This window comes from Dendrobates tinctorius, unplaced genomic scaffold (assembly GCF_039654945.1).
Source record: "Dendrobates tinctorius isolate UK_male_01 unplaced genomic scaffold, ASM3965494v1 ptg000086l, whole genome shotgun sequence".
In the NCBI taxonomy this organism is placed as follows: Eukaryota; Metazoa; Chordata; class Amphibia; order Anura; family Dendrobatidae; genus Dendrobates; species Dendrobates tinctorius.
In genome coordinates, this window is record NW_027361754.1 from 408692 (window position 1) to 480780 (window position 72089).

Genomic DNA, 72089 nt, shown 5'->3' on the forward strand with positions numbered 1-72089 from the left:
CGACGCAGCGCACGATACTCACCTTTCACACACAGCAATCCTAGCGTCCTCCCGCCCGCCTCCACGCGTCGCTCGTCGGCGCCAGCAGGAAGCCCAGCAGGAAGCTGACGACGAGAAATGGAGCCGGAATTTCTCGCGCGATCAGCGATGGACAGCGGGGGAGCCGGTCGGAGGTAAGTATCACACATAGCGATATCGCTAGCAATATCACTATAACGTCACAAAACCCCCTTAAGGCTTTTACTTCCTCCCAAAAACAAGTGATCTCCGAACAAGACCAAAAAATATAGTATTGAGTACCAACCTCTGAGCCACAATGCCAGCAGAGATTCGAGAGCTGGGGGTTCAATCTGTGGAGGAGATCTGGGGTATGATACCAGAACATCAAAATCTTATACTGATTCTCCTTATAAAGAGTACAAATAGAAGACTTACCGTGGGTGCAAAAGTAATCAGACACCTTTAAATTTTTCAGTCTTTGTTTCATTGCAGCCATTTGGTAAATTCAAAAAAGTTCATTTTTTAACATTAATGTACACTCTGCACCCCATCTTGGCTGAAAAAACAGAAATCTAGAAATTTTTGCAAATGTATTAAAAAAGAAAAACTGAAATATCACATGGTCATAAGGATTCAGACTCTTTGCTCAGTATTTAGCAGAAGCACCCTTTTGAGCTAGTACAGCCATGAGTCTTCTTGGTAATGATGCAACAGGTTTTTCACACCTGGATTTGGGGATCCTCTGCCATTCTTCCTTGCAGGTCCTTTCCAGTTCCGTCAGGATGGATGGTGATCGTTGGTGGACAGCCATTTTCATGTCTCTCCAGAGATGCTCAATTGGGTTAAGGTCAGGGCTCTGGCTGGGCCAGTCAAGAATGGTCACAGAGTTGTTCTGAAGCCACTCCTTTGTTATTTTAGCTGTATGCTTAGGGGTATTGTCTTGTTGGAAGGTGAACCTTCGGCCAAGTCTGAGGTCCAGAGCACTCTGGAAGAGGTTTTCATCCAGGATATCTCTGTACTTGGCCGCATTCATGTTGCCTTCAATTGCAACCAGTTGTCCTGTCCCTGCAGCTAAAAAACACCCCCATAGCATGATGCTTCCACCACCATGTTTCAGTGTTCGGATTGTATTGGGCAGGTGAGCAGTGCCTGGTTTTCTCCACACATACTGCTTAGAATTATCACCAAAAAGTTCTATCTTCGTCTCATGAGAGTAAAGAATATTATTTCTCATAGTCTGGGAGTCCTTCATGTGTTTTTTAGCACTGAGGACAGGCTTCCATCGGGCTACTCTGCCATAAAGACCCAATTGGTGGAGGGCTGCAGTGATAGTTGACTTTGTGAAACTTTCTTCCATCGCCCTACTGCATCTGTGGAGCTCAGCCACAGTGATCTTGGGTTCTTCTTTACCTTTTTCACCAAGGCTCTTCTCCCACGATCGCTCAGTTTGACTGGACGGCCAGGTCTAGGAAGACTTCTGGTGGTCCCAAACGTCTTCCATTTAAGGATTATGGAGGCCACTGTGCTCTTAGGAACCTTGAATACTGCAGAACTTCTTTTGTAACCTTGGCTATATCTGTGCCTTGCCACAATTCTGTCTCTGAGTTCCTTGGCCAGTTCCTTTGACCTCATGATTCTCATATGGACTGACATGCACTGTGAGCTGTGAGGTCTTATATAGACAGGTATGTGCCTTTAGAAATCAAGTCGTATCAGTTTAATTAAACACAGCTGGTCTCCAATAAAGGAGTAGAACCATCTCAAGGAGGATCACAAGGAAATGAACAGCATGTGGCTTAAATATGAGTGTCTGAGCAAAGGATCTAAATACTTATGACCATGTGATATTTTTTAATAAATTTGCAAAAATGTCTACATTTCTGTTTTTTTCAGTCAAGATGTGCAGAGTGTACAATACATTAATGAGAAAAAAATGAACTTTTTTGAATTTACTAAATGGCTGTGCGGGACTCCTGGAGTGTACCCTCTGGGTTGTGGCACCAACCCACCTAGGGCGAGCTGCCCTAGTGAGGACCACCCCCTATACAGGGAGTGTCAGGGGTAGGGCCAAGGGGGTAAGGTACGACTGCTGGCACCCGGTGGCCGGCTCACAGGGGACACGAGTGACTGTGTCTGCAGGAAACAGGAACGTGCAAAGCGAGGACACAGGGGCACGCAGGGTACGGGACGGTACAGAGCGAGTGTACGGGAGCACGGAGGGTACAGAACAATACAAGGCGTGTACACTGGAGTGCGCTAGATACTGGGTAGTGCAAGGCGAGAACACGGGAGCACGTATGGTGCACACAGACAAGCACGCCCGGGAGTGGCAAAGCAGGACGCGTGCAAGGGAGCACGCAAGAGCACAGGGTTAGGCAGAGCGCGTTCTTGGAAGCACGCGCGAGTACAGAGTAAGGCAGAAGGTGTGCCAAGAGGCACGACAGGACACAAGGCAGAACGTAGGTACGGAGCATGTGCTAGGAAGCATGGCAAGCAGGCTACAGTCACAAAGCACAAGGCAGAGTACAGGCACAGAGCACAAGGCAGAGGACACGAATACAGCGCACAGCAAGGCAAGGACCAAGCAAACCAAGCCAGAAAGCACAACAATAATCAGGCACCTCCCATGGGAAAAGGTAGCCTGATATAGCACATGAGCACTTGGACTTCCGGGTAAAGTCCTCCAGGACTATAAAGAGGAACAGACTGGAGACAGAGCTGAGAAGAGCACACATGCGCACCAAGAACACTGCCATGGGACTAAGTACGAGAGGTGCGCGTGAGCACCTGACGGGACCCCCGGAGCGGCCGTGGTGTCAGAAGTGGCGATGTGGGGCCTGATGTCCCGCCCCCAGGTGAGAGTGGCGTGACAGGCGGCATGACAGGCTGCAATGAAACAGAGTGAAAAATCTAAAGGGGTCTGAAAACTTTCCATACCCACTGTCTCTGTCCCAAATATGTTGCCAGGATTGAGGTGACAGACCCTTCCCCAAAATAGACTACCATCTACTCATACAGGGCCGGCGTCAGCACCAGGCGCACCTGGGCAAATGCCGAGGGCCCTGGCGAGACGGGGGCCCACTCACGCTGTCTGGGATACCCGCCGCCACGCCCCCACACACCGTGTGGGGTGTGTGTACGAGGTGTGCGGAGTGGAGCCGCGTGTGTACGAGGTGTACGGTGCGGAGTTGTGTGTGTACGAGGTGTACTGGAGTGTAGCCGTGTGTGTACAAAGTGTACAGAGGGGAGCCATGTGGGGTGTGTGTAAGATGTGTGCGGAGCGGAGCCGCATGTGTACAAGGTGTGCGGAGCGGAACCGCGTGTGTACAAGGTGTATGGTGTGGAGCCTGGAGCCATATGTGTACAAGGTGTACAGAGCAGAGCCGTGTATGTACGAGGTGTGCGGAGCGGAGCCGTGTGTGTACGAGGTATATGGACTGGAGCCGCATGTGTTGTGAACACTCTTGATCTGACTTCTGAGTTTGGGCTCCCTCTGGTGGTTACTGCGGGTAGTGGAGCTGGTCGGGTTGATAGAAGTCCATCACCTGAAGATGATGAGTGGAAGTCAGGTGTTACAGACTGGGAAGATTTAAGTGAGCAAGCTTCCCTCAGTTACTGCTGCTGATTTGTTTTTCTTTCTGTGCATCTTGAAGTCCGCTTGTCCCCTGCTTGGTCCTGCATCGTTTAGATGAGTTATTTGTTTGCTGGAATCTTTTTTCATTTGATCCAATTTTGCCTTTCTCTGCTTTCTGCTTTGCTGTGTGGGTTCAGCATTGTTCCCTGCTGGGACCAGTGCTGGACCCCGCTCCATATGCCACAGTTTATGTCAGTCTGTTCAGTATTGCTAATCCCCTGCTATAGCAGTGTCTTTGGTTTTGCTACCAGTTCACAACAGAATGCTGATCTAGTGGGGGAGAGGTCGTGTGGCCTCAGTATTTTTGCATATCAGACGTGTTGGATTTTATAGGGTTTTTGCGTGATTGCAGACAGTATCTTTTCTGTCGTGTGCTATCTAGACAGTTTTGGGTCCTATTATTTGCTTACTCTATTTTCTGCCTGTGTTTGTGCCCCATCTTGTCTCACCGGCAATATATGTTTGGGGGCTATCTATTCCTTTGGGGTTCTGCTCCGGCGAAGTTTAGCTTCCCCCTTTCTTGCTTTAGGCTTAGTTAACTCTTTGGCTGTGCCGAGGCATCTAGGGCATCGTAGGTACGTCCCACGGCTAATTCTAGTTGTGTTGTTAGGATTAGGGGTCTGCAATCCGCTAAGTTGCCAACCTTTCTGGTGTTCTGGTTGCCTAGCTTACGTCCCGTATATCCTCCTCGGTGACCTAATCATAACACGCGTGTGTGCGAGGTGTGGGGAGCGGAGCCGCGTGTGTACGGTGTGCAGAGCGGAGACGGATGTGTACGAGGTGTATGGAGCGGAGACGGATGTGTACGAGGTGTACGGAGCGGAACCGTGTGTGTACGAGGTGTACGGAGTGGAGCCGTGTGTTTACGAGGTGTATGGAATGGACTCCTGTGTGTACAAAGTGTACGGATCTGAGCCGTGTGTTTACGGAGCGGAGCAGACCCGGGAGTGTACAGTTGTGGCCAAAAGTATTGACACCCCTGCAATTCTGTCAGATAATACTCAGTTTCTTTCTGTAAATGATTGCAAACACAAATTCTTTGGTATTATTATCTTCATTTAATTTGTCTTAAATGAAAAAACACAAAAAGAATTGTCCTAAAGCCAAATTGGATATAATTCCACACCAAACATAAAAAAGAGGGTGGACAAAAGTATTGGCACTGTTCGAAAAATCATGTGATGCTTCTCTAATTTGTGTAATTAACAGCACCTGAAACTTACCTGTGGCACCTAACAGGTGTTGGCAATAACTAAATCACACTTGCAGCCAGTTGACATGGATTAAAGTTGACCCAACCTCTGTCCTGTGTCCTTGTGTGTACCACATTGAGCATGGAGAAAAGAAAGAAGACCAAAGAACTGTCTGAGGACTTGAGAAACCAAATTGTGAGGAAGCATGAGCAATCTCAAGGCTACAAGTCTATCTCCAAAGACCTGAATGTTCCTGTGTCTACCGTGCACAGTGTCATCATGAAGTTTAAAGCCCATGGGCCTGTGGCTAACCTCCCTAGATGTGGACGGAAAAGAAAAATTGACAAGAGATTTCAACGCAAGATTGTGCGGATGTTGGATAAAGAACCTTGACTAACATCCAAACAAGTTCAAGCTGCCCTGCAGTCCAAGGGTACAACAGTGTCAACCCGTACTATCCGTCGGCGTCTGAATGAAAAGGGACTGTATGGTAGGAGACCCAGGAAGACCCCACTTCTTACCCTGAGACATAAAAAAGCCAGGCTGGAGTTTGCCAAAACTTACCTGAAAAAGCCTAAAACGTTTTGGAAGAATATTCTCTGGTCAGATGAGACAAAAGTAGAGCTTTTTGGGCAAAGGCACCAACATAGAGTTTACAGGAGAAAAAAAAGGCATTCAAAGAAAAGAACACGGTCCCTACAGTCAAACATAGCGGAGGTTCCCTGATGTTTTGGGGTTGCTTTGCTGCCTCTGACACTGGACTGCTTGACCGTGTGCATGGCATTATGAAGTCTGAAGACGACCAACAAATTTTGCAGCATAATGTAGGGCCCAGTGTGAGAAAGCTGGGTCTCCCTCAGAGGTCATGGGTCTTCCGGTAGGACAATGACCCAAAACACACTTCAAAAAGCACTAAAAAATGGTTTGAGAGAAAGCACTGGAGACTACTAAGGTGGCCTGCAATGAGTCCAGACCTGAATCCCATAGAACACCTGTGGAGAGATCTAAAAATGGCAGTTTGGAGAAGGCACCCTTCAAATATCAGGGACCTGGAGCAGTTTACCAAACAAGAATGGTCTAAAATTCCAGCAGAGCATTGTAAGAAACTCATTGATTGTTACCGGAAGCGGTTGGTCGCAGTTATTTTGGCTAAAGGTTGTGCAACCAAGTATTAGGCTGAGGGTGCCAATACTTTTGTCTGGCCCATTTTTGGAGTTTTGTGTGAAATGATCAATGTTTTGCTTTTTGCTTCATTCTCTTTTGTGTTTTTTCATTTAAGACAAATTAAATGAAGATAATAATACCAAAGAATTTGTGTTTGCAATCATTTTCAGGAAGAAACTGAGTATTATCTGACAGAATTGCAGGGGTGTCAATACTTTTGGCCACCACTGTATGGGGTGTATGGAGTGAAAGCCGCATGTGTATGGAGCGGAGCTGTGTGTGTACGAGGCATACAAACCGGAACCGTGTGTGTATGAGGTGTGTGGACCCGTGCGTGTACGAGGTGTATGGTTGGGAGCATTCATACCTCCCAACCATCCCGGATCCAGCTGGACAGTCCCAATTTTGAGAGACTGCCCCAGCCGGGAGCTTACTTTTCCTGCGGACACAGGAGTGCACGGTGGAGCCCCAAGGAGCACTTTAAAACTCGCACATGACTGTTGTGAATTCGCTTTCTGGCCTACCTCTGGTTACTAGTGAAGGTAGTGGAGCTGGTTATATTGACAGAGGGGTCGCGAGTTCTCTTTCTGGACTCCCTCTGGTGGTTACTGGAGGTAATGGAGCTGATCTGATTAACAAAGGCTTGCCACCTGATAATGAGGAGGACGATTGGAGATCTGGAGTTTCTGACTGGATTTAAGACAGTTGACTCCCTCTATCCCTGCTGGTGATTTTTTCCTGCCTCCTGAGGTCTTAGTTTCCAGCTCAGTCCCTGCATGCTCAGCTAAGTGTTCTTTTGTTTTTGTTCACAATTGATCTGGTTTTGTCTATTTCAGTTTTGTGTGGTCAGCCAGCTCCGGCAGGGGCTGTGCTGAATTTCCATCCATATGTTACTGCTTGTGCCAGTTTGTTTTTGTCCCTTATTAGATTGGCCTCTTTTTGCTCTGCTTTCAGAATTTACCAGAGTGCTGATATAGTGGGCGAAGTCGAGCGACTTCAGTATTTTTCTATCAGCCGTGTTGGACATTTTTTGCAGGGTTTTTTGTGTGATTGCAAACAGTGTCTTTCCTTTCCTGTCCTGTCTAGTTATTGTGGGCCCCATCGTTTGCTCAGTCTATTTTCCTACCTGCGTTTGTGTTTTCATCTTGTCTCACAGACAATATATGTTTAGGAGCTATCTATTCCTTTGGGGTCTGCTCTGGGGCAGTTTAGATTTCCCCTTTCTTGCTTTAGGCTTATTTAACTCTCCGGCTGTGTCGAGGCGTCTAGGATCATCGTAGGTATGCTCCATGGCTACTGCTAGTTGTGTGGATAGGATCAGGGTTCTGCAATCCGCTTAGTAACCAACCTCTCAGGTTTTCTGTGGCTTAGCTTGGTCTTTCCTTCCTCCTTTGTGACCCAATCATAACAGAATCACCAGCTTAAACCGCAGACTCTAGGGTACTCAAAGGAAGGAAAGAATTGTAAACAAAAAAAAGTGTCAGAATTTTTTTTATATATATTTTTTCCTCTTTTTCTCTGGGGCCGTAGGAGGATTTTTTCTTTAATGGAGATTAAGCAATTGTCTGATCGTGTTGAGCAGCTCGCTGCTGAAGTGCGGGGAATTTCCGCCTATCTCGCTCAATCATCTGCTGTTGAACCAAAAATCCCTACTCCTGTTGTGTTTTCTGGGGATCGGTCTAAATTTTTGAATTTTAAGAATAATTGTAAACTATTTCTTGCCTTGAAGCCTAACTCATCGGGGAGCTCTGTGCAGCAGGTTAAAATTGTCATCTCCTTGCTGCGCGGCGATCCCCAGAATTGGGCTTTTTCTCTGACACCTGGAGATTCTATTCTGACTAATGTGGATGCATTTTTTCAAGCTTTGGGGTAGTTGTATGATGAACCTAATGCTATTGATCAAGCTGAGAAAACCCTATTGGCATTAAACCAGGGTCAGGATTCTGCAGAGTTATACTGTCAAAAATTCCAAAAGTGGGCGGTCCTTACTACATGGAATGATGGTGCCTTAGCAGCTCTCTTTCAGAATGATTTATCAGAAACCGTAAAATATGTTATGGTGGGATTTCCTGTTCCCTCTGGTCTTGATGATTCTTTGTCATTAGCCATTCAAGTTGATTGGCGTTTACGTGAACGTAAAACTACACGAGAGGCGTTGCTGCCTTTTGAATGAACGTCTGAACCCACGCAATGTGATAGGGTTTTGTCTAGGGCGCAACGTCAGGAGTTTAGAAGGCATAATAAGCTGTGTTTTTTCTGTGGAGACGCCTCTCATACTATTACTGTCTGCCCTAAATGAGAAAAACGTTTTGCGCACACATTTGTTGTGGGCAGTGTACAACCTAAGTTCCTTTTGGCAATTACTCTGATCTGCTCCTTGTGTACATTTTCCGCTAAGGCTTTTGTACATTCAGGAGCAGCTTTGAATCTGATGGATTTAGACTTTGCTAAACGTTGCGGTTTTCCCATGATACCCCTGCGGACTCCTATCCCTTTGAGGGGTATTGATGCTACTCCTTTGGCGGAGAATAAATCCCAGTTTGGGACCCAGTTGATAATGCGGGTTGCCCCGGACCACCAAGAAAATTGTAATTTTTTGGTGTTGCACAATTTGCATGATACTATTGTTCTGGGTTTTCCCTGGTTGCAAACTCATAATCCTGTTTTGGATTGGAAATCTGTGTCTGTGATGAGTTGGGGTTGTCAATGTGTTTTCAGTGACACTCCTGTTTTCTCCACCTCTCCCCAGTCTCATGATATTCCTAATTATTTGGCTGATTTTTCTGATGTATTTAGTGAGAGTAAGTCTGCGTCTTTGCCTCCTCATAGGAATTATGACTGTGTAATTGAGTTAATGCCCACGTGTAAATTTCCCAAGGGTCGGCTTTTCAACTTATCGGTACCCGAACATGATGCTATGCGATCGTATATCAAGGAGTTGTTGGAAAAGGGTCATATTAGACCATCCTCTTCACCTTTAGGCGCTGGTTTTTTTGTGGCCAAGAAAGATGGTTCATTAAGGCCTTGTATTGACTATCATTCCCTTAACAAAATCACTGTTAAATATCAGTACCCGTTACCCCTGATTTCTGATTTATTTTCCAGAGTTAAAAGTGCCTGCTGGTTTACCAAGCTTGACCTCAGGGGGGCGTATAATCTTATTCGCATCAAGCACAGGGATGAATGGAAGACGGCGTTTAATACTCCGGAGCCGGAGGGTCATTTTGAGTACCTGGTGATGCCTTTTGGGCTCACTAATGCCCCTTCCGTCTTCCAGTCTTTTATGAACGATATTTTCCGGGACTTTGTGGATCTTGAGAGAAAATACTCTGTATGTTAAGGGATCGAAATGTCTCTTTGGTGTACAGAGGATTTCGTTTTTGGGATTCATTTTGTCCCTGTCTGCTATTGAAATGGACCCGGCGAAGGTACAGGCCATCTATGATTGGGTTCAGCCCACTTCTCTGAAGGCTCTTCAGAAGTTTTTGGGTTTTTCTAATTTCTATTGTAAATTTATAAGTAATTTTTCTGGTATTGTTAAACCACTGACGGATTTGACCAAAAAAGGCGCTGATGTGGTGAATTGGCCTCCAGAGGCAGTCTCGGCGTTTCAGGAGCTTAAGCGGAGATTCACTTCTGCTCCGGTTCTGCGGCAACCTGATGTTTCACTCCCATTTCAGGTGGAGGTAGATGCTTCTGAGATTGGTGCAGGAGCCGTTTTGTCTCAAAGGGGTCCGTTAACCTCTAAGATGAATCCCTGTGCCTTCTTTTCTTGAAAATTTTCCCCATCTGAACATAACTATGACGTGGGGAATCGGGAATTGTTGGCCATGAAGTGGGCATTTGAAGAGTGGAGACATTGGTTGGAGGGAGCTAGACATCAAGTTGTGGTCTTTACTGACCACAAGAATTTGATTTACCTTGAATCAGCCAAGCGCTTGAATCCTAGACAAGCTAGGTGGGCCTTGTTTTTCACGCGTTTTAATTTTGTGGTCACCTTTCTTCCTGGCACTAAGAATGCCCTTTCTAAGAGTTTATTTGCGGATTCTCTTGATGTGACCAAGCCTACTGCCATTCTAGGTGAGGGTGTGGTTCTTTCCACCATTTCACCCGATTTGAGACTTGCCCTGGAGGAATTTCAGGAGGACAAACCTGAATGATGCCCTGTGGGCAAATTGTATGTCCCTGACCAGTGGAGGAAAAGAGTGATGGCTGAAATTCATTGCTCCGCACTGGCTGCTCATCCGGGTATTTTTGGTACCAGAGATTTGGTGAGTCGGTCTTTTTGGTGGCCTGCCTTATCTCGTGATGTCAGGAATTTTGTGCAGTCCTGTGGGAATTGTTCCAGGTCCAAGTCCTGTTCTCATTCAAGTGGTTTGTTGATGCCCCTGCCGGTGCCCAGCAGGCCATGGACCCATATTTTAATGGATTTTATTTCTGATCTCCCTGTCTCTCTCTCTCCCTGTCTCTCAGAGAATGACTTATCTGGGTGATTTGTGATAGATTTTCAAGATGGTCCATCTTGTACCACTCCCGAAGTTGCCATCTTCTTCTGAGTTGGTGCCCCTGCTTTTACAACAGGTGGTTCGTTTGCACGGGATTCCTGAGAACATTGTGTCAGACAGAGGAGTCCAGTTTGTTTCCCAATTTTGGAGGGCCTTTTGTTCTAAACTGGGAACTCAGTTATCTTTCTCCTCTGCATTTCATCTTCAGACCAAAGGACAAACTGAGAGAACAAACCAGACTTTGGAATCCTATTTGAGACGTTTCATATCTGCTGATCAGGAAGACTGGGTCTCATTTCTGCCACTGGCCGAATTTGATCTAAACAATAGAGCTAGTTCTGCCACTTTGATGTCTCCATTTTTCTGTAATTTTGGTTTTCATCCTCGATTTTTTTCAGGGCAGGTGGAGGCTTCTGCATGCCCAAGTGTGGATTCTGTGGTGGACAGAATGCAGCTGATTTGGGACCAAATAGTGGACAAGTTGTCCCACTCTCAGGAAAAGGCCCAACGGTTTTCCAACCGGCATAGGACCTTTGGTCCCCCGTTCAAAGTGGGTGATATGGTTTGGTTGTCCTCAAAAAATATTCAGATGAAGGTTGCGTCTCCAAAATTCAAGCCAAGATTCATTGGACCTTATAAGATTTTGGAAATCCTTAACCCCGTTTCTTTCTGTTTGGCTCTTCCAGGTACATTCAAGATTCATAATGTTTTTACAAATCATTGTTGAAAAGGTTTGTGGAGCCAGTAGTTCCTGTGGCGGTGCCCCCTGACCCTGTATTGGTTGAGGGTAATTTGGAGTATGAGGTAGAGAAAATATTGGACTCTTGTCTGGCTAGACAGAGATTCCAGTACTTGGTCAAGTGGAATGGTTATGGCCAGGAGGATAATTCTTGGGTCTCTGCTTCCGATATTCATGCTGAGAGATTGGTTCGTGCTTTTCACCAGGCCCATCCTGATCGGCCTGGTGGTGTGGATGAGGGTTTGGTGACCCCTCCTCAAGGGGGGGTACTGTTGTGAACTCTCTTAATCTGACTTTTGAGGCAAGGCTTCCTCTGGTGGATACTACTGGTAGTGAAACTGGTCAACATGATGTTAACCCAACAGCTACAGAGGATAATTGGAGGAGTGGGGGTAGTGACTGGGTCTACATAATCAAGCAGACTTCTCTCAGTGGCTGCCGGTGATGCTCCTTTCTTTGCTTATTGAGGATTTCTGTCTCCTGCCTGATCCTGCATTTTTCAGTGTCATTTGCTAAACCCTTTGCATCTGATTTTGCCTTGCTGTCAGGGGTCAGCTTGCTCCCCCTGGGGCTTCTGGCTCCTGCCCTGTATTTTTGTATCTTGTGTTTGTTTGCTCAGTTCCCTGCTGTATTAGCCTGTTGCTAGCTGCCAGTTCACACCTGAGTGCTGATACATCAGTCATGTTGGAATTGTTAGGGTTTTTGCATGATTGCAGACAGTGCTTTTTCTGTCCTGTCCTACCTAGTCAGTGTGCGCCCCATCATTTGCTCAGTCTATTTTCTGTCTGTGTTTGTGCTTCATCTTGTCTCACAGACAATATATGTTTGGGGGCTGTCTATTCCTTTGGGGATCGGCTCCGGGGCAGTTTAGATTTCACCTTTCTGTCTTTAGGCTTAGTTAGTCCTCCGGCTGTGACGAAGCATCTAGGGTAATATAGGAACGCTCCACGGCTACTGCTAGTTGTGTTGTTAAGATCAGGGGTCTGCAATCCGCTGAGTGACCAACCTCTCTGGTGTTCTGGTGGTATAGCCTATTGCGCTCTCCTCCTCGGTGACCCATTCATAACAGGTCGAGTTGTCCGCTGCCTTGTTGATATCGGTTCACAGGTGATCACCATGCCGGAAACATATTTCAAACATCATTTTCCTGAGGTGACAAGGCCGGAGTGATCAAGTTGACTGCGGCCAATCAGTTGCCCATCCCGGTCACAGGGGTGGTCTGAATGTGTGGCACCCGTGAGGTTTCAGTCGCCACAGTGGTACTGCACCTCACCCAGAGGTGTGGTACTCCATTCCCAGGTAAGGAGGGGGAACCTCACAGGACTCTAAAACCTGCACCCAACACACAACCTATAGCAGCAGGGCACCCTGGATGAACCCTACGGGAGGAGGATCTCAACCCTGCCTCTGTAGTAAAGGATGTTGGGAGGTGGGTGGAGTTAGTAGGATGAGAGCAGGAGAAGAGAGTTAGTTAGAGAGGAGACTGAAGGGGAAGTGAAAGGGAGCAGACGTGCTGACAAGCAGCTCCCTGGAAAGACTGAAGGAAGGAAACAGAAAGAAGCTCCCTGAAGAGGGAAGGGATCCTAGAGGCACGGCGCAGCAACCATACTGCCCGTGGGGCTCGTTCCACGCTGACTAACATTGGGTGGAGTGATCAGGTTGCAATGGGGTACCGGCCCCCTAGACTACTGGAGATATCATCAGACTCAACTAGCAAGCTGGAGGTAGAGGCACCTATAGGTACCTCAGCCAGAAGCCACAGTTATCTTCCTCGGAAAGGCAGCCATAAGAGAGAAAGGGGACACAGAGAGGATGTCGCCCGACAAGGTCTGCGGCTGCTGGCCTGGGACACTGACTGTGAAATGTTGGGCAGGAAGAGGAATAGGAATCAGCACAGTGAGACGGCCAGGAAAGGCACACACTGAAGGGAGTCCTGGGAAGGTGGATCCTGATCTACCTGGGAGTTTGCTGGACCCCTCACCTGGAGGATGCAGTACCAACCGGGCACCTGTGTACACAAGAACTGTGAGCAAACCTTTGGAACTGAACCCTGCTGTGTCCTCCAGTTATTCCTGCTTCACCTATCCAGCTCTGCTACATCTAACATCATCAAATACAACATCTTTTCTATCACAACTGCCTTGGGACAAAGCTCTGCCTGTGGAGAGCTATTTCAACTCTGCTGCATCACCACCAGTCCCAGAGGATCTGCACTGCAGCGCTGGTCACCTCCAACCAGAAACCACAGGTGGCGTCACGAACACTTTATCACAAACTTTATAAACTTTATCATCCCTTGTAAATATTCTCCTTTTATTGGATGCCCAGGGACACGGACCCTTTAAGAACCTAAGAACCGGCCCAGTACCAAGTAACCCCACTGCACTGGCGGGCGATCCAGATGCAGATTACAGTGTGTGGCGAAGATGTGGGCCAGAAAGGAGTCGTGCTGATCGCCAGAGAAAACAGTAATGGCCCTCCAGTGAGTCTGGGAATGAACATGCTAAAAGAACTCGGAACCCTCCTGATTAGCGAGTCCACGATTGCTTTTCTGAACCGGTGGAGCCCACGAACCCACCAGAGGAAGGTGTTTCAAGAATTGATATGGGCCAATCAGGCCCAGGAAACATCGAGTGGAAGAAAAATTCTAGGAAAAGTGCTGGTCCCTGCAGATGCTAAATTCATCCTCTGGCCTGGCCAGACTGTACAAACCTTGCCCGTACCAGCTTGTACACCCCTCAAACGGGTGGAAGGCCAGATTGAACCAACCCTAATGGACCAAATTCCCTCAGGGCTCCTTATTGCCCGGACACTAGCCATCGTTCATGATGGCAACATTGTGGTGCGGTGTGTGAACCTAGGAGAGGAAAATCTTACGCTCCCGCCTAAGAATGAGGTGGTGCAGGTGCTGGGCATGCCAAAGGAATTGATACCACCGGAGGCCATCCAGCTGGCAGTGAAGCAAGGGGACCCATAGACTGTAGCAGTCACCCTGACCCAGAGAACCCACCTGGAAGCATCAAGCAGGGGTGCCGAATCCTGGCTGAATTAAAAAGACTCTCACCGCAGCAGGTGCAACAGGTGGAGGCTGTACTGGAACGCTTTCAGGATGTGTTTGCCCATCATGAGGATGACTTCGGATGCACGACAGCTATAACTCACGAGATACCCATGGGAACCGCTGCACCAATCCGAGAGTGGTACCGGCAGATACCACTTCAAATGTACAAAGAGGTGAAAGAAATGTTGGCACACATACTGCAGAGTGGGGTCATATGGGAGAGCCAGAGCACGTGGACAGCTCCCATTGTCCTTGTCCGGAAGAAAGACGGGACCCTTCATTTCTGTGTGGACTATAGGCGACAGAATGCTTGTACGGTGCGGGACTCTTATCCTTTACCCCCAATTGAAGAGTCGCTTTCTGCCCTGGGAAAGGCAAAGTATTTCTCGTCTCTGGATCTGGCCAGCGGATACTAGCAGGTGCCCATTGCCGAACATGACTGGCCAAAGACAGCGTTCATACTGCCCATGGGATTGTTTGAATTCAACCCGATGCCCTTCGGCCTGACTAACGATCCTGGGATGTTCCAGTGATTGATGGAAAGGTGTCTGGGGGACCTGAACTTTGAAGCAACCCTGAACTACCTGGACGAAGTCATTGTCTGTGCCGCCACCTTTGAAGAACACCTCCAGCGGCTTGAACAAGTATTGAGTAGTTTACAGAAGCATGGCCTGAAGGTGAAGCCTCAAAAATGTCACCTCTTCCATAAGCAGATCGAATACCTGGGACACATTGTATCCGCTGAAGGAGTGAGACCGGTACATGGAAAAATAGCGGCGGTACAGGACTGGCTTACTCCGAAGACAGTGAAGGACATTTCTGGGACTGACTGGGTACTACAGGAGGTTTGTGAAGAATTTACCCGTTTCGTTAATCCACTGCTGGAACTACTAAAGGGATGGCCGTCTGGTTCGTAGATTCAGGTTATCCAGTGGGAAAGCCGTCAAGAAGAAGCCTTTCAAGCCCTGAAGATGGCCTTGACTGAGGCTCCCATACTTGCTTAAGTGAACTTCTCCCAGTCCTTCATCATTCACACAGATGGGAGTCTGCATGGACTAGGGGCCATGCTGTCACAGATGAAAAATGGGAAAGAATGAGTAATTGCCTATGCGAGCCGGTCTCTCCATGACTTGGAACGAAACCCAGGCAATTACAGCTCATTCAAGCTGGAACTGCTGGCATTAGTGTGGGAGATGACCAAGAAGTTCGCCGAATACCTGTCCGGATCCAAAGTCCTAGTGCGCACCGACAACAATCCACTATCCCACCTGGAAAATGACAAACTGGGGACCTTGGAGCAACTGTGGGTGGGCCCGATGGCAAAATACCGGTATAAGATCGCATACCGGGCCGGAGCTGAGAACACACATGTTGATGCTCTGTCGAGAGTGATTCATGAGCGACATGAACCCTACCGGGATGAAGAGTTGGAAGCAGAAGAGAATCCTCGCTTACAGAACTTCGTCAGGTTGTTGACGGTGACGCAGGTCAGAGAGGCGTCTGGGAACCAGGTGCTGGAGCAACCCCGGGATGACTGGGTGCAATTCCAGCAGGAAGATAAGGATCTAGCAGCTGACACAGTGGCCCTGAAACAACTCCCTGGCCAGTGCGAAAGAGATGCTCTGTCCTCAGGAACTCTGCAGATTCTAAAGGTACTGTCACACTTAGCGATGCACCAGCGATCCCGACCAGCAATATGACGCGATCAGGATCGCTGGTGCATCGCTGGTGCATCGCTAAGTGGTCGCTAGTGAGCTGCCAAACAGGCAGATCTCACCAGCGACATCGCAGGGGTCGGGGGTCGCTACTTACCTGTCACACTTGGCGATCCTGACGTCCTCCCACCTGGCTCCACGCTTGTCGCTCGTCTCTCCACAGGAAGCGCCGCAGGAAGCTGACGACGAGAAATGGTCCAGGACGTTCTCGCGCGATCAGCGATAACCAGCGGGGGAGCCGGTCGGAGGTAAGTATCACACACAGCGATATCGCTAGCAATATAGCTATAACATCACAAGTTATAGCGATATTGCTAGCGATATCTCTTAGTGTGACAGGCCCTTAAGGCAGTGAGAAAGACTCCAGCTGGAAGATGGCTTGCTATATCAAAGAGTACAGTTGGTGCTGGAGCTGGGGGTCACCTGGCAAGTGGTGCTTCTGGAGAAGTTGATCCGAGTCGTGGCTACGGAGGCCCATGAGAGAGGGACTTACTTTGGTTCGGAGAAAAGGTTTCAGTGGCTGCAGAAGCTGGTATATCACCACACAGGTGAAGGCTGCAGTTGAGGAGGCCCGCCAGCGATGTCAGAGCTGTGAACTAGCCAAACCTCCAGAGCAGAGAACCCCAACGCAAACCATCATGACCTCCACCCACCTAGAGCTGTTGATGATCGACTATTTGACCGTGGGCCCGGAAGGACGTTGTCTGGTGATGACTGACCACATCACTAAGTTTGCTGTGGTGACTCCAAATTGGGACCAGACTGCTGAGTCAGTGGCGCAGGCTACATCATATGGGCATACGATTGCCCGAAGAGGATCCACTCTGAAATCACACAAGAGGAGCCGGGGGATACGGATATCCCACACCGCCATCAATCTGTGACGGAACTTACACAGTCGCAGCTCTCTGGCGCCTCCCCTACCCTCAAGCCAGTCAGAGAACTGAACATAGGATAAATAGTCGCAGTGAGGCTGCCCTGTCACGTACTGGTTATCGAGGCACTCTGCAGTGAGGGCGGTATATATATCACCAGTCACAGGCCGAGAATATATATGTAAGGATATACTGTATTTACATATATATAGATGCAGGATCCCCCAATAACAACAGAACGGTATACTGCCACCAGTTCCTTGTTAGCCCTCATTAAAAAGCTTATATCGGGTCAGAAACCAACCCCAAGTTGCGTATAAGTACTAGCCGGACTCACGGACGTGGGAAATCGGGTTTCGAGATAAAACAGCAGCCCAAAATTAGATTATATTTTAATTGCCGAAAGGCGCACTAGATAATACAAATATATGCAGAGTTATAATCAGATATTACAGCCTGAATTACAGATAAAAGTAGGGTATAGGTAAAGGATTGCAGTTAGCTGTATGTGTCACGTTACCATTCCCTATAACTTGTGGATGAAGGGAAGCTCTCGTATCCACTGGCACCTTCTTAGTTTCTGATCCGTTTCCACACGTGATGTTATGCGGCTTCCATGGCAGAACAATGACAAAGGCTAAAAGTGTGTAGCTAGCTTTTAACCCCTAGCTCGCCCCCCTCCCATATTTGCCACCGCTCCTCCGGGTTGGACTGAATTCTCCTCCCTTGACCTCCTAGCTGAAATAATTCCCAATATCTAGGATGGGTCATAACTTCCTAGGGGGACGTCTGATGTCTCAACAGGTTCATTGGGGCTGGACCGATACGGAGAGTCCAAGCTTGGGTCAGCTATGAGGTTCTGAATAGCCATTCTCAATAGCTCTGTATCCGGGACAGCTAGAGAAATATGAGACACTTGGGTATGTGTGGAGGACTTCCAGGGTTCTGATGTTATATTGGACTTAACCCTGAGATGCATGGTATTCTCATAATTCATCTCTAGATGTCATTGAAACTCGGTTCCCTTGATATCTAATTGATGTTGTCCGCCTTGCACAAATGACAGCAGGGGGTCCCAGCTCTGCTCCTCCTCACCTTCATTAACACCTGGCCTCTAATTCTCTGGCCAAATGGCGAAGTTCTGGTCTTTTGGCGATTTGTGTACTTATCCCAAGGGTGGGGGCCACTTCAGGAGTGGAGGAAGATCTCTGGACAATATATTGGACCGATACAGAGAGTCCAAACTTGGGTTGACTAAGTGGTTCTCGAGAGACCGTCTTGATAGCTCGGTATCTGGGACAGCTAGAGAAATATGAGACACTGGGGTGTGTGTGGAGGGTTCCCAGGGTTCTGATGGTATATTGGACTTACCCCTGAAATTCACGGTACTCTTGTAATTCATCTCTGGGTGTCGGTGCCCAAGTGTCTACGCTTTCATGGTACTCTCATAATTCATCTCTAGGTGTCGGTGATGCTCTGTCTGGAGCTTCATTTGATGTTGGTCACCTTGAGCAAAAGACAGCAGGGGATTCCTAGCTCTGCCTCTCCTCGCTTTCATTAACACGTGGCCTCCAATTCTCTAGCCATTTAGCAAAAGTTCTGTTCTTTTGGGGATTTGTGTAGTTCTCCCAAGGGTGGGGGCCAGAGTTAATAAATCCAAAATGGAGTCTCCCTTATCCTTCATAGTCCTTTTCTCTCGCTTCTCTATTTTCATTCAGAATTTGTTGCTTTTGTTTTTTATTTCCACTTCTAATATCAGAGTTCTCAAAAGAATTCAGCAGCTGCATATTTTTTCCTGGCCGTATATTTCCCATCTCATGATGCTCTGGTTGGGTGCAACCTTGACTACCCAGTTCTCCTTCGCAATATCCAGTAGTCCCAGAGGGTGCCGTCTGTATAGCAGCTTGAACAGTGAGTTCCCCATAGAGGCCTTTGGGACTTCCCTGATAGAGAACAACAGGTACGGCAGTAGGAAATCCTAATCTAGGCCATCCTTCTCCACAACCTTCTTAAGCATGGACTTCAAGGTCTTGTTGAAAATCTCCACCAGGCCGTCCGTCTGCGACTGTGATATAGAAGGGTTAATGGTTTGCCTTTAAATGCCTAACTGCCTTTAATTCTTCATTTGCCTTTTGCCTTTCATTTATTCTTATGACACTGCAGTTTTGCCTGTCTCCTCTTCAAGGGAAATATGCTTCTTATATGTTCTCAATAGTCAGCCACAACGTGTTCTGGGTACATTGTAAACAAGGTATGACCCTGAGGTGATGGTGGGGACCACATGAGCTCCATAGAATTACATATTGTTGTAAATGGTATAAAAGATTGCCTTGTGTTTCATTACGTCAGATAAAGTGATTTGCCCACGACCAGTATGCAGTTCTCCTTTGTCTCCAAGTGCTTGTAAATTAAGGGCGTAAACTCCTAATTTGGCCTCACTGGTGATCTGGAAGACCTGATTTTGGTCAGAACGAAATCAGCTACAACAGTTTTGGCGCCCGAACGCGGGACCGTGGAAACCAGCCTATTCGGAATCCGTATGTGGGAGCTTCCTGGGAGATTGAACATGTAAAATCCAGCTGCAGCAGGTGAGAAAATGTATTCTTACATTTTGATTTTGCATTTGCAAACTCTCTCTGGATCTCTACATATCTCCGGGTAAGGCTGTACAACACGGTTCAAAAGAACCTACATCACCAGTGAGCAGTGAGTATGTCCGTATGAGAGTTGAATAATAGAGTAATAAGATAATAATTGTCATCTGTATTATCTGTCAATCTGTTCTGTCAATATACTAACTGGTTGTGTACTGTGTAGTACAGAGCTGGGATACTCAGTGCAATGTTGTTATTTTGGTCATTTTTGATTGGCAGTAAATCATATGAGGCTGTATTTTGTATAGGGCTGTGATTTTTTGTTTTTGTGGTTTTTGTTGTTCTTGTTGTTTATGAAGTTGGCTTTGGTGTTCTCAGAGTGTCAGTGACTGTAGTTTTATAAGTTGTATTATTTTCAAAGTGCAAAATAGGCAGGTTGTGTGAGTCCTTGTATGTATGTCTATGAGAACCTCTGAATGAGATGAGTAATGGAGTATAAGGGATTTTTGTTCTCTTCTTTTTGTAAAATCAACTGACCACTGAAGAGTGAAAGAGGAAAAAAAAATTCCTGAATGAGCACGTATGAATGAATCATCACACATCATTTTGGGTTAAGAGATTGTTACCTTTCTAGTTCTTGTGGGAAGATCCCGGACAGATGCGCTATAGATATTTCAAATCTACATCTGAGACTGAATGAATTGAGTAATGATATAGCTTGTGTTATACTGTCCTCATACACGTTAGCAGGGTGTGCAATGAGACATGTATCTAAACCCCCTGTCTTCTTTAAGAAAAGAGGCTGTAAAATTGTAACCTTCTTTTATTGATTGCAGATGTGACAGGAAAGGGTAAAACTATAGAATGCAATAACAGGAGCATTTCAGAATATATAACTACACAGAGGATGAAACACAAATAGTCTGCAATACACAGGTAACATGAGGTAATATACAAACTGACGATTACCTACTTAGTACAACAAACGTTATGATAAACACAGGATTATAACACCTAGATAGTGCTTACCAACTATGCTTAGAGCAGGCTGTTTAAGGAGCATGAAGAACACGAATGGTGTAGTTTCTCCTAAGACACATGGAGGAAAAATGGCTGCTGTTCCCTTCACAGTGTCATAATAAGACCATGATGCAACAGGAACAATCCCACAATGCCCTAGGAACTTCCCACAAGACATTGCAAATTAAACTAGAATCTATGCATTAAACGGCCAGCAGGTGGTGCTGTCACCTTACAATATGAAATATATGAAGGATTAATACACACAAAAATACAATGTCTGTAATAATCTGAGACATAAAAAAAATGACTAGACTTTCTAGACAGCAATTATATGGCTGGACAGAACATGTGTTATATGTGGCATTACATTGTAAAGTTTCCTGGATGCATTTGGCCAGAAAAGGGCAAGGCTCGGTTACTCACATTATACAGTTATCTGCTCTTACAGTGAAATCCCGTGGTTTTGAGGGTTTTGTAGAAATGGATTTTGTCTAAGAGCTGCTGCATTCTGTTTCTGTGTTTCTAAAATTCTGATGGGAGGGGGGAATGAAAGGGCTGCGCGGTTCTCCTCTCCTCTCCGTTCTTATCTCCGCTGAGTGTCTCATGGGAGGATTCACGGAGCTGCGCTCAAAATTCTCTGTATTTCTGTCCTTGGTGTAATGCTCGCTAGGAGATTTGTGCATTTTAAAGCAACAGTACTTAATTGAAGTGGAATTAAATTTTGTAAGTTGAAGTTGGAAGTAAAATATGGTGCCTAATTTAGAAGGAAACTTGTAAGTAATTGTTTGGTCATTAATGTGTTTGAACCTGCTTCTAGTTGTGTGATTGATATATAGCAAATTGAGGATCAGCAGAAGGAGATAGCCAACTGCACGGCTGATAAAGTAGGTTAGAGGCCTATCACATCTGGGCCTTCTTACTTTAGTCAGCAGGTCTTTTTGTTGTGGGTGAGAGGCGAAGGCAAGGAGCCTTCTGGCTACACCTTGGCAGGCTCGTTCTGACTTTGCTATGTGTGGCCTGAAAGACAAGGTCCAGGCACACTGAGAGGGCTTTTCAGAATAAAGGTGAGCTGTCAAAGTTGAAGCAGCCTTCCCACGTTCCATGGAGCTGGGCTGGAAGGAAAAAGGCCTATTCCTATCTAGTTAGCTGATCTAACGGGTGAGAGGCAAGGAGCCTTCTCGTTACATCCTGTAGGTCTACCGGGTGAGAGGTAAGGAGCCTTCCCGCTACACCTTGGCAGGCTCGCACTGACTTGCTACGTGTGGCCTGTAAGACATGGTGTAGGCACACTAGAGGGGCATTTCAGAATAAAGGTGAGCTGTCGGGAGAAAATGTTGAAGCCATGGGCAACTTTTTCTGTGTGCAGTCAAGGCCTCTCAATGGGATTCCACCGCTATGCAGATTGTAAAAGACAGAGAAGAAAGGAAGTAGTAAAACAGGTAGGACCAATATTGAAAAAGGCAAAAATTCCAGAGTGTGAATGTTTGGATGTACAAAAAGGCACAGACAAGGGAAGAAAATAGCAAGTGAATAAATGATGTTTGAGAATGTGCAGCAGTACGGAAGTAAGGTGTATTATGAATGTTTTGATTGACAAAGTTTAACCAGAGACCCAGACAAAACACATAGACTTGTAAACACTATGGTCAGACTCAGACAAACCCAGACTGAATAGCTACTTGTGTGACCTGTGGTACTGACCTAAGCGAGTTGCGCTAAAACTTGTCCGGACAAGATCATATGTAGTGACATAAGAAGGTGACATAATAGTGTCGTTAGTGGGGACATTGACCTTTGAGGAGTAAGCTGACAGTAGACACCAGACGACCAACCACATCAGGACCTAGAAGGGTGACCAGAGTAAGAAAGATGCAGAAGTGTTATCCCTGGAGCCCCTGTGATCAGCTAGCTATGCTGAAGCAACTGCCTGACACCGAAAACCAACCATTCCCATTTTACAGACACATAAATGAAATACAGCGGACATACACTCACTGGCCACTTTATTAGGTACACCTGTCCAACTGTGTGTTAAGACTTAATTTCTAATCAGCCAATCACATGGCGGCAACTCAGTGCATTTAGGCATGTAGACATGGTCAAGACAATCTCCTGCAGTTCAAACCGAGCATCAGTATGGGGAAGAAAGGTGATTTGAGTGCCTTTGAACGTGGCATGATTGTTGGTGCCAGAAGGGCTGGTCTGAGTATTTCAGAAACTGCTGATCTACTGGGATTTTCACGCACAACCATCTCTAGGGTTTACAGAGAATGGTCCGAAAAAGAAAAAAAATCCAGTGAGCGGCAGTTCTGTGGCCGGAAATGCCTTGTTGATGCCAGAGGTCAGAGGAGAATGGGCATACTGGTTCGAGCTGATAGAAAGGCAACAGTGACTCAAATTGCCACCCGTTACAACCAAGGTAGGCAGAAGAGCATCTCTGAACGCACAGTGCGTCGAACTTTGAGGCAGATGGGCTACAGCAGCAGAAGACCACACTGGGTACCACTCCTCTCAGCTAAGAACAGGAAACTGAGGCTACAATTTGCACAAGCTCATCGAAATTGGACAGTAGAAGATTGGAAAAAAGTTGCCTGGTCTGATGAGTCTCGATTTCTGCTGCGACATTCGGATGGTAGGGTCAGAATTTGGCGTAAACAACATGAAAGCATGGATCCATCCAGCCTTGTATCAACGGTTCAGGCTGGTGGTGGTGGTGTCATGGTGTGGGGAATTTTTTCTTGGCACTCTTTGGGCCCCTTGGTACCAATTGAGCATCGCTGCAACGCCACAGCCTACCTGAGTATTGTTGCTGACCATGTCCATCCCTTTATGACCACAATGTACCCAACTTCTGATGGCTACTTTCAGCAGGATAATGCGCCATGTCATAAAGCTCGAATCATCTCAGATTGGTTTCTTGAACATGACAATGAGTTCACTGTACTCAAATGGCCTCCTCAGTCACCAGATCTCAATCCAATAGAGCATCTTTGGGATGTGGTGGAACGGGAGATTCGCATCAGGGATGTGCAGCCGACAAATCTGCGCCAACTGTGTGATGCCATCATGTCAATATGGTCCAAAATCTCTGAGGAATGCTTCCAGCACCTTGTTGAATCTCTGCCACGAAGAATTGAGGCAGTTCTGAAGGCAAAAGGGGGTCCAACCCGTTACTAGCATGGTGTACCTAATAAAGTGGCCAGTGAGTGTATAAGTGTACCTGGGCAGACCTAGAGAGGTTGGTGAGTTTAAAGGCACGTGACTTACCAGGACATATAATTAAGACACATACAGATGTGGCAAAGAATCAGGCTTGGGGCATGGATGATAAATCTGCACTTTCTGGGGAGACGTACTGTTAGGCTACTTTCACACATCAGTTTTTTGCCGTCAGGCAGGATCCGGCTATTTTTAGAAAAAACGGATCCGGCATAAATTTTGGAGAACTGTAGAAAAGGATCCGTTTTTCTGCCGGATCCGTCTAGCAGGTTATATCTGTTTCCTGGGGGCTGGCCAATTGGATCTGCGCATGCGCAGACTTAAAAAACGGATCCGGTGGCTGGATCCGTCTTTTTCTGGATCCGGCGCATTCCGGCGCCCATAGACTTTCATTGTGTCAAAAAGCCGGAAGCATCGGATCTGGCGCTTCCGGCTTTTTCGCCGGAGACAAAAAACGTTACAGTAGCTGGTTTTTCCAGACGCCGGAATGAGACAAGTAGCCGGATCTGGCAAAAAACGGATGAAACGCAATGCCATCCGGCGCGATCCGGCGCTAATGGAAGTCAATGGGGAAAAACTGGATCCGGCATTGCATTTCGCCGGATCCGGTTTTACAAAAAAAACCCGGATCGCGCCTGACGGCGAAAAACTGATGTGTGAAAGAGGCCTAAGTCACTAAAACAGTGGGCTACAGTGGAACAATCAGAGCAGTCTGTACTCCTGACTAATGTGACACAGCAAAAAGGAGAGAGTGTAGAGATGTACTTTCGACAGTTACAGCTGAAATGGGCAGACATGGGGTACATTCGCATAAACCCACTTGATGTTAAAATACTGGTGAATGCATTCATTGACGGTATGAATAAAGACTTAAGCCCCCGTTACACATAGCAATATCGCTAGCAATATTGCTGTAACGTCACCGATTTTGTGACGTAGCAGCAATATTGCTAGCGATATTGCTATGTCTGATACTTACCTCTGACCGGCTCCCCCGCTGCTCATCGCTGGTCGCGCGAGAAGGTCCTGGATCATTTCTTGTCGGGCGCTTCCTGCTGGGCTTCCTGTGGCGCTGACGAGCTACGCGTGGACACGGGCGGGAGGACATCAGGATCACCGCGTCTGACTGGTAAGTAGCGACCCCCGACCCCTGCTATGTCGCTGATGAGATCTGCCTGTGTGGCAGCTCACTAGCGACCACTTAGCGATGCACCAGCTATCCATATCGTTGTCGGGATCGCTGGTGCATCGCTAAGTGTAACGGTACCCTTAGGAGATGCAGTACAGACAGCCAGACCTGAATGGAGACATGTAGGTCTGAAAGACCTCCTTAAGGTAGTTAAAGTAGTTGAGCAAACAAGGACGATAAGACAACCTGTCATGTATGCTGGAGCACAAAGAAAACAGTGGAGACATAATAGGGGACCAAGGGACCTAGAAACAGTGAGGTGCTGGAATTGTGGTGCTTACAAAACTTATTGTTAGTGACAATTCCCCTATGAATTTACTGTCATGATTAAATTAAAAGAAGGAACCACTCCTCCTTGTTTTAAAGCAATACCCCATGATCCTAGCCAAATCAATGGCCCTGAGCAGAGATATTAAAGAGTATGTTAAGGCAGGGGTTCTGGTGCAAAGATCTCCCCCCTGCAACACCCCTTTTGTATCCCATTAAGAAAAAAGGACCGAAGGGTTCCCCTGACACCTATGAATGGATCATGACTTAAGGGCTATTAATGATGTTACAGAAAGTGTGACCTCAATTGTCCCTAACCCACACACAATACTGTCACAGATCCCAGTAACGTCAACATGTTTCAGTCATTGATTTGGCAAATGCATTTTTCTCTGTACCCCTGCACCCTGGTTGTATCTTTTTTTCTTTTACTCATAAAGGTAAACAATATTGTTGGACAGTCCTCCCACAAAGGGGAAAGAAATCCCCTGCCATCCATTCAGCAGCGATGGCAGGGATCCTTGAGTAGTGGCAATCACCTCATCCGCAGATTGTACTATTACAGTACATGGATGACCTTTTGCTGTTCTGCCTGGACCAGAGGTCCTGCAGGGAAGCTACAGGTTTCCTTGCTATGTTTTTTGGCAGAAAAGGGTTGCAAAGTCTCACGTGACAAATTACAGTATTGCAAACAAAAGGTGACATTTTTGGGACATTGTATTGCCGAAGGTACAAGACACCTGACTGACGACAGGAAATAGGCAATTCAAAATCTCCCTCTACTCAGGTCACATCAGCATCTACGCACTTTCACTAGGCTTGGTGACCTACTGTAGGTCTTGGATAAGGTCTGCTTCACAAATGATGCAACCACTTTATGACTGCTTATCAGCAGACTCCTACGATCTCACTCAAGAAGCAATTGATTCCTTCCATTCTCTCCCTGGGTCCGATTTGGAGGCCAGGGTGGCTCAGCCTCCGATTTGTAGGCCGGGGTCGATCAGCCTCCGATTTGGAGGCCGGGGTGGCTCAGCCTCTGATTTGGAGCCTGGGGTCACTCAGCTTTCGATTTGGCGCGCCGGCCCTTTAAGACTCATTTCGCTGTGACCTGGGGGGTCATGTGAAGTTCACAGGCGTTGGCACAGTAACTGGGTCTGCCTGCACATATGAATGAGCTTAACTGCCATTTGAATCGCCTCAGGGCATGTTTTCCCTGTGGCAACATTTTCCCATTGAAATGCATTGAGGAAAATGTATATTCAAATGCAAATTGTGCAAAAACTACAAATCCGATCGACACGAAAATTACTTAGCACACCACTCGTGGACGCTGGCTTCGAAATGACACCTCAACGGAGTCTGTGCGTATAGCGGTTAGGGCTGCATTAACTACTGAAAATCAACTGAATAAAAATAACTAGATGTGTATTTCCTGAAGGAAGTACAGATAGTGCTTTGAAATGGTGCCCGGGATGCCCCTTTGAGAGACTTGCCTGCTGCCCCTGCAAGACTTTCAACTCAGGATCCATTTTAACTGTGGGTGCCTCTCAGGGGCCACTTTGGCCTCAGGGTCTGATTTTGTGGGTGGGGCCCCTCAGGATCCGATTCGGTGGCCTGGGCTCTCCAGAGCTTGAATTGGTGGCTGGGATGCCTCAGGGTCCAATTTTGTGGGTGGGGCCCCTCATGGCCTGATTTTGTGGGTGGGGCCCCTCAGGGTCCGATTTTGTGGGTGGGGCCCCTCAGGGTCCGATTTTGTTGCCATGGCCACTCAGGGTCTGATTTTGTGGCCGGGGCCCCTCAGGGTCCGATTTTGTGGGTGGGGCCCCTCAGGGTCCGATTTTGTGGCCAGGGCCCCTCAGGATCCGATTTTGTGGGTGGGGCCCCTCAGGGTCCGATTTTGTGGGTGGGGCCCCTCAGGATCCCATTTTGTGGTTGGGGCCCCTCAGGGTCCGATTTTGTGGTTGGGGCCTCTCAGGGTCCCATTGTGGTTGGGGCCCCTCAGGGTCTGATTTTGTGACCGGGGCCCCTCAGGGTCCAATTTGGTAGGTGGAGCCCCTCTGGGTCCGATTTGGTGGGTGGGGCCACCCAGGGTATGATTTGGTGGGTGGGGCCACTCTGGGTCTGATTTAGTGGGCGGGGCCCCTTAGGGTCCGATTTGGTAGGCGGGGCCCCTCAGGGTCCGATTTGGTGGGCGGGGGCCCTCAGGGTCCGATTTGGTGGGTGGGGGCCCTCAGGGTCCGATTTGGTGGGTGGGGCCACTCTAGGTCCGATTTGATGGGCGGGCCCCTCAGGGTCCGATTTTGTGGGTGGGGCCCCTCAGGGTCCGATTTGGTGGGTGGGGCCACTCTGGGTCTAATTTGGTGGGCGGGCCCCTTCAGGGTCCGATTTGGTGGGTGGGGCAACTCTGAGTCTGATTTGGTGGGCGGGACCCCTCAGGGTCCGATTTGGTGGGCGGGGCCACTGTGTCCAATTTGGTGGGCGGGGGCCCTAAGGGTCCGATTTGGTGGGTGGGGCCACTCTGGGTCCAATTTGATGGGCGGGCCCCTCAGGGTCCGATTTGGTGGGTGGGGCCCCTCAGGGTCCGATTTGGTGGGTGGGGCCACTCTGGGTCTAATTTGGTGGGCGGGCCCCTTCAGGGTCCGATTTGGTGGGCGGGGCAACTCTGAGTCTGATTTGGTGGGCGGGACCCCTCAGGGTCCGATTTGGTGGGCGGGGCCACTGTGTCCAATTTGGTGGGCGGGGCCACTCTGGGTCTGATTTGGTGGGCGGGGCCACTCTGGGTCCGATTTGGTGAGCGGGGCCACTCTGGGTCCGATTTGGAGGCCATGATGGCTTAGCCTCCGATTTGTAGGCCAGGGTCGATCAGCCTCCGATTTGAAGCCTGGGGTCACTCAGCTTTCGATTTGGCGCGCTGGCCCTTTAAGACTCATTTCGGTGCGCTGGCCCTTTAAGAATCACTTTGGCGCGTCGGCCCTTTAAGAGCCAGTTTGGCTCACTGGGCATCTAAATCCACTCTGGCGCACATTCTCTCTCAGGGGCATGTGTCATGTGATGAAGCAAGATTTGCATTTGTGCTGTGGGTTTCACTTTAAGAGCTGAAATTATCTGGCAGAAACTGTGTCCTGGGGTGGTCATGTAAAGTTCGTAGGCATTGGCATAGTAACAGGGTGTGCCTTCGCATATCAATGAGCTTAACTGCCATTTGAAGCGCCTCAGGGCATGTTTTCCCTGTGGCAACATTTTCCCATTGAAATGCATTGAGGAAAATGTCTTTTCAAACGCAAATTGCGCAAAAACTACAAATCCGATCGACAGGAAAATTACTTAGCACACCACTCGGGGACGCTGGCTTCGAAACGACACCTCAACAGAGTCTGTGCGTGTAGCGGTTCGGGCCGCATTAATTGCGGAAAACCATCTGAATAACTAGATGTGTATTTCCTGAAGGAAGTACAGATAGTGCTTTGAAATTTTGCCCGGGCTGCCCCTTTAAGAGACTTGCCTGCTGCCCCTGCAAGACTTGCAACTCAGTACCCGTTTTAACTGTGGGTGCCTCTCAGGGGCCACTTTGGCCTGTGGGGCCCCTCAAGATCCGATTCGGTGGCCTGGGCTCCTCAGGGCTTGAATTGGTGGATGGGATCCCTCAGGGTCTGATTTTGTGGCCGGGCCCCTCAGGGTCCGATTTTGTGATCGGGGCTCCTGAGGGTCGGATTTGGTGACTGGGGCCCCTCAGGGTCCGATTTTGTGGCCGGGGCCCCTCAGGGTCCGATTTTGAGGCCGGGCCCCTCAGGGTCCGATTTTGTGGCCTGGGCCCCTCGGGGTCCGATTTTGTGACTGGGGCTCCTGAGGGTCCGATTTGGTGACCGGGGCCCCTCAGGGTCCGATTTTGTGGCCGGGGCCCCTCAGGGTCTGATTTTGAGGCCGGGGACACTCAGGGTCTGATTTGGCGGGCGGGGCCACTCAGGGTCCGATTTTGAGGCCGGGGACACTCAGGGTCCGATTTGGTGGGCGGGGCCACTCTGGGTCCGATTTGGCGGGCGGGGCCACTCTGGGTCCGATTTGGTGGGCGGGGCCCCTCAGGGTCTGATTTTGTGGCCGGGGCCCCTCAGGGTCTGATTTTGTGGGTGGGGCCCCTCAGAGAGATTTCCCCTTTAAGAGAGACTTGGCTGCTGCCCCTGCAAGACTTTCAACTCAGGATCCGTTTTAAATGTGGGTGCTGCTCAGGGGCCACTTTGGCCTCAGGGTCTGATTTGGTGGGTGGGGCCCCTCAGGATCCGATTCGGTGGCCTGGGCTCCTCAGAATTTGAATTAGTGGCCGGGATTCCTCAGGGTCCAATTTTGTGGGTGGGGCCCCTCAGGGTCTGATTTTGTGGGTGTGGCCCCTCAGGATCCGATTTTGTGGGTGTGGCCCCTCAGGGTCCGATTTGGTGGGTGGGTCCCCTCAGGGTCTGATTTGGTGGGCGGGGCTCCTCAGGGTCCAATTTGGTGGGCGTGGCCACTCTCGGTCCGATTTAGTGGGCGGTGCCCCTCAGGGTCCGATTTGGTGGGCGGGGCCCCTCTGGGTCCGATTTGGTGGGCAGGGCCCCTCTGGGTCCGAGTTGGTGTGCGGGGCCACTCTGGGTCCGATTTGGTGGGCGGGGCCCTCCAGGGTCCGATTTGGTGGGCGGGGTCACTCTGGGTCCGATTTGATGGGCGGGTCTCCTCAGGGGCCGATTTGGTGGGCGGGGCCCTTCAGGGTCCGATTTGGTGGGCTGTGCCACTCTGGGTCCGTTTTGGTGGGCGGGTCTCCTCAGGGTCCGATTTGGTGGGCGGGGCCCCTCTGGGTCCGATTTGGTGGGCGGGGCCCCTCTGGGTCCGATTTGGTGGGCGGGGCCCCTCAGGGTCCAATTTGGTGGGTGTGGCCACTCTGGGTCCGATTTGGTGGGCGGGGCCCCTCAGTGTCTGATTTGATGGGCTGTGCCACTCTGGGTGCGTTTTGGTGGGCGGGGCCACTCTGGGTCTGATTTTTTGAGCGGGGCCACACTGGGTCCGATTTGGAGGCCAGGGTGGCTCAGCCTCCGGATTTGGAGGCCGGGGTGGCTCAGCCTCCAATTTGGAGCCTGGGGTCGCTCAGCTTTCGATTTGGCGCGCCGGCCCTTTAAGACTCATTTCAGTGCGCCGGCCCTTTAAGAATCACTTTGGCGCATCGGCCCTTTAAGAGCCAGTTTGGCTCACTGGGCTTCTAAATCCACTTTGGCGCACATTCTCTCTCAGGGGCATGTGTCATGTGATGAAGCTAGATTTGCATTTGTGCTGTGGGTTTCGCTTTAAGAGCTGATATTATGTGGCAGAAGCTCTGTCCTTGGGGCGTCATGTGACATTCGTAGGCATTGGCATAGTAACTGGGTCTGCCTGCGCATATCAATGAGCTTAACTGCCATTTCAATCGCCTCAGGGCATGTTTTGACTGTGGCAACATTTTCCCATTGAAATGCATTGAGACAGTGCATTCCAATGACGGGAAAAAAAATTTTCAAGCGCAAATTGCGCAAAAACTACAAATCCGATTGACAAAAAAATACTTAGCATACCTCTCGTGGATGCTGGCTTCGAAACGACACCTCAACGGAGTCTGTGCGTGTAGCGGTTCGGGCCGCATTAATTGCGGAAATCAACTGAATAATAAGAAGAATAAGTTAGCAGCGTTCGGATTACAATATAGTGGTTTTTTCAAAGCACTATAAATAGGTGAACTTAGAGACCAATGGTTAAAACAACACAGTGCAAACAGACTCCTGGTGGGGTAACACATTCTCTTTTTTTTTAAATCCAGCAAATTGGTTTAATGTCCTAGCAGGATGGATTTTTGGCATTGTATAGACTTGTATACAAATTTTGTTGTTTTGCTTATTGTTTTATGTAGCCGTAAAAGCACTAATTCAGTTAGGTCCATATATATTTGGACAGAGACAAAATTTTTCTAATTTTGGTTCTAGACATTACCACAATGAATATTAAACAAAACCATTCAGATGCAGTTGAAGTTCAGACTTTCAGCTTTCATTTGAGGGTATCCACATTAAAATTGGATGAAGGGTTTAGGAGTTTCAGGTCCTTAACATGTGCCACCCTGTTTTTAAAGGGACCAAAAGTAATTGGACAGATTAAATAATTGTAAATAAAATGTTCATTTCTAGTACTTGGTTGAAAACCCTTTGTTGGCAATGACTGCCTGAAGTCTAGAACTCATGGACATCACCAGACGCTGTGTTTCCTCCTTTTTGATGCTCTGCCAGGCCTTCACTACGGTGGTTTTCAGTTGCTGTTTGTTTGTGGGCCTTTCTGTCTGAAGCTTAGTCTTTAACAAGTGAAATGCATGCTCAATTGGGTTGAGATCAGGTGACTGACTTGGCCATTCAAGAATATTCCACTTCTTTGCTTTAATCCCTTCACTACCAAGGGTGGTTTGCACGTTAACTCCCGGGCCAATTTTTACAATTCTGACCACTGTCCTTTTATGAGGTAATAACTCTGAAACGCTTCCATGGATCCCGGTGATTCTGACATTGTTTTCTCGTGACATATTGTACTTCATGATAGTGGTAAAATTTCATTCAAATAACTTGTGTTTATTTGTGAAAAAAACAAAAATTTGGCGAACATTTTGAAAATTTCGCAATTTTCCAACTTTGAAAAATCACAGAGATACGGCACACAAAAAACTTAATAAGTAACATTTCCCACGTGTTTACTTTACATCAGCACAATTTTGGAACCAAAATTTTTTTTTGTTAGGAAGTTATAAGGGTTAAAAGTTGACCAGCAATTTCTCATTTTTGCAACACCATTTTATTTTTACGGCCCACATCACATTTGAAGCCACTTTGAGGGGTCTATATGATAGAAAATACCCAAAAGTGACACCATTCTAAAAACTGCACCCCTTAAGGTGCTCAAAACCACATTCAAGAAGTTTATTAACCCTTCAGGTGCTTCACAGGAATTTTTTGAATATTTAAAAAAAAAAAGATGAACATTTAACTTTTTTCACAAAAAAAATACTTCAGGTTCAATTTTTCTTTATTTTACCAAGGGAAACAGGAGAAATTGGACTGCAAAAGTTGTTGTGCAGTTTGTCCTGAGTACGCTGATACCTGATATGTGGGGGGAACCACTGTTTCGGTGCATGGCAGAGTTTAGAAGGGAAGGAGCGCCGTTTGACTTTTTCAATGCAAAATTGGCTGGAATTCAGATCGGATGCCATGTCACGTTTGGAGAGCCCCTGATGTACCTAAACAGTGGAAACCCCCCACAAGTGACCCCATTTTGGAAACTAGACCCCCCAAGGAACTTATCTAGATATGTGGTGAGAACTTTGAACCCACAAGGGCTTCAGAGAAGTTCATAACGTACAGCGATACAATTAAAAAATCATATTTTTTCCACAAAATGATCTTTTCACCCCCAATCTTTATTTTGCCAAAGGTAACAGGACCCTAAAAGTTAATGTGCAATTTGTCTTGAGTACGGTGATACCCCATATGTGGGTGTAAATGACTATTTGGGCGCATGGCAGAGCTTGGAAGGGAAGCAGTGCTATTTGACCTTTTTGGCTGGAATTGAGATTGGACACCATGTCGCGTTTGGAAAGCCCCTGATGTACCAAAACAGTGGAAACCCCCCACAAATGACACCATTTTGGAAACTAGACCCCCCAAGGAACTTATCTAGATGTGTGGTGAGCACTTTGAACCTCCCAGTGCTTCACAGAAGTTTATAATGCCCAGGCGTGAAAATAAAAAAATCGTATTTTTTCCACAAACATGATCTTTTAGTCCCCAATTTTTTATTTTCCCAAGGGTACCAGGAGAAATTGGACCACAAAAGTTGTTATCCAATTTGTCCTGAGTTCGCTGATACCCCATATGTGGGAGAAAACTACTGTATGGGCACACGTCAGGGCTCGGAAGGGAAGTAGTGATGTTTTGGAATGCAGACTTTGATGGAATGGTCTGCGGGTGTCATGTGCGTTTGGAGAGCCTCTGATGTGCCTAAACTATTCAAACTTCCCACAAGTGACCCCATTTTGGAAACTAGACCCCCACAGAACTTATCTAGATGTATGGTGAGCACTTTGAACCAAGTGCTTCACAGAAGTTTATAACGCCCGGGCGTGAAAATAAAAAAATCATTTTTTTCCACAAAAATGATATTTTTGCCCCCAATTTTTTATTTTCCTAAGGGTAACAGGAGAAATTGTACCCCAAAAGTTGTTTTGCAATTTGTCCTGAGTAGGCTGATACCCCATATGTGGGGGTAAAACACTGTTTGGGCGCGTGGCAGAGCTTGGAAGGGAAGGAGCACCATTTGACTTTTTCAACGCAGAATTGGCTGGAATTGAGATCAGATGCCATGTTGCGTTTGGAGAGCCCCTGATGTGCCCAAACAGTGGAACCCCCAATTCTATCTCCAACCCTAACCCCAACACACCCCTAACCCTAATCTCAGCCCTAACCCTAGCGGGAAAATGGAAATACTTTCTTTAATTTTATTATTTTTCCCTAACTAAGGGGGTGATAACGGGGGTTTGATTTACTATTTATGGCGGTTTTTATGTTTGGCGGCTGTCACACGCTAAAAGATGCTTTTTATTGTAAAAATAGTTTTTGCATCACCACATATTGAGAGCTATATTTTTTCCATATTTTGACCCACTGAGTCATGTGAGATCTTATTTTTTGCGGGACGAGTAGACGTTTTTATTGGTATCATATTTGGGTACGTGACATCTTTTGATCGCTTTTTATTCTGATTTTTGGGACTCAGAATGAACAAAAACCCAGCGTTTCATGAATTTCTTTTGGGGGGTGCGCTTACACCGTTCCGCGTGCGGTAAAATTGATAAAGAGGTTTTATTCTTCGCGTCAGTATGGTTACAGTGATACCTCATTTATGTATTTTTTTATGTTTTGGCGCTTTTATGCAATGAAAACCATTTTATATAAAAAATTATTATTTTTGCATCGCTTTATTCTGCGAGCTATAACTTTTTTATTTTTTCACTGATGATGCTGTGTGGCAGGTAGTTCTTTGCAGGACAAGATGATGTTTTCAGCGGTACCATGGATATTTATATGCGTCTTTTTGATCGCGCATTATTGCACTTTTTGTTCGGCAGTATGATAATAAATCATTATTTTTTGCTTCGTTTTTTATTTTAATTTTTTAAGGGGTTCGCTAAAGGGGTTAACTAATGGGACAGTTTTATAGGGCGGGTCATTACGAACGCGGTGATACCAAATATGTGTACTTTTATTGTTTTTTTTATTTCCAAAAAATGAATTAGGGAATTTTTTTTTTTTTTAATTTATTTAGCGATTTTTAAAAAAATTATTTTCACACATTTTTTCTTTAACTTTATTACATTGTCCCAGGTGGAACATCACTGTCCTGTGACAGATTGCTGATCTGTCACATCACAGATTGCTGTGACAGATCAGCAGTCTGTCACAGGCACTACACAGGCTTCCTCCTTGCCTGCGCTTTGCAGGCATGAGGAAACCAGCTCCCTGCAGGCCCCCGCCGCCATATTGGATCCGGGGACCTGCAGGGAGGGAGACCCCCGCAGCAGCTCTGCACATTGCGCTGCTGTGGGGGGCTCAGGGAAGCACGGAGGGAGTGTTTGATCGCGGTGTGCCAGGGGTTAACGTGTCGGGGGCGGTCCGTGACCGCCCCTGACACACTGTGCCGGGTGTCAGCTGTGATAATCAGCTGACACCCAGCCGCGATCAGCTGCGCTCACCAAGTGGGCGCCGCTGATCGCTATGACGTAATATTCCGTCCATGAGAATTAGGTCCCAGGTCACATGGACGGAATATTACGTCCATTGTAGGAAAGGGGTTAATAAACTCCTGGGTTGCTTTGGCTTTATGTTTTGGGTCATTGTCCATCTGTTTTATGAAACGAGACCAATCAGTTTGGCTGCATTTGGCTGGATCTGAGCACACAGTATGGCTCTGAATACCTCAGAGTTCATTCGGCTGCTTCTGTCCTGTGTCACATCATCAATAAACACTAGTGACCCAGTGCCACTGGCAGCCATGCATGCCCAAGCCATCACACTGCCTCCGCCGTGTTTTACAGATGATGTGGTATGCTTTGGATCATGAGCTGTACCACGCCTTCGCCATACTTTTCTCTTTCCATCATTCTGTTAGAGGTTTTTCTTGGTTTCATCTGTCCAAAGAATGTTCTTCCAGAACTGTGCTGGCTTTTTTAGATGTTTTTTAACAAAGTTCAGTCTAGCCTTTTGATGCTTATGAGTGGCTTGCACCGTGCAGTGAACCCTCTGTATTTACTTTCATGCAGTCTTCTCTTTATGGTAGATTTAGATATTGATACGCCTACCTCCTGGAGAGTGTTGGTCACTTGGTTGGCTGTTGTGAAGGGGCTTCTCTTCACCATGGAGATTATTCTGCAATCATCCACCACTGTTTTCTTCCGTGGGCGCCCAGGTCTTTTTGCATTGATGAGTTCACCAGTGCTTTCTTTCCTTCTCAGGATGTACCAAGCTGTAGATTTTGCCACTCCTAATGTAGCAATTTCTCGGATGGGTTTTTTCTGTTTTTGCAGCTTAAGGGTGTGTGCACACGCTGCGGATTTTGCTGCGGTTCCGCAGCGGTTTTGGCCGCTGCGGACCCGCAGCAGTTTCTGCTGCGGTGTACAGTACAATGATTCCCTATGGGAATCAAAAACCGCAGTGCAGACGGTGCGGAATTTTCCGCGCGGATTATCTGCGGTTTTCAATCCGCAGAAAGAATTGACATGTCAATTCTTTCTGCGGATTCTCCTGCGGTTTGCCATCTCCTCCATTGAGGAGATGAAAAACCGCAGGGCAAAACCGCAGAGCAATCCGCAGGTAAAACCGCAGGTCTTTTGACCTGCGGTTTCACCTGCGGATTGTACAAAATCCGCGCGGATGAATCCGCACCTTTTCCGCAGCGTGTGCACACAGCCTAAGGATGGCTTGTTTCTCCTGCATGGAGAGCTCCTTTGACTGCATGTTTCCTTCACAGCAAAACCTTCCAAATGCAAGCACCACACCTCAAATCAACTCCAGGCCTTTTATCTGCTTAATTGAGAATGACATAACGAAGGGATTGCCCAGACCTGTTCATGAAATAGCCTTGGAGTCAATTGTCCAATTACTTTTGGTCCCTTTAAAAACAGGGTGGCACATGTTAAGGAGCTGAAACTCCTAAACCCTTCATCCAATTTTAATGTGGATACCCTCAAATGAAAGCTGAAAGTCTGAACATCAACTGCATCTGAATTGTTTTGTTTAAAATTCATTGTGGTAATGTCTAGAACCAAAATTAGAAAAATGTTGTCTCTGTCCAAATATATATGGACCTAACTGTATATGTATTACTTAAGCTACTGAATAATGTATATGTGGAAAAAGAATCTAAGGCTGATCCTTCTGTGGTGTATCATAGACCCCAGATAGCCATTGCTGATGGGAAAAGTGAGTGTCCACACTGAGGGAGGATGGGTGAAGCAGGTAGGAAGCCCCCTTATAGGTACTAAACCTATGAGACAGTAGCTCCTTTGTGGACATCAGCTGACCCTGTGGCATAGGTTATACCATTTACAAAGGGGGAAATTGATATAGAAGGGTTAATGGTTTGCCTTTAAATGCCTAACTGCCTTTAATTCTTCATTTGCCTTTTGCTTTTCATTTATTCTTATGACACTGCAGTTTTGCCTGTCTCCTCTTCAAGGGAAATATGCTTCTTATCATATATGTTCTCAATAGTCAGACAAAATGTGTTCTGGGTACATTGTAAACAAGGTATAACCCTGAGGTGATGGTGGGGGCCACATGAGCTCCATAGAATTACATATTGTTGTAAATGGTATAAAAGATTGCCTTGTGTTTCATTACGTCAAATAAAGTGATTTGCCCACGACCAGTGTGCAGTTCTCCTTTGTCTCCAAGCGCTAGTAAATTAAGGGCGTAAACTCCTAATTTGGCCTCACTGGTGATCTGGCAGACCTGACTTTGGTCAGAACGAAAACAGCTACAACAAATGGTATACTGATTGTCCGGAGTTGTGAAATCTAGACAGCCTTACAAAACTCCTTCATCACTTTGGACATAAGGCTATGTGCACACGCTGCGGATTCACCAGCGGATTTTTCCATGCGGATCCGCAGGTAAACCCGCAGGTAAAGTGACCTGCAGTTTTCCTGTGGATTGGCCAGCGGTTTTCCTTGCGGTTTGACACCTGGACAATGGAATAAGTGGCAAACCGCAGCGGAATCCGCAGAAAGAATTGACATGTCAATTCTTTCTGCGGATTTAAAACCACAGCTTTTCCGCAGTGGAAAAACCACAGCATGTGCACTGTGGATTGTAAATCCCATAGACTTACATGGTACTGTACACTGTCTGCGGAACTGCTGCTGATCTGCAGCGTGTGCACATACCCTAATAGGAGTTCCTTGGTCCGTCAGGATCTCTTTTGGCAGGCCCATACAAGAGAAAATATGAACTACAGTAGTTCTCAGGCTATACTCCTGGCTGATGAATTTCTCAGTGGTACTGCCTCCGGGTACCGTGTTGCATTGTCCATCACCACTAGGATGTATTGGTGCCCCCTGGCAGACATAACTAGGGGCCCTACAAGGTCCATGGCAAACCAGTCATATGGGACCTCTATAATGGACAACGTCACTAAGAAACTCCGGAATTGGTATACGGGAGCAGTTTGCTGACAACTGGGGCAGGACCAGCAGTAACAATCTATCTGTGACACCCAGGCCAGTAGAACCTCCTAAGGACCCGTTCTTGAGTTTTTTCTACGCCCAGATGCCCATACAAGACATGAGAATAGGCCAGGTTTAGTACCCTACACCTCATCATTTAAAGCGTAATGTGGAAAATGCTTAACTACTTAACGGTAGCGGTGTTTTTCAGGAGCCCATGACAGCACCACGAGAAAGGGGATCCGCCCTTCAGGGACAGGAAACCTACGGACATAAAAAGGGTGGCCCTCTCTCCCACCTCAGTTGGATTACAGAGCACGAGAGGACCTCCCTGGTTAGTAGCAATTTATATATACTTCCAAACTAAATATTCTTCACACCCGTGACAAAGGTCTAACTCACGAAAGAAAGGTGCTAATCCATACGTGAAAAAAGGGAGTGTTAAATATTAATAATTTGGATATGTATTTCTTATTACAATTCTGAACTGAACAGTGCCTTCAGCTGACACTGCATGTGTTATTTTTGTAAGTTTACTGCATGGTAAATGTCAACTCCATATATATATACACTCACTGGCCACTTTATTAGGTACACCTGTCCAACTGTGTGTTAAGACTTAATTTCTAATCAGCCAATCACATGGCGGCAACTCAGTGCATTTAGGCATGTAGACATGGTCAAGACAATCTCCTGCAGTTCAAACCGAGCATCAGTATGGGGAAGAAAGGTGATTTGAGTGCCTTTGAACGTGGCATGATTGTTGGTGCCAGAAGGGCTGGTCTGAGTATTTCAGAAACTGCTGATCTACTGGGATTTTCACGCACAACCATCTCTAGGGTTTACAGAGAATGGTCCGAAAAAGAAAAAAAATCCAGTGAGCGGCAGTTCTGTGGCCGGAAATGCCTTGTTGATGCCAGAGGTCAGAGGAGAATGGGCATACTGGTTCGAGCTGATAGAAAGGCAACAGTGACTCAAATTGCCACCCATTACAACCAAGGTAGGCAGAAGAGCATCTCTGAACGCACAGTGCGTCGAACTTTGAGGCAGATGGGCTACAGCAGCAGAAGACCACACTGGGTACCACTCCTCTCAGCTAAGAACAGGCATCTGATGGCTACTTTCAGCAGGATAATGCGCCATGTCATAAAGCTCGAATCATCTCAGATTGGTTTCTTGAACATGACAATGAGTTCACTGTACTCAAATGGCCTCCTCAGTCACCAGATCTCAATCCAATAGAGCATCTTTGGGATGTGGTGGAACGGGAGATTCGCATCAGGGATGTGCAGCCGACAAATCTGCGCCAACTGTGTGATGCCATCATGTCAATATGGTCCAAAATCTCTGAGGAATGCTTCCAGCACCTTGTTGAATCTCTGCCACGAAGAATTGAGGCAGTTCTGAAGGCAAAAGGGGGTCCAACCCGTTACTAGCATGGTGTACCTAATAAAGTGGCCAGTGAGTGTATATAGACCACGTGCTTTTAGAAACGTATATAATTCATGGCTCACTCTAGGGGTCGCTCTCTCCTTCCTTCACCACCATGAGAGACAGACTTGAGGAGTCATCCTTGCTCGGACACGACATTGAATGAACAGCTGGTATGTAACTTGATCACTACGTGAGAAGCCTAACAGAGACGAACGCCATTTGCCATGCGGGATCCCAGGGAAAGAAGGGTACAAGCTTTGCTATGAACAAATGGACAATCTATTTATAATCATGCACCTATTTTTATGTTTTTCTCTAATAATCTTTTCTTTGATGGAAGAATCCAAATAAACCACTACATTTTTTATCTGGTAACAAGTCCTGAATATTATATAAGAATACGTATTTTTTTACATGGAGGGAATGCAAAGGTGCTGTCATGGGCTCCTGAAAAACACCGCTACCGGTAAGTAGCTAAGCATTTATTCAGTCACCATGACAGCACCACCAGAGATTTACAGAGATGAAAAGAGCTTCGGGAGGGACAGCTGCCTCAAGCACCTTTCTCCCAAACGTGAGATCGGAGGAATCACCTAAATCCAATCTATAGTGAATAAAGAACATGGATGGAGAGGACCACGTAGCTGCCTTACATATGTCCTCAATGGATACCTCCAACCTTTCTGCCCAGGATGTTGCCATGGCCCGAGTGGAGTGTGCTCTTATACCTTCCGGGATTTCCGCACCACCTGTTGTATAAGCCAAGAAATTGCCTCCCTATTCCATCTGGCTAAAGTGTTTTTGGACAATAAGTCCTTTCCTAACTGCGGGGGGTCCTTCCCAGCCGATGATGTATCTCTACGGCCTGAGGACTTGCCGGACTTAGACCTCTGACTGGACTTAGCTCCTGTAAGGCGGCTACTTTTTTTTTGCCACATGGTTTTTTTTTTGCCTTCCTCTGGATCAACATGTTAGGGCAAGTTAGGATAGGATATGGGTTGAACTAGATGGACTTAAAGTCTCCCTTCAACCTTAATAACTATGTTACTGCCGCTAGACTGCTGTTGGGAAGCTGATCCATAGGGCTTCCCAGAGAGAAGCTGCTACGGGTGCTCCGGCGAATGCTACTGCTGTTGCTGCTGCGCTGCGGTGCTTTAAATGCATTATCCCAGCTGCAGCCTGGTCTCCCATTCTGGTCCCGGCCCAGCCTCAAGCTGCTTAGCGGCACTCACGCTCAGCCTAGAATGGCCGGTGGCCCTGAAAGCACCTGGACACCATTGCAGCTCCTTTAATAGCCGGCCTCCCCCGATGGTACCCACCCCAGATGGGGCCAGCAGGCGAATCCAGGTGGATTGCCCGGTACTGTACTGTGCGCTGGGAATGCCTCCTCCCTCCCACCGAGACAGCTCCCTCGCTAGACGACGCCCATTTACCGGGCCGCATCCCCCCCGCCGGTATCCCCCCAGCCCAGTGCAGCATCACGCCACCCGGAAGAGACCAGCGCCGCAGCCCCCACAGCGCATGCCCGGCCGCGTCATCAGACAGTGCCACCGGTTGCGCCATCAGGGGCCGCCCCATTCTGTCGCGTCACTCTGGCCGTGACCCGACGGCGGCGGGTAGACGCCGAGACCGCAACCTCCACCTCCACCGCACAGCAAGAGCCCCACATGGCTGCCAACACCCGCAAGAGGCAGGAGCACCTGCCCCGGATGCCGCCAGCCGGCACAGACCCCGAGGAAAAAGGCCCCCCGCATGCATACTCACCGGTACGCATGGCAATGGGCCCCTTAAAGTCAACCCCCCCGGAGGGTGCTTTGTCCTGCTGCCACCTCACCAGCGGTCCCCCTGCCGTGGACGCCTCCAGGACACTGGACAGGCCGAGGCAGGGGCCCTGCCGCTGCCTGAGTCAACCAGCCAGGCCTGGGAACATCTTTGATCTTCTTGCAGGTATGTCTGAAGAGGCTTCCCTGTCAAGGACAGGAAACCAACTGAGGCGGGAAAGAGGGCCGCCCTTTTTAAGTCTGTAGCTTTCCTGTCCCTGAAGGGTGGATCCCCTCTCTCGTGGTGCTGTCATGGCGACTGAATAATTTGGTGTCAGCCACCGCCTCTCGAGCGACCCTATTTATCACAGTTACATTGTCAAATTCCCCTTTTAGAGTAAGATCCAGCAATTTTCCCCAAAACCCCCCAATTCAGGAATCTCTGCCTCATTGGTCAGTCTCATCCTCATCTCCAGCAAGGACAGACAGGGGAAACTCCTCCACCTTCAACTGCCATGGAGGTTTCATTATGGTGAAACTGGCTCCTGACTCAGTCACCTGGTACTTCCGCATTCTGCCATGAGTCCCAAAACAAGCTAAAGTCTGGCCCTATCACCGAGTGTAGTAGGTCCTTAACCATCCAGGCAGTTCCTTTTTATAGACACTCTGGCAACAGGGCAGTCCTTTGCGTCCCCGTGAATACAGCAAACAGCCACATGTTTTCCAGGGATCAACTGGTGGGGAAACATGGCCCTTACCAGGGTCACCAAACTGCAAGAGTCCAAACACCAGTACACTACTGCAGGCGGGGCAGGCATAGTATGGACAGCAAAATCCTATATAGAAAAGAAATACCAGAAGTATAACTATTCAGTATTTTATTATATGAATATTAGACAAATATATAACCCCCAAAAAAATATTCATAAAAAGATATAATTCTAATCCTAAGAAAAAAGTATTTTATTTTGATTAAAAAAATTGATGGACACAAAATTTAGTTCAAGACAAGAAATTTTTTATTAATTAAAATTAAAATAATATTTTTATTTAAAAATAATTAAAAACAATTGCATTGTGTGCGCGGGGCATCATATGTCAAACTAATTGGCACAATAATTTAAGAAATATATTCAATAATAATTCAGCAGTGGTTCCCTATTCAAAGATAATACATATCATGTGATAAAAAAAATGCATTAATTCATCATCTTACCAAAAAATTAATAAATATTAATAAAAATGTAAAGTGCAAAAATATGCCCAAACTGCAGAATATGGTGCTAAATATTTATTTAAATAAGCACAATTAAAGTGAAAAGGTAATAATAAGGTGCTATAAGAAAAGTGCCATGTGCAAATCAATACTACAAAAATAAATCACTATGTGGAAAATCTTATTAAAACGCCACTCAATGGTAAACAATACACCAAATCACTAATAAATAGCCAAAGTTAGACGAAATGCATTAAAATAAGTAGTAGGGAAAAACCACAAGTACCAACCGGTATTGACACACTACTGCCCCAGCACACACCACTCCAACGCATGTTTCGCTTCCGCTTCGTCAGGGAGTCCCTGGGGTGGAGGATTCCGCCTGCAACCACTTCTGTACCAAATCCAACATTTGGGAGTGAGGGGTTTATCACCGCAATATGGAAGCTAACAGCCTCAGTGAAACGCATCTCCCCTCCAGCACTTTGCCAGTGACTTTGTCACAATAGATATAGATAGATAAAAAGTAAGAGATAGAAAATGATGACGATAGATAGATAATAGATAAAGACAGTGTTTCACAGGTGAATATGAATCTTATAGAGGGCAGCGCCCCCAATTGTTTGTATCTGAAGGGTGGACCTAGAGTAGGGTCTCTGAACTTGGCACGGGGGCTGAGATTCTCCTCGGTGTATGCGTGGACAGGCAAAAACACTGCACACCAGGTGATCTGTGTCTGTCACGCATTCTCCTCTGTAGGACTGGAAACAGGAACTTTTTAATTAGCTTACTTTTTAATTATAATCAAAGTAACTTGCAGCAAATTCATCGGAGCCTGAAGATTCCCACCGAGAACGACTCCAGCCTGGAGATAATTGGAAAAGACATTTCCATAGAGACAATGTGGCAGATTATTTCTTATAACATGTCCTGAAATCAGCGCTGAAAAGTCAAAATCACAAGAGAAATGGCTAACAAGTAAATGAATGAACGTGGCCAGAACAGAACCCTGACCCCATAATACACAGCAGACCGAGTTGTCACCCGTCATAACCTGTCAGGAAGATGTTCACTTCTGTCTTATTATATACAGTGGGGGAAATAAGTATTTGATCCCTTGCTGATTTTGTAAGTTTGCCCACTGACAAAGACCTGAACAGTCTATAATTGTATGGGTAGGCTAAATTTATTTGCATTTTGCAGTAAGAAATAAGTATTTGATCCCTCTGGCAAACAAGACTTAATACTTGGTGGCAAAACCCTTGTTGGCAAGCACAGCTGTTGTGAGTTCATTCTCTGGTTCACCAGTTGTGAATTCTCCTTCCAGACTCCCTCTTGTGGTAACAGGAGGTAGTGAGGCTGATTTGATCAGTGGAGATCAGACACCTGAGAATGAGGATGACGATTGGACCTCAGGAGGCTCAGATTGGATTTAAGACAGCCGACGCCCTATTCAGTTGCTGGTGATTCCTTCTGCTTGTCAGGTCTTGGTTCTCAGCTCTGTTCCAGTCAGCTCAAGCTAAGTTCTCTGCTAATGTTCACACTTGATTTTGTTGTTCTATTCAGTTTTTGTGTGGCCAGCCAGCCCCGGCTTGGGCTGTGCTGAATTTCCACTCTTATTTATCTGTATTTGCCAATTTGCTTTTTGAATGAACTATGACGTGGGGAATCGGGAATTGTTGGCCATGAAGTGGGCATCTGAGGAGTGGAGACATTGGTTGGAGGGAGCTAGACATCAAGTTCGGGTCCTCACTGATCACAAGAATTTGATTTATCTGGAGTCGGCCAAACGCTTGAATCCTAGACAGGCTAGATGGGCCTTGTTTTTCACGCGTTTTTATTTTGTGGTCTCTTTTCTTCCGGGCACTAAGAATGTTAAGGCAGACGCCCTTTCTAGGAGTTCCTTTGCCGATTCTCTTAGTGTGACCGAGCCTACTACCATCCTAGGTGAGGGGGTAGTTCTTTCTGCCATTTCGCCCGTTTTGAGACGTGCCCTGGAGGAATTTCAGGAGGATAAACTTGAGCGTTGCCCTATGGGAAAATTGTATGTTCCTGACCAGTGGAGAAAGAGTGATGTCTGAAATTCATTGCTCCGCATTGGCTGGTCATCCAGGTATTTTTGGTACCAGAGATTTGGTGAGTCGATCCTTTTGGTGGCCTGCCTTATCTTGTGACGTCAGGAATATTGTACAGTCCTGTGGGACTTGTTCTCGGTCTAAACCCTGTTCTCGTTCTAGTGGGCTGCTGATGCCCTTGCCGGTGCCCAAGAGGCCATGGACCCATATCTCATTGTATTTTATTTCTGATCTTCCTGTCTCTCAGAGAATGACTGTTATCTGGGTGATTTGTGATAGATTTTCGAAGATGGTCCATCTTGTACCGCTCCCAAAGTTGCCATCTTCCGCTGAGTTGTTGCCCTTGTTTTTACAACAGGTGGTTCGGTTACATGGGATTCCTGAGAACATTGTGTCCGACAGAGGAGTCCAGTTTGCTTTCAGATTCTGGAAAGCCTTTTGTTCCAATCTGGGAATACAGTTATCCTTCTTCTCCGCGTTTCATCCCCAGACCAATGAACAGACTGAGAGAACAAACCAGACCTTGGAGTCTTATTTGAGATGTTTTATATCTGCTGATCAGGATGATTGGGTCTCATTTTTGCCCTTGGCCGAATTCGCACTGAACAATAGAGCTAGTTCTGCCACTTTGATGTCACCCTTTTTCTATAATTTTGGGTTTCATCCTCGATTCTCTTCAGGGCAAGTGGAATCTTCGTCCTGCCCAGGTGTGGACACTGTGATTAAGAGAATGCAGCAGATATGGGACCAAGTGGTGGATAAGTTGTCACTCTCTCAGGAAAAGGACCAGCGATTTTCCAACCGGCATAGGACCATTGGTCCCCGGTTTAAAGTGGGTGATATGGTTTGGTTGTCCTCTAAGAATATTCCTATGAAGGTTGCATCTCCTAAATTTAAGCCAAGATTTATTGGTCCTTATAAGATTTTGGAAATTCTTAATCCTGTTTCGTTTCGATTGGCTCTTCCACTTACGTTCAAGATCCATAACGTATTTCACAAATCTCTGTTGAAGAGGTTTGTTGAGCCAGTGGTTCCTATGGCAGCACCTCCTGACCCTGTGTTGGTTGAAGGCAATGTGGAATATGAGGTAGAGAAAAGTCTTAGTTACTCACCGGTTAACGGTATTTTTCGGAGTCCATGACAGCACCACCTGAGAGAGGGGATCCGCCCTTTAGGAACAGGAAACCTACAGATACAAAAAGGGTGGCACCTCTCCCACGCATCAGTTGGATTACAGAGCACAAGAGGACTTCCAAGGTTAATGCATGATTTATGTACAGTATTCTTTACAATTACAACTTTTATCACCAGTGAGCATATACAAGAAAAAAGACGTGCACACCCCAATTAAACTATAAGGGAGGGAATATACGGGTGCTGTCATGGACTCCGAAAAATACCGTTAACCGGTGAGTAACTAAGACTTTATTCGGTCGTCCATGACAGCACCACCTGAGAGATTTACAGAGAGTAATATCAGCTTTAGGGAGGGACTACAGCCTGCAGCACCCTTATACCAAAAGAGAGGTCTGTGGAAGCACCCAGGTCTAGCCTATAATGACTATAAAAGGTGCTCGGAGAGGACCAAGTGGCCGCCTTACATATCTGGTCGATGGAGACTTCTGATCTTTCGGCCCATGAGGTTGCCATTGCCCTGGTGGAATGCGCCCTCAGCTTTCCGGGTGGCGACCTGCCCTTTGATGTGTATGCTATTGCAATCGCCTCTCTAATCCATCTGGCTAGTGTATTTTTTGATGCTCTACAACCTTTCCTGGGGCCTTGATGAGAGATAAATAGGGCATTATCTTTCTTCCAGGGATCGGTGACTGACAGATATTCTATGAGGCCTCTCCTGAGATCCAGGGTGTGTAGTTTCCTTTCTTTTTCGTTAGTTGGATTAGGGAGGAAGGATGGCAGAACTATCTCCTGTGTCCTATGGAAACTAGAAACTACCTTTGGCAAGTTCGCTGGATCAGGTCTAAGTATTACCCTATCCTCTTTAAACTGTAAATAAGGAGGACACCTAAATAAGGCCTGAATATCGCTTATTCTGCGAGCCGATGTTAGAGCTACCAGGAAGGCTACCTTGAGGGACAGGTTTTTTAGGGAAGCCGACGAGATAGGTTCGAATGGAGTCTCTGTCATAGCAGTGAGGACTAGGTTCAAGTCCCACGGCATAAACCTATCCTTCATTATTGGCCTGGATCTACCTGCTGCCTTAATGAATCTGCTTATCCAATAATTACCAGCAATGTTACAGCTAAACAGAGCCCCCAAGGCTGACACTTGTACTTTAAGGGTACTGGTAGAGAGTCCCATGTCTAGACCTTTTTGTAGGAACTCTAATATCTGCATTATAGGTGCTGAATCCCCAGCGATTACTTCTGGGTTTTGAAGGAATTTTTTCCAAATTCTAACGTAAATTTTTGTGGTAATGATTTTCCTACTCTTAAGTAGGGTGTTAATTAGGTCTGCGGAGAAACCCTTCTCTTCTAATAATGACCGTTCAAACTCCACGCCGTCAGATGAAGGCCAGCCACCTGAGGATGGAAGACTGGGCCCTGGGACAGGAGATCCGGGATGTCCGGCAGAACCCAAGGATCGGACACCGACATGGTCCTGAGGCATGAGAACCATGCTCTCCTGGGCCAAAATGGAGCGATGACTATAACCCTCGCTCTGTCTTTCCTGATTTTCCTCATCACCAGGGGTAGAAGAGATAGGGGAGGGAAGGCGTAGGCTAGTTTGAAGTCCCAGTTTATCAGGAAGGCATCTACCGCCAGAGGATTTTCTCTGGGATTCAGGGAGCAGAATTGTTTCAATTGCGTGTTGTCTCTGGTGGCGAATAGGTCTACCTCTGGATATCCCCACTTTTGAACAATCAGATTGAATATGGAGGTGTTTAAAGACCATTCCCCTTGCTTTAGCCGATTGCGGCTTAAAAAGTCTGCCGTGATGTTGTCTTTTCCTTTTATATGCAATGCTGTTAAAGATAGGAAGTATTGTTCTGCTAGATGGAACAACCGCTCTGCTACAAACATCAGGGGTCTGGAACGGGTCCCGCCTTGGTGATTGATGTATGCCACGGTGACCCGATTGTCAGAGAACACTCGCACGTGATGGCCCTGTAGGTACACAAGGAGCTTTTTAGCTGCCTGTTCTACTGCTGTCAATTCTTTTAGGTTAGATGACATTCTTAACTGATGATTTTGCCATTGGTCCTGGACTAAAATTTCACCCATATGAGCTCCCCAGCCGTAAGGACTAGCATCCGTGGTGACTATGCGGGTTACGTTATACTCCCAGGGCACCCCTTTTGATAAGTTATCTTTGTCTAACCACCACTCTAGGGACTCCCTTGTGTTACGGGATAAGGTTAAGCTGACCCTCCAAGTAACCTCCAAGGACTTTTTGATGTAATAAGACCTCGCTCTGTAGTTTCCTTGCATGAAACTGGGCCCACTGGACTGCCGGGATACAGGCTGAAAGAGAGCCTAGAAGGGACATGGCTTTTCTGAGGGACATGGTGGGGTTATTGGAGGCGTTCAGGATCTGATAATGGAGGCGAACAAGCTTGTCCGGAGGCAGACGGCATTCCTGTTTTTCAGAATCCAGGGTTAGGCCCAAAAATTGTTGGACTTTCATTGGCTGCAACCGGGACTTTTTGACGTTCAGCAACCATCCTAACCGTTCTAGGGCAGACATTGCCTTTTGTAGCTGTTGTAAACAATGGTTCGCCGTTTTACCTACAATAAGAAAATCGTCCAGGTAGGGAATCACCAGAATGTTCGATTCACGTAGATGGGCCATGACCTCCGCTATCACCTTAGTAAACACTCGGGGAGCGACTGCCACTCCAAAAGGGAGGGCCGCATATTGGAAATGTCTAATTGACCCATCCAACTGAACCGCCACTCTGAGGAACCGCTGATGGCCTGCATGGATGGGTATATGGTAGTATGCGTCTTTTAGATCTAACACCACCATGAAGCAGTTTTGGAACAGCAATTTTATTGCAGACTTAATCGTTTCCATTTTAAAGGGACGTATGACCAAAAACTTGTTGAGGGCCTTAAGGTTAATTATTGTCCTAAAGGAGCTGTCCGGTTTGCGGACCAGGAACAGAGGGGAGTAGAATCCCTTCCCCCATTCTTCCTCTGGAACCTCTATCAGGACTTTCTTAGCGCACAGGTTATGAACCTCGGCTTCCAGGGCAGCTTGTTCTGCAGCAGACGACCTGAGTGGGGTGATTTTAAATTGATCAAGGGGAACCCTAGAAAACGCTAGTCGTAGTCCCACGGCTATTATCCCCAATATCCAGCTGCTATTGGAGATCAGAGACCAGGATGGGTAGAAGGCAGCTAGTCTCCCTCCTACTGGGGCAACTAGTCATTGGGGCGGCTTTTTCGTATCCCGAGCTGGACCTTCCTGGCGCCCTCCCCCAAACATGAATCCTGTACCTTTCCTTTTTTTGTCATCCCATCTGCCCTGATCTCTGGACGGCCTTCTCCGGAAAAACCCTTTCCTGGCAAAGGGACGTCTGTAAGAGGGGTTCGGGAGACTGGGAAATTTCTTTTTGTCATCTCCAGCTTTCTCCAACAATTCGTCCAAGACGGGGCCGAATAGGTACTCCCCCTCGCAGGGAATGGAACAGAGACGGGACCGGGCTTGAATATCTCCTGGCCAGCATTTTAACCAGAGCGCTCTTCGCGCTGCATTAGACAGACCTGCGGCTTTAGCCGCCATTCTTGCAGAGTCTGCAGAAGCATCGGCTAAAAACGCCGCGGCATTTTGAATGATGGGCAAATTTTTCCGAATAGATGATCTTGAAGCTCCATCTCTTAGTTCGGAATCTAGCTGATCTAGCCAGACCATCATAGATCTGGCTGTACAGGTGGCAGCTACCGCTGGTCTTAACGCGCCTGCTGACATCTCCCATGTCCCTTTAAGGAAAGAATCCGCTTTTTTATCTAACGGATCTTTTCAGGGAGGCCATATCGTCAAACGGTATGGCGGATTTTTTAGATGCTTTGGCTACTGCTGCATCTAGTTTCGGGGCTTTATCCCATCTGTTTACTACCGGGTTATCAAAGGGGTATCTCCGCTTAAAGGCTGGTGGCATGGAGCCCCTTTTCTCCGGTCTCTTCCATTCTCTATCAATTAGGCTCTGAACCTTTTCGTTCAATGGAAAAGCTTTACGTTTTTTGGGGTCCAACCCCCCGAACATTATGTCCTGTGCTGAGAGTTCCCGTTTTTTTTTCCGCTACCCCCATGGTGGACCGTATAGCTTTCACTAATCTGTCCATCTGGTCTAAGGGGAAGCAGAACCGGCTAGAGTCTTCATCCGAGGAAGACGACGAGGAGGCCGAGGAGTCCGAGGAATTGTCCCCCTTCCCAGGGGCGACTGAGGCCTCCGAGCCTGAACCACTAGCCTCTCTTCTCCTAGAAGGTTCTCTTTGAGGTAAAGCTTTCATTTCTGCCCTGATCATGTCTCTCAGGTTTGAAGTGAAGTCAGGTGTCTCTTCCGCTACCTGCATAAACGGGGGAGAGTATAAGGGCCTGACAATCTACCCCTGGACTCCCTGTCCTTAATAACTCCTACCGTCTGCCGTATGCATGGCTGGCATAACTTTTTAGGGTGGCCATCTGGTAGGGGGGAACTACAGAGGGCACATTCCCTGTGTTTCTGTTTTCCCGTAACCTTCTTCCCCTGAAAAAGAACATAAGGGAACACTGCATCAGGGTACATTCACGGAGATCTCTTACCCATGCAGATGAGGCAGGTACCGGATCACGGAGGGAGGCAGGGGGGTCCTTTCTGGAGGAACTTTCGCGGCTCTGGTCGCTAGTTCGTCTCTGTTTCTTCTGCTGGCTACTCGTATTGGCCTGTTTCTGCGGCCGCTCCTGCGCCTCGTCCTGCTGGACTAAGGGGGCTTCCGACGTATCCATTGCTGGGGCCTTCAGAAGCACCCCAGCGGCGTCCCCATCTGCCTTATATGGCCTCCTGTCCGGGTCAGCAGGCAACCTGCCATAGCACCACCCACCCGGCTTTGCGTTCCCTCCCCCATGCTCCGGCCCCCCTTGCGCCGGGTCGCCGCGCGACCCCCGGACCGGCATGTACCCGCGGCGCGCGCCGGAGGTCGGCCGGCACCCGCCCCGCGCCCGCCGCCATGAGCCCGGCCAGGGGACAGCACCGACCGGAAGGACTGGGCCTGGGGAAGCGCACCGGGGCATACATACCAGGTGCTGGCTTTGGAGACGGCATCCACCGGACCCATGCTCCACCTGCTTCGTCCACTGCCGTGGTGACCTACCCGGCCCCACCGTGGCGCTTCCAGGGACCCCGCACTGACCGAGGTAGGAGACCCCCTCGCTACCTGGGTCGGTCAGCCGGCCTGGGTATTCAATGAAGATTCCATGACGGACGATCTGTAGAGAGTCCTGTCCTCTAGGAACAGGAAACCAACTGATGCGTGGGAGAGGTGCCACCCTTTTTGTATCTGTAGGTTTCCTGTTCCTAAAGGGCGGATCCCCTCTCTCAGGTGGTGCTGTCATGGACGACCGAATAAATATTGGATTCTCGTTTGGTTAGACGGAGACTTCAGTATTTGGTCAAATGGAAGGGTTATGGTCAGGAGGATAATTCTTGGGTCTCTGCCTCCGATATTTATGCCAATAGATTGGTTCGTGCTTTTCACTGGGCCCATCCTGATCGGCCTGGTGGCGTGGATGAGGGTTCGGTGACCCCTCCTCAAGGGGGGGTACTGTTGTGAGTTCATTCTCTGGTTCAGTTGTGAGTTCTCCTTCCAGACTCCCTCTGGTGGTAACAGGAGGTAGTGAGGCTGATTTGATCGGTGGAGATCAGACACCTGAAAATGAGGATGACGATTGGATCTCAGGAGGCTCAGATTGGATTTAAGACAGCTGACGCCCTATTCAGTTGCTGGTGATTCCTTCTGCTTGTCAGGTCTTGGTTCTCAGCTCTGTTCCAGTCAGCTCAAGCTAAGTTCTCTGCTAATGTTCACACTTGATTTTGTTGTTCTATTCAGTTTTTTGTGTGGCCAGCCAGCCCCGGCTTGGGCTGTGCTGAATTTCCACTCTTATTTATCTGTATTTGCCAATTTGCTTTTTGTCCCTTATTAGATTGGCCTCTTTTTGCTCTCTCAGAATATTTCAGAGTGCTGATATAGTGGGAGAAGTCTAGTGACTTCAAGGTTAATTTTGCTATCAGAAGTGTTGGACATTATTTTGTAGGGTTTTGGGCAGATTGCAGACAGTGTCTTTCCTTTCCTATCCTCTCTAGTTAGTTTGGGCCCCATCGTTTGCTCAGCCTATTTTCCTACCTGTGTTTGTGTTTTCATCTTGTTTCACCGTCAATACATGTGTGGGGGCTGTCTATTCCTTTGGGGTCTGCTCTGGGGCAGTTAGTTTTCCTTTTTCTTGCTTTAGGCTTATTTAGTCCTCCGGCCGTGACGAGGCGTCTAGGTTCATCGTAGGCACGCTCCACGGCTGCTGCTAGTTGTGTGGTAGGATCAGGGATCTGCAATCTGCATAGTTACCAACTTCTCTGTTTTTTTCTGGGCTTAGCATGTTTAGGTTTTTGCCTCCTCGGTGACCCATTCAAAACACACAGCAGTCAGATGTTTTTTGTAGTTGATGATGAGGTTTGCGCACATGTCAGGAGGAATTTTGGTCCACTCCTCTTTGCAGATCATTTCTAAATCATTAAGATTTTGAGGCTGTCGCTTGGCAACTCAGAGCTTCAACTTCCTCCATAAGTTTTCTATGGTAGGCCACTCCATGACCTTAATGTGCTTCTTTTTGTGCCACTCCTTTGTTGCCTTGGCTGTTTGGGTCATTGTCTTACTGGAAGACCCAGCCGCGACCCCTTTTTAATGTCCTGACAGAGGGAAGGAAGTTGTCACTCAGGATTTTACGGTATATAGCTCCATCCATTCTCCCATTGATGCAGTGAAGAAGTCCTGTGCCCTTAGCAGAGAAAACCCCCCAAAACATAATGTTTCCATGCTTGACAGTGGGGACGATGTTCTTTGTGTCATAGGCAGCATTTCTCTTTCTCCAAACACAGCGAGTTGAGTTAATGCCAAAGAGCTCAATTTTTGTCTCATCTGACCACAGCACCTTCTCCCAACCACTCACAGAATCATCCAGGTGTTCCTTGACAAACTTCACATGGACCTGCACATGTGCCTTTTTGACCAGGAGGACCTTGCAGGCACTACAAGATTTTAAACCTTTACGGTGTAATGTGTTACCAATGGTTTTCTCGATGACTGTGGTCCCAGCTACCTTGAGATCAATAACAAGTTCCCCCCATGTAGTTTTAGGCTGATCTCTCACCTTCCTCATGATCAAAGGATACCCCCATGAGGCGAGATTTTGCATGGTGCCCCAGATTGATGTCGATCGACAGTCATTTTGTATTTCTTCCATTTTCTTACTATTGCACCAACAGTTGTCTCCTTCTCACCCAGCATCATACTTATGGTTTTGTAGCCCATTACAGCTTTGTGCAGGTCTATGATCTTGTCCCTGACATCCTTATAAAGTTCTTTGGTCTCTTAGGAGTCTTTTATAAAGGTGGCTATGTAAGACAGCTGTCTTTAATACAGGTAATGAGTTGATTAGCTGGTCTATAGCATCCAGAACTCATAATGGTTGGTAGGGGATCAAATACTTATTTCTCACTGCAAAATGCAAATAAATTTATATAATTTATACAATACGATTTTTGGATTCTATTTTTGATATTCTATTTCTCAATGTTAAAATTAACCTACCTTTAAAATTATAGACTGTTCATGTCTTTGTCAGTGGGCAAACTTACAAAATCAGCAAGGGATCAAATACTTATTTCTCCCACTGTAGTACAATTGTCATCTTCATAGACAGCAATGTCACTATGTACATACATTACATTACTGATCCTGTATTTTACTACAGAGCTGCACTTACTATTCTGCTGTTACAGTCAATGCATGGCCGGACTGGCCCACCTGAGAACCACAGGATTCTCCGATGGGCCCAGGCACTGACACCTGCTGGCATACAGGGCCAGCAGCTGCCTATGGCCCCCCACTGCTCAAGGGGCCCCCAGCCAGTGACGTGTCGCTAATAGCGGCACACCACGCAGCTGCTTTGGCGGCCCCTGGTGCCAGTGGAGCAGCAGCGGGTGACAGGAGGCAGAAGCCGGCTGCTGTGGCTAAAGCGTGTCCCCGCTGCTAAAGAGAAATGAATATTCACGCAGGCGCAATAGCCTGATGTCGGTTCTCGGGCAGCGTGCACTGCGCATGCCCAAGAACTCTTGTCACAGCGCAGGTGGGTCGCCCTCCCAGGGCTGTGGGGTACTCGGTACCGGGCCGGTGTCAGGGGAGTGTGTCACAGCAGCGGTGACCCGGTCTGTGGCCCTGGGCGCCCAAGTAATGGTGGAATGTGATGTAGTTTAATTGGAATGGAATACTTTGTGACGCCACCTGTGGTGTTCGGCAAGGGAGGTGTTAAGCCGACGCTGCAGACAGATCCTCTGGGACAGATGGCAGGATGCAGCAGTGATGGTATAGCCCTCCACAGGCAGGGCTGATGTCCAAGGGCAGTGCAGTTGTAATGGTTGTGGAAAGGCGCAGGCAGTGTAAAAGATGGTACCCAGATGTAACGGTGCTGAGTGGGTTGGCGCAAGAATGAATGGAGGACACTGAGGCTTGCAGTTCCAAAGCTTTACTCACAGTCTGCGGTACACAAGGGTGCCTGCCTCCGGGCCAGAGACTCAGCCAACCTCCAGGCCAGATGGAAAGCTCCTCTCCAACACTCCGCCAACATGTACCTTTCCTGAACGACTCCTCTATTGCGCCTTAAGGTGTGAAGATCTCCAGTACCGTGGTACTCTGAAGTTCCTCCTGTCAGATGTTCCTAACAATTCAACTCGTATGGCAGACAGCTGTAGCCTCTCTTGGGGACTCCTCTCTCCGGAGTCCTGGCTCACTATTCAGTTGCTGTTGTGCCCCAAGTCTTAGTTGGGAGTAGTGCATTTACAGCCAACTACACCACCGGTGTCTGCTGCAGAACCATAAGTGTCCATACAACCTCGGGGACCGGGCCCACGCCTTGCACTGAGAACCTATAGGCAGGGTTCCTCTTCCAACCCACGTCTCCTCTCTGTTCTCCTACTCCTTCGTTCCGTACTGATCCTTCTCTCTCTTATGGAAGCTTAGGCTGCAGTTCTATGTCTTTCTCCTTCTGTTCCTTTCCCGTGCCAGCTGGCTCAGATCACTGAGGCAGCTGCAGCACTCCTTCCTCCATCCCTTCTTCCAGGGATCCCCACTCCTCTAGAGTGGCTTCCTTACGCACTGACCTTCTGTCAGACTCAACTCCCCGACTGAACCTCTAATTCTAAACCTTCCCACTCTTTTATATATCTCAACTCCACCCACCTCCCAGCACATCCAGTGTTCCATGCAGGGAACCACCAGAGGTGCTCTGCTACTCTCTAAGCACTGAGCCGCAATGTGGTTGTGCAGAACTACCCTGTTGTGTGGGGTGCGAGTGTTGGAGCGTGGAAAGGAGTTCCCACCTTACCTGGGTGGTGGGGCGCAACACCTTAGGAGAAGGTGCAGTACCTCTGTGGCGACTGAGCCTCAGGGGCGCCACACAGGCGCCGGGATTCAAAACAGGAGGAGGCACCGACGCACAGGGGCATCATGATGGACGGATGAGGGGCAGCACCCACACATAGGACAGGCATGATGGATGGAAGGCAGGCGGCTAATACAGGGGGACTCATCATACCTATGGGACACATGACAGGTATGAGGAGCTATTTATAAAAGTCGATATTTCAGCGTTACTAGGGGTCAGAAAAAGAAGAGCCACCTTCACAGAATGCAGCCTTAGTGCTGCTGAAGGTGGCTCTTTAACTGAAAAATGCCCTGGGGGGGTGACTGGTTCCCTTTAAACCCCATGAGGGCGTGCATTATACCCTATGAGGGGGCTACATTATATTCTAGGAGGGGGTTGCATTATACTCTGAGGGGGCTACATTATTTTCTATGAGGGGCTACTTTATTTTCTGTGAGGGGGCTACATTATATTCTGTGATGGGGCTGCATTATAATCTATGAGGGGGGCTACCCCAACTCTTGCTACATAATTAAGACATGGACTACCTTATATTATACTCGGATATTAGCACGTTTTACCACACAATTGGTGGTCTTGTATTTATTTCTATGTAGCTACATAGTAGGCCCCAAGAACTGTTTTCTCTGGTGGGTCCAAGGTGCTCCAGTCTGACGCTGAGTCACTGTGTACATAAATTACATTACTGATCCTGAGTTACATTCTGTATTATTCTCCAGAGCTGCACTCACTATTCTGCTGGTGCAGTCACTGTGTACATACATTACATTACTGATCCTGAGTTACATCCTGTATTATACTCCAGAGTTGCACTCACTATTCTGCTGGTGCAGTCACTGTGTACATACATTACATTACTGATCCTGAGTTACATCCTGTATTATACTCCAGAGTTGCACTCACTATTCTGCTGGTGCAGTCACTGTGTATGTACATTACTGATCCTGAGTTACATCCTATATTATACCCCAGAGCTGCGCTCACTATTCTGCTGGTGCAGTCACTGTGTACATACATTACTGATCCTGATTTACATTCTGTATTATACTCTAGAGCTGCACTCATTATTCTGCTGGTGCAGGCACTGTGTACATACATTACTGATCCTGAGTTACATCCTGTATTATACTCCAGAGCTGCACTCACTATTCTGCTGGTGCAGTCACTGTGTACATACATTACATTACTGATCCTGAGTTACATCCTGTATTATACTCCAGAGCTGCACTCACTATTCTGCTGTTGTAGTCACTGTGTACATACATTACTGATCCTGAGTTACATCCTGTATTATACTCCAGAGCTGCACTCACTATTCTGCTGGTGCGGTCACTGTGTGCATACATTACTGATCCTGAGTTACATCCTGTATTATACTCCAGAGTTGCACTCACTATGCTGCTGGTGCAGTCACTGTGTACATACATTACATTACTGATCCTGAGTTACATCCTGTATTATACTCCAGAGCTGCACTCACTATTCTGCTGGTGCAGTCACTGTGTACATACATTACTGATCCTGAGTTACATCCTGTATTATACTCCAGAGCTGCACTCACTATTCTGCTGTTGTAGTCACTGTGTACATACATTACATTACTGATCCTGAGTTACATCCTGTATTATACTCCAGAGCTGCACTCACTATTCTGCTGGTGCACTCACTGTGTACATACATTACATTACTGATCCTGAGTTACCTCCTGTATTATACTCCAGCGCTGCGCTCACTATTCTGCTGGTGCAATCACTGTGTACATACATTACATTACTGATCCTGAATTACATCCTGTATTATACTCCGGAGGCTACACTCACTATTCTGCTGGTGCAGTCACTGTGTACATACATTACATTACTGTTCCTGAGTTACCTCCTGTATTATACTCCAGAGCTGCACTCCCTATTCTGCTGGTGCAGTCACTGTGTACATACATTAGATTACTTATTCTCTACTGTCCTGGATTACATTCTAGAAAAATGCTGAAAACACAGCGAATGCTGTAAGATTTTAGCTGTGGAGCAGAGTGTTGTCACTGCTTTGAGCTAGATTGTTTCTTCCTAGGGAGGTTGGTTTTCAGTCATTGGGTGTCATTCTGTGCACATTCCACCATCTCTACTCCGTACAATGCACTCCATGATGGTGGCGGCTACACCAGGCCACATATAACTCAGGAACGTTACAGTGACATTTCAGTGTAATGTTCCCCATGGAGGGCGGCTGTAACTCAACCCTGTCCCCTTCTTCTCACTCTGAGCAAGAGAATGTTTTGATGTGAAGATACAATGACAGCGGCTGTTCCCTGCTGTTCCCAGGAGCACGGTGCCAAAATGCCTCAAAGCCGCCTTTATGTCCTGCATCTCACAGGTGTCTGCAATAGATGTAATGTGGAGTATCAACTCTGACCATGAGTATGCGGCATATTCACAGCTACAGGAGGGAACGTGAAACTGTGGAGAACACAACATACAAACCAATACTGACACCAGTCCTGCATGATAACATCAACTCCATGCACATTAATTATGTTCTAGTACATAGAAGGCAGTATTATAGTAGTTATATTCTTGTACATAGGAGCAGTATTATAGTAGCTATATTTTGTACATAGGAGCAGTATTATAGTAGCTATATTTTGTACATAGGAGCAGTATTATAGTAGCTATATTCTTGTACGTAGGAGCCGTATTATAGTAGTTATATTCTTGTACATAGGAGCAGTATTATAGTAGTTATATTCTTGTACATAGGGGCAGTATTATAGTAGTTATATTCTTGTACATAGGAGCAGTATTATAGTAGTTATGTTCTTGTACATAGGGGCAGTATTATAGTAGTTATATTCTTGTACATTGGAACAGTATTATAGAAGTTATATTCTTGTATATAGGGGCAGTATTATAGTAGTTATATTCTTGTACATTGGGAGCAGTATTATAGTAGTTATATTCTTGTATATAGGAGGCAGTATTATTAGTAGTTATATTCTTGTACATAAGAGCAGTATTATAATAGTTATATTATTGTACATAGGGGCAGTATTATAGCAGTTATATAAACTGCATAATAAACATAATGGCCAGACCTCCTTGGAAATTATTGAAAAACATGTCACCAGAGGTGTAGATGTTGTCCAAGAAGCCGGCACTGATGAGGTGATAAGTCATAGTAGTAACCAACTTGTTTCAGAGTCTGATGTATTACAATCTGCACTACTAGGACCACCAGCCACTGAAGAAATGACTAAAGTACCACCAGACGCCGAGGAAATATCTAAAGTTTCATTAACCACTGAAGAACCATATAAAGTACACTTAACCGCTAAAGAAAGATGTAAACCACCATCATTGACGACTAAAGTAAGGTCTAAACAATGGTCATCCACTAAAGTAGTGCCTAAAATACCAGTAATTAAAGAAAGACTTAAGGTGTCTGGAAAACTTGTCACCAAACCGTCCAAGCAGCAGCCCAGTACATAGGGAGCAGTATTCTAGTAGTTATATTCTTGCATATAGGGGCAGTATTATAGCAGTTATATTCTTGTACATACAGTTGTGGCCAAAAGTATTGACACCCCTGCAATTCTGTCAGATAATACTCAGTATCTTCCTGAAAATTATTGCAAACACAAATTCTTTGGTATTATTATCTTCATTTAATTTGTCTTAAATGAAAAAACACAAAGGAGAATGAAGCAAAAAGCAAAACATTGATCATTTCACACAAAACTCCAAAAATGGGCCAGACAAAAGTATTGGCACCCTCAGCCTAATACTTGGTTGCACAACCTTTAGCCAAAATAACTGCGACCAACCGCTTCCGGTAACCATCAATGAGTTTCTTACAATGCTCTGCTGGAATTTTAGACCATTCTTCTTTGGTAAACTGCTCCAGATTGCTGATATTTGAAGGGTGCCTTCTCCAAACTGCTATTTTTAGATCTCTAAACAGGTGTTCTATGGGATTCAGGTCTGGACTCATTGCTGGCCACCTTAGAAGTCTCCAGTGCTTTCTCTCAAACCATTTTCTTTTGCTTTTTGAAGTGTGTTTTGGGTCATTGTCCTGCTGACCTCTGAGGGAGACCCAGCTTTCTCACACTGGGCCCTATATTATGCTGCAAAATTTGTTGGTAGTCTTCAGACTTCATAGTGCCATGCACACGATCAAGCAGTCCAGTGCCAGAGGCAGCAAAGCACCCCAAAACATCAGGGAACCTCCGCCATGTTTGACTGTAGGGACCGTGTTTTATTCTTTGAATGCCTCTTTTTTCTCCTGTAAACTCTATGTTGATGCCTTTGCTCAAAAAGCTCTACTTTTGTCTCATCTGACCAGAGAACATTTTTCCAAAACGTTTTAGGCTTTTTCAGGTAAGTTTTGGCAAACTCCAGCCTGGCTTTTTTATGTCTCGGGGTAAGAAGTGGGGTCTTCCTGGGTCTCCTACCATACAGTCCCTTTTCATTCAGACGCCAACGGATAGTACAGGTTGACACTGTTGTACCCTCGGACTGCAGGGCAGCTTGAACTTGTTTGGATGTTAGTCAAGGTTCCTTATCCAACATCCGCACAATCTTGCGTTGAAATCTCTTGTCAATTTTTCTTTTCCATCCACATCTAGGGAGGTTAGCCACAGTGCCATGGGCTTTAAACTTCTTGATGACACTGCGCACGGTAGACACAGGAACATTCAGGTCTTTGGTGATGGACTTGTAGCCTTGAGATTGCTCATGCTTTCTCACAATTTGGCTTCTCAAGTCCTCAGACAGTTCTTTGGTCTTCTTTCTTTTCTCCATGCTCAATGTGGTACACACAAGGACACAGGACAGAGGTTCAGTCAACTTTAATCCATGTCAACTGGCTGCAAGTGTGATTTAGTTATTGCCAACACCTGTTAGGTGCCACAGGTAAGTTACAGGTGCTGTTAATTACACAAATTAGAGAAGCATCAAATGATTTTTCGAACAGTGCCAATACTTTTGTCCACCCTCTTTTTTATGTTTGGTGTGGAATTATATCCAATTTTGCTTTAGGACAATTCTTTTTTCATTTAAGACAAATTAAATGAAGATAACAATACCAAAGAATTTGTGTTTGCGTTCATTTTCAGGAAGCAACTGAGTATTATCTGACAGAATTGCAGGGGTGTCAATACTTTTGGCCACAACTGTAGGAGCAGTACTCTAGTAGTTATATTCTTGTACAAAGGAGCAGTATTCTAGTAGTTATATTCTTGTACATAGAAGCAGTATTATTGTAGTAGTTATATTCCTGTACATATGTAAGGAGGTGGAGGAGAACCTCATTGCCTCCTTTCTCTCCTGTGTGCTGGCCTTGTGCACGTTATGTGGTACCTGGAGGGCGTACCTGTGTATTAATGCCTTATTGTGTAGTGTATGTGTATTATTGATGTGCTGTGTTTGCATTGTTTTACTGTGTGGAGTTCCCTTTAATTGTCTACTTGTTCACTATTTACTGTCATATGTTAATTGCTGCCTGTATTTAGTTTTAGGCCGGGGTCACACTAGCGATTAAAACGGTAGAATGCAATGCGATAAAAAATCGCATTGCATTCGAACCCATGTTATTCTATGGGGCAGCTCACATCATGCGATTTTTTATCGCATCCGATCCTCGGACCGAGACAATCGCAGCATGCTGCGATTGTCACCGATTTTCGGATCGGATTCCCCAATGCAAGTCTATGGATGCGATAAAAAAACGCATGGAAAACGCACCACACGTGTGACTTGCGATTAAATCGCACAACTTCTCCAGGTCTACAGGATAGGGCATCAGGCATTGGCATTGGATGTCAATTTGATGCTTAGATGCGATAAAAATTGGTTCCTTGCCGGAAAATGGGATGACAGACGGATATCTGGCCAAGAATTCTTTGTGCGATTTCGTACCGTTAAAATGGGACCGATTTTTTAATGGTTGTGTGTGACTCCAGCCTTAGGGACAGAAAAGGGTTAGGTTTGTGGGCTGGACCAGCAGCCTCAAGGCAGCAGGAAGCACAGGCTTCCAGTCAGTGTGCCCAGGCAGGCTTGCCCAGGGCAGGTGCTCAGCATCCTCTGGAGCAAAACTCTCCCCCGGAGGGGAGACGGTGCTCCCACGGACCCTAGGCAGTGAATTGGGCATCAGGACTGCGGTACTGCCCCGCCGAGAACTATAAGTGTCCAGACATCGGCTTATGGACTGCCATTATTACTGTTGCTGCTGCTGTTGCTGCCACTGATACGGCAGTGAATGGTACTAGGGAAAGAGCTGGAAATTTCATCTGATTTACTGCATCTACTGTTTCTATTTCTTTTGTTCTACAATAAATTGTTTCCCTGTTGGATTATAACTGTGGTGATGAATCCTGATTGCCATGCTGCAGTCACTGTGGAGAAGAGGTAAATTGCCTGGGGTTGCATCTGTCCTGTATATTTTATGTGCAAAGGGCCGGGGTGCTTGTGGACTGTTGCTTTAAGTGGACTCACCTGCAACAACCACCCAGTGCCACCTTGTTACACATAGGAGCAGTATTATAGTAGTTATATTCTTGTACATAGAGGGCAGTATTATAGTAGTTATACTCTTGTACATAGGGGCAGTATTATTGTAGTTATATTCTTGTACATAGAAGCAGTATTACAGTAGATATATTCTTATACATAGGAGCAGTATTATTGTAGCTATATTCTTGTACACAGGAGCAGTATTATAGTAGTTTTATTCTTGTACATAGAAGCAGTATTATAGTTATATTCTTATACATAAGGAGCAGTATTAGGCTGTGTGCACACGCTGCGGATTTTGCTGCGGTTCCGCAGCGGTTTTGGCCACTGCGGACCTGCAGCAGTTTTTGCTGCGGTGTACAGTACAATGATTCCCTATGGGAATCAAAAACTGCAATGCAGACGGTGCAGAATTTTCCGTGCGGATTATCTGCGGTTTTCAATCCGCAGAAAGAATTGACATGTCAATTCTTTCTGCGGATTCCGCTGCGGTTTGCCATCTCCTCCATTGAGGAGATGAAAAACCGCAGGGCAAAACCGCAGAGCAATTCGCAGGTAAAACCGCAGGTCTTTTGACCTGCGGTTTCACCTGCGGATTTTACAAAATCCACGCGGATGAATCCGCACCTAATCCGCAGCGTGTGCACACAGCCTTATAGTAGTTATATTCTTGTACATAGGGGACAGTATTATAGTAGTTACATTCTTGTACGTAGGAGCATTATTATATTAGTTATATTCTAGTACATAGGGAGCAGTATTATAGCTGCATGAGGAGTTGACACAGTCAGCTGCTTTCCCAGGCAGACATAGGAACCGTTCTGGTAGAAGATCACCAGCTGGTTTATTGTGGACAGCAGACTCTCATGGCCAGGTATTTAACAGCCAAGTGATGGTGACATCACACAGTTCCTGTCAGGACTCTGCAGGTGGAGATATGGTGAACCTCTACCCACCCGCTCTATGGAGGTCCACCAAAACCAGCCCATAACGTAGGTTCCTATTAACCCTCTCAGCACTTAGCATGCTGGAGGAAAAAAACACTCCGGTTTTACATCACTGACCGCATTATGCTCACAGTGACACGTATCTCCCTTCACATATTATGCCAGTGACTCTGTCACATATCCCCCCCTCCCAAAGCCGGGGGTTTTAGCACCTTCAGAATTTATGAGAGAGCATCCACGTTGCCATGTAACTTCCCAGGCCTATGCTCTACGTGGAAAGTGAAGTCTTGAAGGGCCAAGAATAACCTACTAACTTACCCTTCTCTCTCAACCACCTCAGATGGGCATGGTCCGCCACTAATTTAAACCTGCGGCCTAGCAGGTAGTACTTCAAGTGTCTATGGCCCATTTTATAGCTAAACACTCCTTCTGAACTATGGCGTAATTCTTCTTGCAAGAAGAGAGCTTCTGGCTCAGATACAGGATGGGATGCTCTAGACCACTGATTTCCTGTGACAGTACAGCTCCCAACCCAACCTCTGAAGCATTGGTCTGGACCATAAATTCTTTGCTAAAGTCAGGTGCGACCAGAACTGGATGTTTACATAGAGACCGCTTGAGCTCTTGAAGCACCATCTCTGTGTCAGGGGTCCATTTTACCATCATCAACTTGGTGCCCAGAAGGAGATCTGTTAACGGTGCGGCAAATACGGCAAAGTTCGGGATAAAACGCCGGTAATACCCCACAATCCCCAGAAATGCCCTCATTTGCATCTTGGAGAGCAGTTGTGGACACTCCTGAATTGTCTCTATTTTATTCAATTGGGGCTTGATTTCGCCTCTCCCAACAATGTAGCCTAAGTACCTCCTCCTTCCCTAAGGCACACTTCTTTGGGTTTATGGTGAAACCTGCTTTCCTTAATGCATCGAGTATTGCCTGTACCTTTGGCAGATGCGAACTCCAGTCAGTGCTAAAGATGACAATGTCATTCAAGTAGGCTGCGGCATATTTCTTGTGTGGAACCAGAATTCAATCCATCGCCCTCTGAAAAGTCGGCAAAGAGTTTGTAGTCGATGTCGACGTTCTCGGACACAGGAAGACACCCCCATTTGCAGTTAGTCTTCCGGATCCAAATCTAGCTCTGTGATCTCTCATCCCTTTTGCCCGAACAGCAAAGTATACGGAGTGTATCCAGTTGTACTGTGCACTTTATTGCTGTACACCCAGACTAGTTCAGCCACGAACTCAGGCCACCATATTTTACGATCTTCCTCCAATGTTCGAAGCTTCTGAATCAACATTTGATTGAACCGTTCGCAGGCTCCATTTCCCTGAGAATGATAGGGTGTAGTCCTCAACTTCTCAATCCGATACAAACGGTGTAACTCCTCCATCACTCGACCTTGGAAGCAAGCGCCTTGGTCAGAATAAATACTCTTCAGGCAACCATACACCCGAATGAAGTCTCGGCAGATGTCCTGCGCTGCTGACTCAGCAGTTTGATCCTGGGTCGGAGTCACTACAGCGAAATTGGTTTAGTGGTCGGTCATCACCAGACAATTTCTCATACCCGAGATGTACCGGGCCTACAGCTAGGTAGTCAATCATCAATAGCTCTAATGGGGCAGAAGTCATGATGGTCTGCGTTGGAGTTCTCTGCTCTGGAGGTTTGGCTAATTCACAGCTCAGCTCTGACATCGTTGACAGGCCTCTTCTACTGCAGTCTTCAATCGGGGGTGATACACCAACTTCTGTAACCACTGGAACATCTTCTCCGGACCAAAGTGAGCCCCTCTCTCATGGGCCTCTGTAGGCACCACACGGATCAACTTTTCTGGGAACACCACTTGCCAAGTGACCCCCAATTCCCGCACCAGCTGTACTCTTCTGTATAGCAATCCATCTTCCAACTGGAGCCTTTCCCAGTGTCTCAGAATCTGCAGAGCCCCTGGGGACAGAGCGTCTCTCTCTCCCCGGCTGGGAAGTTGCTTCAGGGCCACCCACTGTCTCAGCTAGGCAAGTTTCTTGTCTGCTTGTTGAAGTTGCACCCAGTCATCCCGAGGCCGTCGAAGCATTTGCTCTCCAAACGCCCCTCCAATCTCTTCCTGCGTTGCCACCAACGACCTAGCAAGGCCATGAAAACCAGGAATCTCTTTTGCCTCCAATTCTTCGTCTCGGTCGCATTCAGGCCGCTCATGAGTCACTCTCAAGAGAGAGCATCAGTGTGCGTATTCTTGGCCCCGGCCCGATAAGCGATCTTGTACCGATACTTCGCCATGCGGGCCACCCACTGTTGTTCCAAGGCCCCCAATTTTGCATTTTCCAGGTGGGCCAGAGGATTATTATCGGTGCGCACCAGGACTTCGGACCCCGACAAATACTCTGCGAACTTTTCGGTCATGGCCCATACCAAAGTCAGCAGTTCCAACTTGAAAGAACTATAATTGTCTGGATTCTGTTCTGAGTCGTTTAGAGACTGGCTCACATAGGCTATCACTCGTTCCTTTCCTTCCTGCATTTGTGATACAACGGCCCCCAGACCATGTAGACTTCCATCAGTGTGAAGGATGAAGGGCTGTGAGAAATCCACGTAGGCGAGTATTGGGGCCTTGGTCAAGCCACTTTCAAGGCTCTGAAAGCTTCCTCCTGGCTGTTTCCCCATTGGATAGCTTGATTATTCAAACCAGATGGCACTCCCTTTAGTACTTCCAGCAACGGATTGGCGAGATGGGTGAAATTCTTTACAAACTTTCGGTAGTACCCGGTAAGCCCCAGAAAGGCCCGAACTTTTTTTTACTGTTTTCGGGGTGGGCCATTTTTGCACCGCTGCTATCTTTTTTCGCGACGGTCTCACTCCTTCAGCGGATACAATGTGTTCCAGGTACTCAATTTGTTTGCAAAAAAGGTGACATTTCTGGAGTATCACTTTCAGGTCGTGCTTCTGCAGCTGGCTCAACACTTGCTCCATCCGCCAGAGATGTTCTTCAAAGGTGGCCGCATAGACAATGATATTGTCAAGATAGAGGAGTGTTGCCTTGAAATTCAAGTCCCCCAAGCATCTTTCCATCAACCGCTGAAACGTCCCTGGAGCATTAGTCAGGCCAATGGGCATCCTATTAAACTCAAACAATCCCATGGACAGTATATAAGCTGTCTTTGGCCGGTCGTGTTCAGCCATGAGCACCTGCCAGTACCCGCTGGTTAGATCCACGGACAAAAAAATAATTTGCCTTTCCCAAGGCACACATTGATTCCTCAATTCGGGGCAATGGAAAGGAGTCCAGCACCGTACAAACATTCAATCAATCGTCTATAGTCAATGCAGAAGCGCAGGGTTCCATCTTTCTTCCGAACTAGAACAATGGGAGCTGCCCATGGGCTCTGACTCTCCCTTATGACTCCGCTTTGCAACATGTGAGCGAGCATTTCGTTCACTTCCTTGTACATCTGAGGTGGTATCTGTCGATATCTTTCCCGGACTGGTGTAGCATTTCCCATGGGGATCTCGTGAGCAATAGCCTGGGTGCACCCGAAGTCATTTCATGGCGAGCGAAGACCTATTGGTAGTGCTCTAGTACAGCTTCCACCTGTTGAACCTGTTGCGGTGAGAGTCCCGTCAATTCGGCCAGCACCTGCTCCAAGATTCGACTACCCTCCTTCATGTTTCCAAGCAGATACTCCGGTGTCATTGTAACAGCTAAGGTTCATGTGTCTCCTTGCACTACAGCCAGCTGTACGGCCTCCGGTTGCACCAACTCTTCCGGCATTCCTAGCACCTTGGCCACTTTACTCTTAGGTGGGAAGGTAAGATTATCTTCTCCCAGGTTGACGCACCGCACCACAATGTTACCATCATGGACTGTGGCTAATGTCCAAGCGACAAGGAGTCCTGGAGGTACCTGATCCATCAATGTTGGCTCTATCTGCACTTCCACCCCCTCGAGAGGCGTACAGGTTCGTATTGGCAAAATGAGCACAATCTGATCGGGTGGTAGAATGAGTTTAGCAGCTGCAAAAAACATCACCTTTCCCAGAACTTTCCCTTTCCTTGATGTTTCCTGGGCCTGTGCAACCCGTATCAGTTGCTGAAATACCTTTGTCTGGGGAGTTCGCAGGCTCCAAGGCTCCAGTAATGCCTCTTGCGGCTCACTGATCAGGAGAGTTCTGATTTCTTTCGGCATGTTCATCCCAAGAGTCACCGCAGGCTCGCTACAGACATCTCCGGTGACCAACACGACTCCTTTTTGGCCTACATCCTTTTCCACACACTTTAATCTCCATCCAGACCATCCCTGCGACCGGGATGGGCAACTGATTGGCCACCATCAATCTGATCACTGGGTCCCACTCTGGCCGTGACACTTCTGGAAAATGATGTCTAAAGTACTCCTCCGGCATGGTGGTCACTTGCGAACCAGTATCAATCAAGCAACAGACAGCTTGCCCATTCACTTCAGCCCAGACGGTAGGGCTCGTAGAAATCAAATTTTGGGGACTGTTCTCACTCCTCCTTGGTCTCTCAGGCTACAGGTGGCGTCCCCCAGCCATGGAGCACACTAACTTAATGGCTGCTGAGGTAGGGACCTCCCCAGTCTCGCACACCCGCGGACCTAGTGTCCGGCATTTCCATACTTCAAACAAGTCAGATTCCATTCTGCATGAGCTTGTCCCATTCCCTGGCGATGTTCGACGAGCAAGTGGGACTTGAAGTCACTCCTGTCTCTGGGTGTATTCTGAACTACAATGGGGGCTCTTCTGAGGCCGGACCACTATTCCTGAATTTCCAGTATTTCCTTCCGTATCTCCCGGGCTCATTCTGGTTCATCCACGGGTGAGGCGGGTACCTCATTGCTCCAGACCATCCCTGCCAAGGCTGCTGTCCCCTGCTCCTGCTCTCTCACCCACGCCTCCGCCCCTATTTGTATGACGGTCATTCGCAGTTTGGCAGGGAGGCCCACTCCTGTTGCCCCCACATCATCCCGTTTGGCGATATATGCGTTCACCTCTTGCAATGCTTTAATGTATTGAGTCACTGACTCCCCCTCTCTCTGAACACAGCGGAACAATTGCATCTGCATTTCCCCAATGTTGGTGGGATCCCCATGCATCTCTTCCAAAATCTGCAACATCTTGTTTAGAGTGTCCCATTCATGGGGGGGTGAAACATTACAGAACATCTAGCCTCACCATCCAGGTCCATCACAGCAATCTCTGCTTGCATAGCAGGAGCCATAGGGTGCATCTTCAGCATGCTTTTAACCTGCTCAGTCCAGTCCCACAGCATTAAATTACTCCCTGTGAATTTTGGGAGATTGATGAGCATGGCACCCAGTGGCAAGCTGAATGTCGGGGCACTCATGACAGATTGGTCTGCTGCCTCTGCGTTCGTAGACTGCATCCTGCCGACTACGCCAAATGTAAGCAGGTGCTCGGATGCAGTAACGCAGGAAATGCAGAACAAGGTCTAACACAGTGTGTTTTAATTTATATCAATAGTGAACTCCTCGCAGGGAGATAACAGTTAATTAACAGTAGAATTATGATATAACACAACAGTCTTATTAATAAACTTCACTTATAGTGACTTTAAGTGTCCTTAACCGCATACAGTCCAATGAGAGTTGTAATACCGGGAACGGCCGACACTATCAGGCGCAACTTGCCAACAAATGGTCAAGCTTCTGGCGGCAACGGGCGGCCACCGGTTTTGTCCGTTGAACCCCTAGTCTATTAATCTGTAATGCCGAGGTAGGAAGTGCCGTAGAAGTCTCTGCCAGATGCGTGCTCCGCTGCATGCCTGCCAAAGAGGGTGAACACACCTCACGATCCTGCACCTGGCACTCGATTCTCAATGCGAGCACCACACACTGTTTGGATGAGCGCCCGACATTCCGCGTGCTCACTGACTCTTGGGGGTCCTCAGGTAACCTGTCCTGGGGAGAGGCTCCGCACTCTCTCTCACGCTGTGGAGTGCGGTACACCACTGCTTCCTCCCCCTGCCAGTGGGAAACTGAACTCTTTTCCCACACTTACTGCTCTCTCCCCGGTCTCACCATGCTCCCTCTCACAGGTCATGGGTCCTGTCTGTATGATTCCCCATTCTTTCCCCCGGCAACACTGGATGCAGTCTCGACAGTTCCGGACCTGGCATTGCACAGGTACATGGGCAACCCAGTCTTCCTCCTTACAAGTGTCTCAGCAATCTCGACCTCCTCAAGCTTGGCTTCGGGACAAGGAGTTTCCAGCGGTTCATGTTCTCACCATGTTTGATTAAGTTGACATGGTATACCTGGTGCGGCTTCCTGTGACCGGGCTGGTGTACCTTGCAATTCACATCCCCAAGTTTTCCCACGATCTCATAGTGCCTTGCCACTTGGCCAAGAATTTGCTCTTCACCACAAGGATAAGTACTAGCATGCGGTCTCCGGGCTGGAATTGCCTTAGCCTCGCTAATCGGTTGTACACCCTCGCTTGGGCATCCTGTGTATAGAGAAGGTGTTCCTTTACGATAGGCATTACGTGTGCCATCCTTTCTTGTAGCTGGGCAACATGCTAAATTACACTCCGGTGCGACGTGTCCTCGGTGTCACGCCGTTCTGTCTGTATCTGCTTGTCGGTGTGACAATGCATGTCGGCTTTAACCCCTTACTCCTTTCCCCCTAATTGAGCTGGGATACTGCTGGCTGTTACCTGTATGGAGCCTGCTCAGTTCCCTGATCTGCTGCATAGCTCCACATGTGGTGTTAGGTCTTTGCTCTGCTGTTTGACCATTCGCATGTGCGGTCCCTGGTCACCGCTGTGGAAGCTGTACACGGGTTGTGAGGTCATTTGCAGCTGGGGCATGACTTTCCACGTGTGTCTAGGCTTGCAGACGATGCCAGGTGCTCTAAGCTGCAGTTCCTGCACTGATTGTGCTGCAGTGGTTTCTGTGTGTTCTTAGGGCGTGCGCAGCCACACCTTCCCTGCTTTTATCAGGGTTAGTGTGTGTACTTGAAATGCTGTCCCCAGCCAATTGCTGAGGGGCAGCTCCTTTATAAACTTACCTGCCCTATGGGTGGGGCCAGAGCTACTCACAAAGCTCCTGGACTTTGCCATGTGTGTCTTGTGTCTGCGGACCTCGTCTGTCTCGGTTATGGTACCAAAGTCCCTGCCTTGATTCCTGCTTTGTCCTGTTCCCTCGCCCTGCCCCGGAGGCAGTATATCCGGGCCTGAATCCTTGATCCTGTACCTGACCCTGTCTAAATTCGCCCTGCCCTGGAGGTGTTGTATCCAGGCTTGAATCCTTGATCCTGTACCTGTCCTGTACCTGACCATGTCTGAACTCTCTGCTGTGTTATGTTCCTGGAATCCCTCTGTGTTTGGAGCCCCGTACCCAGTGACTCAGACTCTTGTAACCGGTGTTCCTGCTGAGCATCTATTATGCTGTGCTCTGACTACCATGCGGTGCTAGCTCCATGCAGGCCCAGCAATCCTGCTGTGTTAGTACCATCACGCTTGAGTTCCTTCTTAGGTCCGATGACTGGAGTCTGACAACCGCAGTCTGGAACCTGATGACCGCTGCCTGGAGCTGGATGACTGCAGCGGTGCCTGTAGGTCGTGTTGGATGTCCGGAACCAAACGACTCCCGTCTGATGTCTGCCGGTGACTCTGATGTCCTGCCTGCATCTTGATGACCTAGTGTATCCTGATGTCCTGATGACCTCGTGCATCCTGATGACCTCGTGTACCCTGATGTCCTGATGACCTCGTGTGTCCTGATGACCTCGTGTGTCCTGATGACCAAAGGGCGTTGACCCCACACAGGTCCTGTCAGGACGCTGCAGGTGGAGATACGGTGGACATCCACTCACCCGCTCTATCGAGGTCCACTAAAAACAGCTATTAACCCTCGCAGCACTTAGCATGCTGGAGGAAAAAAATACTCTGGTTTTACATCACTGACCGCAGTATGTGCTGTGACACATATCTCCCTTCATATATTATGCCAGTGATTATGTCACATCCTGTACATAGGAGGAAGTATTATAGTAGTTATATTCTTGTACAAAGGGGGCAGAATTATATTAGTTATATTCTTGTACGTAGTGGCAGTATTATAGTAGTTATATTCTTGTACATAGGAGCAGTATTATAGTAGTTATATTCTTGTACAAAGGAGCAGTATTATAGTAGATATATTCTTGTACAAAGGGACAGTATTATATTAGTTATATTCTTGTACATAGGAATAGGGCCAGTTTTAGGTAAAGTGGGGCCCTAGGCAAAGTTTAAAATGGAGCCCCAAATGCTAACATATTGCACATCACACAGAAGCATTTCGATTGTATTTACAAGCGCTGAATTCAGGCCGCTAAATGAGTGTGATCGACAATATTGAAGTTGTTCAACATTTGTTTCCCAGCCTCTTTCCACCGTCTGAGAAAGAATGATGGGGACAGAACGAACACTAACAGATCACCAAACAGTATCATGTTATCAGCAGCACATCTACAGTTTACACCCCATAATCCTCCATAATATAATCTGCCCCATAGTCCTCCATATAGTATAATACACTCCTCAGTCCTCCATATAATATAATCTGCCCCATAGTCCTCCATATAGTATAATACACTCCTCACTCCTCCATATAATATAATCTGCCCCATTGTCCTACATATAGTATAATACACTCCCCACAGTCCTTCATATAGTATAATACACTCCTCATAGTTCTCCATATAGTATAATGCACCAGCATAGTCATCCATGTAATGTATAGTATAATCTTTATTTTTTATATAGCGCTAACATTCCGCAGCGCTTTACAGTTTGCACACATTATCATCGCTATCCCCAATGGGGCTCACAATCTAAATTCCCTATCAGTAGGTCTTTGGAATGTGGGAGGAAACCGGAGTACCCGGAGGAAACCCACGCAAACATGGGGAGAACATACAAACTCCTCGCAGATGTTGTTGTGTTTGAACCCAGGACTCCTGTGCAGCAAGGCTGCAGTGCTATCCACTGAGCCACCGTGCTGCCCCTACATAAAGTATAATGCAGCCACCCCATAGAGCATAATGCAGCCACCCCACAGAGGATAATGCAGCCCCCGCCATACAATATAATGTAACCCCCCATAGAATTTAATGCAGCCCTTCTCTTATAGTATAATGCAGTCACCCCTTAGAGAATAATGCAGCTATCCCACAGAGTATAATGCAGCCACTCCACAGAATATAATGTAACCCCCTATAGGATATAATGCAGCCCCCCTCATATAGAATGCAGCCCCTCCATAGAATAGATGGCAACCCCCTCATAGAGTATAATGCAGCTCCTTATATAGTATAATGTAGCCCCTCCATAGAATACAATGTAGCCCTCCTCATACAGTATAATGCAGTCCCCATAGAATATAATATAGCCCCCTCATAGTATAATGAAGCCCCCATACAATATAATCTAGCCCCCAGAGAATATAATGCAGCCCCCCATAGAATACAATGTAGCCTCCTCATATAGTATAATGCAGCCACCTCAGAGTATGATGCGATCACCCCCCATAGAATATAATAAATATAATACA